The 72,089-nt window shown below is 39.4% G+C and overlaps 2 protein-coding genes across 4 annotated transcripts in view; both read right to left on the reverse strand.

Annotated features, from left to right (window-relative positions):
- Positions 1-3,760: 3,760 nt before the first annotated feature.
- Positions 3,761-45,221, reverse strand: SMS (spermine synthase). 3 transcript variants are annotated; one of them, XM_081327437.1, is made up of 11 exons: positions 44,972-45,220; positions 31,254-31,374; positions 22,247-22,337; positions 16,639-16,703; positions 13,899-14,074; positions 12,356-12,512; positions 11,468-11,555; positions 9,870-9,984; positions 8,978-9,057; positions 4,519-4,634; positions 3,761-4,059 (listed from the first exon to the last, which is right to left on the reverse strand). In XM_081327437.1, the coding sequence occupies exons 1-11, from the start codon at positions 45,018-45,020 to the stop codon at positions 4,020-4,022; spliced, it is 1,098 nt and encodes a 365-aa protein (XP_081183563.1). In that variant the 5' UTR covers positions 45,021-45,220; the 3' UTR covers positions 3,761-4,019. The 3 variants fall into 3 exon arrangements, with proteins under 3 accessions (XP_081183563.1, XP_081183565.1, XP_081183564.1); XM_081327439.1 differs by lacking the exon at positions 44,972-45,220 and adding an exon at positions 39,845-40,329; XM_081327438.1 differs by lacking the exons at positions 3,761-4,059; positions 4,519-4,634 and adding an exon at positions 4,659-5,786 and having other exon boundaries at positions 44,972-45,221.
- Positions 45,222-51,875: 6,654 nt separating this feature from the next.
- MBTPS2 (membrane bound transcription factor peptidase, site 2) overlaps positions 51,876-72,089 on the reverse strand; it is a 34,330-nt gene continuing 14,116 nt past the window's right edge. The window contains exons 8-11 of the mRNA XM_081326339.1: positions 65,698-65,792; positions 63,399-63,600; positions 61,447-61,522; positions 51,876-54,629 (exon numbers count right to left, since the gene is read on the reverse strand). Of these exons, the coding sequence (XP_081182465.1) occupies positions 54,407-54,629; positions 61,447-61,522; positions 63,399-63,600; positions 65,698-65,792 (596 nt within the window). The 3' untranslated portion in view covers positions 51,876-54,406. The remainder of the gene's footprint in view (positions 54,630-61,446; positions 61,523-63,398; positions 63,601-65,697; positions 65,793-72,089) is intronic.

Raw genomic sequence — 72,089 nt, forward strand, 5'->3', positions numbered from 1 at the left:
AACAAAATTAAATTCAACTACGGTGATGGAAGCAGCATTACTAAGAATTGAGAAGTCAGGGCAGCCATGTTTGATTCTGGTGGGCCTATATGAAGAGGCCATCTCAATGATACGCCAGTTAAATGCATAAGTAAAATTTTGAAAAGCATTCATCTGTCAAAAGTAACTTCTCTAAATCTTATCGTCACAAATGGGAAAACAACTACAATGCAACTACAGAGATAGTTTATTTAAAACAAGGTTTTAACATTTCAATTTATCCTCAATCTATTCAACCAATAGAAAACATTGTTTGGTAAACAGCTATGTATTATGGGAGGCCTGCAGACTAGATAAGACTTTCACAAAACATTCTTTGAAGTAACAATATATTATTTCTCCCAACATTACCATTACATTCTATTCCAATATAACAAGAATAAAAATTAGGGAAAGAAGGGAATACTTTAAAATGAGAACCCATGCTGATTTCAGTTTTGAAATAAAATCCGGAAACATTATCTTATGTGCGAGTGAAACTGCTCGAAACATTCCACAACCTAGGTATAAATGAATCAAAATTGTTTCCTCTTTTTTTAGGAAAGTGGAAGAAACTAGTTCCATGTATTTTATAAAGGTAGCTCTAGGTTCATTATAAGTCTTGTATGACTTCTGCCTAGAGTAGCCCCCTGGCAAGATAAGTGGCAAATACATTTAACAAAAAAAAATTCAAATTAAGACATGAGGGTATTTCAAAAAATATTGTAATTAAATATAAATATATGCATCGTACAATTCAATGCAAACCTAGATATTTAAAATGTTCTGCTTGCTCTCTATAGATCTCTCAGCTGCAATATTTTATCACTAATTTTAAAAAAAGAAATAAAGAATGCCACCTGATCTTCAGAAAAATGATTTTGTATAAACCTATGTTTTAAAACCACTACCGTGTTTTCCTGAAAGTAAGAGCCTCTCTTATATTATTTCTGCCTCCAAAAGAGGCATTAGGTCTTAATTTTGAGGGTGTCTTATATTTTTCGTGACACCTGCCTCGCCTCTGCGGCACCAACAGACCCATCCAGCAGCCCATGTGGCTGCCGGCCCACTTCTGCTGTGGCCACTCGCGGCAGGCTGTGTGGCACATTGCACTGGTGCCACAAGGCGAGGCAGGTGGGGAGGGGTGCAGCTGCCCCATGCGCCTTGCACCCGCTTTCCCCCCACTAAGCCATTCCTTGATCGTCAACTTTCACTCCCCTCCTGAGCGAAATCTTTTTTTTTTCACAAGAAGTTGGAAGGTCTGACTGAATTTTAGTCCCACAAACTCCGTTTCCCTGCAGCAGAAGAGAGCTGGAAAGCAGGTTAGTAAAGAAATGCTTTCAGGAAGAGGGACGAGCTACGCTTCGAGCTGCGCTGAGAGAAGAGGCAGGAAAAAGGGCTGCAGTTTCTAGAAGGGAGACGCAGGACAATGCAGGCAGCAAGCAAGTGCTGTTCTTTGCTCTGCATCCCTGCGCAGAGCTACTGCCTTCTCCGCGAGACAGGAAACAAAGGGCTGGCAGAGGCAGGTGGCTGGGAGAGTTGGCGGAAGACAAAGAGGCAGAAGCTGTGCCCGGGCATGTGATCTGTGGGACGAAGTTAAAGAAAGCCCCTCCAGCGGCAGCAGAGCCATTTGCCACCACTCCCCCCTGGCTCTGAAATGGCGGAGGGGGACCAGGCCTACCCCCGCCCATCCCATCTGCCATAGCATTCCTTCCAGCTCGGGAGGGGAGTGAAAGGTTGCCGAACAAAGAATGGCCTGGCAGGGGCGACCCTGAAGTACCGGTAAGCGGGTGCGGGGCACGTGGGGCAGCTCCACCCCCTCCCCCACTTGCCTCACCTTGTTGTGGCAGCAGCGATGTAATGTGCCGCGTGGCCTCCTGCCGCATTGCAGCAGCGAGGTGGGACGGAGTGGGCAGGGTCCTAACTAGGGCTTATGCTTGGGGTAAGGCTTATATTAGCCCCCCCCCAAAAAAAATTAGGGTAGGTCTTCGTTTGAGGATGGGCTTATTTTGGGGGAAACACAGTATTAAATGTTGACTCATGCTTTCCATTCATATTTGCCTACAAATTTCTAGGTAAATTTACATAAAAGATAGCTTTTCACTCATCAAAACAATTAATTGAAAGTTTGCTCTTTGTCATAGTTTATTAAGTGGCTTTATTCAACACATAATTCAGAAATTGTAATATAGCTTTCTTTATATTGTCTAGTTTGTTGGTATATGAGAAATTCAAGATGGTAAATTCCAGTGTTAATAAAATTCAATGCCTATCAGGATTATCATGAATTATAATAGACTATCTTCTCTTAACTACCTGAAGAAATTATGTCTGAATTTCTCCAGGTAGTGTGTTGGCCTTTCACAGAAATGGAGGGAAGTGTGTGTTCACACTGTATTTTGGAAGGCACTCTATAAACAGTTTTCTTTAATTAACAAGAAAATAATTTTATTGAATTATTTTTAAGACTGAAAAAAAAGAATGGTACATTTGAATTCACTCTTGCTCTCTTATTGCATCAACATTACAATAAGAAATTATTTCTCAACTATTTTAAGGATCTGCTTATAGCAAACACAATGAGCAAACAAAAAAACAGAACACACAAAGAGTTTACAAAAATATAATTTCACACCATGTGCAGAAGCATACGGGGAGACATTGATCCAATAATCTAATAAGTTTCCACATGCGTATTCAAATAGCATATGTGCTAATTGATGGCTTAAGGTCAGTAAAATTTATCCCATCCATATGGCTGGGCTCAACTGGCACAAAATATAAATATAGAATTCATAAATGTCTCAGTTCGACATGGTACACCAGAAATCTCTTAGGTCCAGATCACACTGAATGAAATGAGACATGCCTTGTGCTATACAAACTAATCTCCCATTTACCATAGATAAAACTGGTAAAGGGTGTGTTTCCAGCATATTGTCTATTTTTAATGTACATTTCTCACTCTAGGAATATTAATATTAAAGCTAAAAGGGTATGTAATCACTAAGAACTCTTACATATATTTCAACTTTTCATATTTAATTTGGAAAAATAGTCCACTCCATAGCTTTAACAGTTGTTTGATCTACTATTCTACTCTACTTACAATAAATACACAGACTGATTTTGATTGACATTTCACTACATACTAGTTAATTCAGTAACGCTATATTCATTTATTTATTCAATCAATCACATTGATAAGGTCACCCATCTCACAACAAGTGACTCTGGGTGGCATACAATAATAGTTACTAATAACGGTACATCACTATACCATTACTAAGTAGCTTGTAAATCTCTTTGTAGATGGGAAGATAACAATTTATATCTTTCTATATTGAAAAAACAGGACATGAAGAAAGAAACTAAATAGTTCATAGCTAGGGTCAAGTACTTTCATGGTAATTCTTATGCAGCAAAATCATAAGTTTTAACACTACCATGATGGTAAATTATGATGGTGCTTTTGTGTCACTTTTTCATGCTGAACTTTTTTACATATTGTAAAACATCCCAGTGAGTTAGAAGGTATTATTAAAAAAATAACATCTCTTAATTTCTTTCAGGGAAGCACAGTAATCATTTGACAACAATGCACAAGTCACACCATGACTATTAAACTGATGAATGTTGAAGAAAAAACATCTACAGAATCACACTAAATGCTAATATTGACTTTTAAAACTGGTGTTCAAAGTTCTAAAATAAACATAATAAAATGATCACATTCTAAAGGTTCAGTGCATTCAGCAGCTATAATTTTGTTGCTTATTCAGCAAGTTGACTTTCAAAAATAACACACTAGTTCATCAAAATATACATTTTGCATTTGCTTTTAAATTAAAATAATAAAAAACAATTAAAGAATTATCAATTGATAGTGTGACTAATTTTCAAAATCATCTACAGCATATAATTTAAAGTCAAGATGCCAAGACAAAGCATGTGGCAAGCCTACAGATTTCATGCAGCATGTGTAGCGCAGGCTTTCAGCTTCAAATATCAGTCTTCTTCCAAATAGTATAAAATACCCATCTAAAAAATAGTCAAGGAATCCAATATTTTGTGTTTTCTCATAAGCTTGTTTCCCCACACATATAAGAAAATATCTTGTCAAAATAAATCTTCATTACTTTCAAAATAAAACAAGAAATTCATTTTAGCATTCTTCATCCTTTATATCTCAGATATAATTTTTTTAGCAAATGATTATACTATTAAGCAGAAATTCTTTGATGATTCATTAAGACACTAAAATTATGATTGCTGAAGCCTCAGGAAAACTCGGCTTACATTAAAAAGTTCTAACAGAATGTTAGTGTGTACAAATATTTGTATACTTGCAGGATTATGAGTTCTTGCCCAAGAATTTCGTATATTAAGACAGTACACTGTGTTAAGCCATAATATACTTTTAGGCTTAATGTGTCAGCTATGACTTAGCACCAACTGAAATAGGAATGTTAACAAACATGGTTTCTTACTGAAGGATACAGCTCCATGTATGAGGGAACACATACAACTTCTTTTGAGAATTCCACAGGACAATATAATCTGCCAAGCTGTTCTTCATAGAGAGACAAGGCTTCTGTGAGATTGATACAATTTCCCTGCAAGGGAGCAGGTGGAAAAAAAATGTGTCAAACAAATCTGGTGGAAGGGCAGAGGAGGCAATTATATAAAAAGAAACATTTCATGAATTGGTTCTTTATAATTAAACAACTTTATAATGTGAGTATGCATAAGTATAAATACATATTATAATGACTATTGGAACAAAGGGGAAGCATAAAAGGGGGAAAAAACAATATAGATTTTTTACAAAAATGGTGACTAGACAATGTATCAAATGCAACAAAGGCTATTAAATAAATATTGGCAAAGAATACTCTTATACAGTATACAATTAGAATAATGGAATATGAATGTTACAAGTGCAGATAACTAGGGATATATGTTCTTATTTTACTGCTACTAAAAAGCTTTTTCATTAAAAATACTTCATATTTTTGTTAATATTTAAAAAGTGGAAGCTATCAAAACTATTACAGAATAATAGCAAAATATTATTTAAACAAGATCAAAATATTACATAAAGCTTGGATAGTAATCTAAAATTATCCACAATTCAGCAGTGGTTATTTGGTTCTCCTGTCTTTTACACAACATATAATTTTGCCCACATCAAATTGAGTAGAATAGTACATAAACAACCTGTGTGTATAATTTAAAAATCACAAATAGAAAAAAGGCACTAGGGAATTTATGGATAATGTACTGAGATTGTTTAATGGCATGACCAAATCTACATAATATGAGTAATCTAATGTCTTATTTTACAGACCATCCTCATTACCCAATTCTAATCATCATCTTCAAAAATAAGTAAATCAGAAGAGACAGCATGGCAAAAAAATGGATGTATGAAAAATGAAATTATTTAAGATACTCAATAGGCAACATTGCATTTAGCAAAGTTCATACATTTCTTTTCCCTAACAGTATTTATATTTATATTTATATCCACTACATCTGATCTGTATAAATTCATGCATTAGGATGATTTGTTTTTAATCAATTTATGCTCTTATATATCCATCTAAACTTCTGTAAAATTATATATACTGTACTTTTGAGGGAAAATAATTGTGAGATGGAAGAAGGATTCAACCCTGAAGTTTCTTATAGTTCGCAGCTGAACTAGGGTGTATGCAAGCTCTATCCACAAAGTCTGCACAAAGCATGCTAACTGTGTGCAATGCCTGAAAGAGATTTAAATGCTTCAGTTAGCATACTTATAAATTTCTCTACCTTACATTGGTGAATGCTTTCTAAACAAATATATCATGTCATTTCAAATCTTTCTACTAATGAAGCAGAAATCTCTAATACAACCAAGTATATGGATATGATAGAGTGCTTTGCTAATTCATGTCTATATTACAATTTAAAACTTTGGTGTTGTAAGTCAACAAGAATATAGGACTTTAAAATGGGCAACATGGCTCACATATGGACAACTAACACCTGGAACTGATTGCAGCTGCAATTTAAAAGGAAAATGATTGCATTTCACTAACATAATTGAGACTGGAGGATTTTTTTAAGGGAAGCCTTTTGAAGCAATTCTCTACCTCTAAATCATCCTAGATTTTTTTAAGGCTCCCCAAATATTAGCCACACCCTCTCCTGTGACAATACTACATTTCCAGCTGGTGGAATTGTAGATGAGGAGGTTGAATTGCAGCCCACAACTCTTTAAACATTGACACCCTTGCTTTAGAATGTAATGCACAAAAGTGCTAGGATGGAAAATACCTCTGTAAGAGTCATGTACCCTGGCTCCATTCTTTATCTTGCCATGCTAGATAGAGATGATGAGGCTTTTATTCTTAATAACCCCAGAAAATGCCAAGTTAGGAAGTCTGAATTTCAGCTATCTAATTGGAATGACATTAAGTTCTTGAGTACACCTCATGAGGCATATCTTGAATAGTAACTTCCAGAACATTTAATTTTCTACTTGAATTCCTACACATACAAAGGAATAGGTTCTCATCTCATACTTTGGAATGTGAATCTCAGCAGCCATTATGGAATATAGCACTCGATGAGCAAAACAGTTATCTCATCACAAAGCTAGGTACTTTCCAATGATTTTTTTTTCTAGGGAAAAAAAATGTCCAAAATTCTTATCTTTACTAGCAATTGTTATGAAAGCAGGCCTGTTTTATTTATTTACCCTGCTTTAATGTACAAAATAACATAAAAACAACTTATAAAAAGTTATAAAATTGAAGCAAGCCAGTTTAGTTTACATTCTGGCACCAGAAACCAGGAGACTAAGTTCTAGGCCTCCTTCTGGAACAAAACCCGGCTGAGTAACTTTAGGACAGACATTCCTCTCAGTCCAACCCACCTCACCGGGGTGGGGGGGGTATTGTTGTGGGAAAACAAGAAGCAGGAGTTCTAGGTATGATCATCCCCTTGATTTTACCAAATATAACAAGATGGGATAATAGTGGTATAAAACATTAAACTATACTTTTATAATTATAGTCCTATGCATTTTCAGATTTTTTTTTAATTTAGACATTTTCGTAACACTGAAAATTAAAAACTTTGAGAACCACAGAGTATATTTAAACCTTAATAATGGTGATATAAATAACAGCCTGACAAAATTGTGTATTTTTATTAAGCATATTCGTGATCTAATATTCAAGATTTTAAAGACTATCATTCTGTGAAAAAAGCTAATACTGCCACACAGAGTCTTATCAGATTACATTACAACTTAAGTTAAATGTACCATATAGTTCCAATCTCTAAATTTGTTACCTGACATTTTTATAATAAAATGGAGTAATAAAACTCCATCTAGTGGTCATATTCAATAATGGAATAAAATGGTACTCAGGCACCAGTAAATAGCTACCCAATTTTATACACTAAGCCAGAGTTGTAGCATGTGGTTATAAATAAGCACAATAAAGAAAAACAATAAAATACAACAAAGTATAAGCCAAAGCACATCAGGACAATGTAATGCTTAATTTTAAATGTTTAGTTAATCTCAGAACAACCATAATTTAATTGGTATATAATTAATTTTAAAAATGAGTCAATTACATTTTTAGCAACTATGAATTTTTATGTCTCCTAGTGCTGTGGTACTTATCCTGGTGCTTTTTAAACTAAAAGACTTTGTTTTCAATGATTAATAAACATGGAGAACTTTTTGTATTATTGGAGACTAATGGAAAAAGTAGTTCTGCACACCATAGTTTTAAAAAAAATCTAATAAATGCCATCAGTGTGATGCATAGTTAAGGCAGTGGACTAGGCAATGGAAGACCAGATTCTCAATAAGTGACATTAGGTCAGTCACTTGCTTAGCCCAACACACCATAGCAGGTTATTATTATTATTTTTTGGAGGGGGGAGGAGGAAATCCTAAGCTGCTGAAATAAAGGCAGAATATAAATCAAATAGATTACATATATAATAACACTTTTCTTCTTAACTGGGGTTCTTGACACTTATGAGTAACTTAAAATTACAGTAGAAGTAATCACAGTCAATTTGTCTCCATATTTCAGAGGCATAAGAGAGTGTAACCTGAAACATAATTAACCTAAAGCTCTGGAAAGACTGGGTGAAGATTGATTTGGCTAATGGATATGTCAAGCTGGGACTTGGATGGCAGCAATAAGAGAAGGAGGGTAGATGACGCAAAGACTTGGAAAAAATCAATGATTTTGGAATTTGGTTCTGCCAAAATGTAACTGGTTCGAAACAGTTTAGCAAAATTTCCAGAATGCCATGATTCTCTTCTAAGTTTGAGGCAGTTGGGTGTAGTGGTTAAGGCATAAGGCTAGAAATTGGAAGATCTGAGTTCTAGTTCTGCCTTAGGAATGAAGCCAACTGGGTGATATTGGACCAGTCACTCTCTCAGCCCCTGGGAAGAAAGTAACAGAAAGCCATTTCTGAAATCTTGCCAAGAAAACTGCAGGGACCTCTCTAGGCAGTCAGCAGGAGTCAACACTGGCACAAACAAACAAATCATGGCAGAACATTTGTCTCATACATATTCCAACATTTAAAGTAGGATACCTCTGTCTAACTTTACTTTAACCAAAGAGAAAACTTATGATCCCTGTGGAAGAAATGCAATTAAGTAAGACTGCCAAATTTCCATTAAAAGTGTGGCTCCCAGGATTTTTCCATTTCAAGAGAATCTTAGCTTCTGATGGAACTCACCTTAAAAAAACCCCACCTATTCCTGATTCACTCATATCTGAAGGAGAACATACAAACTTAACACTAGGTTTTGGTATTACCCCTTTGCTCCAAACACACCCTAACATACCTATCTACAAAGCCATCTAAACAAGGTTGTTTTCAAAATTCCCTACAGTTACATTATCTACAACAATTCCACCTGTCATACCTGGGTGAAATATTTTCCATCAGGTTTCAAGACTCTCATTGAAAGGTCCAGAATCATTCGTAGAAACTCCCATGTGGAATCTAAATTTAAAGGTACTAATTGTTTAATTAGAAATTAAATAATTCATAAATGTTAAGTGATGAGAACAACTACAATTTGCAACATCAGTGGATTCATGTTTGATTTATAGGATGCTCTGTAAATAAAAAGGCAAAGCACGGAACTTACTTTAAACATTTTTATAAATATAGGACAATTATTTAGAAAACCATTTCCAGCACCACTGAACAATCTATCAATGATCTGTAGTTGTGAGGGCCAATGCTTTTTTCTCCATTTTCCTCCACACTCCTAATATCCACACCCTATAAAACTATACTTCACGTACACACTTACCTGTTCTCTTTCTCTCTATTCTTCAGATATATACTAAGTTACTCAACTACAAAAGAGATTTTCAGAAGAAATGATTGACAATAAAACCTGCAAGGGAATGCAATAGCATCCCACCAAATATTTCGATGGCTCCAATCTTGCTAGCCTTTTGTAAGGCATTAAGCGGCTGTTCCCCAGATGTTTGGACCAGATGGTTAGTCACGTTCTGTTGGTTAATGCTGCCTGTTTTGAATTGGCCTTTATTTTTAATTTTGGGCACTATACTTGGTTTGTTGATTTAATCTTTGCATATGCCCACTGTTGTGAGATGTCTGATCCTTCAGATTTTCCACCAGAACCTATGGAGGCTGAAGTAAGTCTATAGAAAATAGATCTGCATAAATAGACAATTCTCTTCCCTATTTTGAGCTCGCCACCTATTCAGACAAATGCCCCAAAGGTATTATGTTTTATAGGAAAATAAAGCAGAAATATAATGAAAGCTTTAAAAAATAACCTTCTTCTGGAGATGTAGAGATTGGAACAGCTGTCAAGTCATTAATTACATAATCAAACATTCTTTCTTCTTTGGCATATCTCTTCAGGACTGGGATACAATCTTCTATTAATACCTAAAAAAATAGTAACATTTTGTCTACTTAACATAATGTCCATAAGGTGACATTAGCACTTTCTGTAGTAGTCATGATGAATGAAGTAGCCCAAATCAATTCAATTGTACTGTCACCCAAGAAATAATGAACTAGTATCTATATAAGGCCTCCTACAGAACTACATTGTTCAGAGACTGCCATTTGTCCTCTATAACCAAGACAGCTCAAGTTAGAAATTGAACGTGGTATTTTTTGCATGCAAAACATGTGCACTAATATTATCTAGGGATCTTTTGCTGGAGTTTGAATGGAGAAATCATGATGCCAACACCATTTTTTTCTACTTCCATAAGTCACAGAAAAAGTGAGCCAAAATACAGGACTTTGGAACAGAGGGGCAGCTACATTCAGCTACTCAAAAGGGGAATGAGCATAATCCTTTCTTTAAACAGCATTCTACTCTATTATTAGCATGACTTGTCTTCTTTGTTGTGACAACTGCTCAACATCTGCTTTTTTTTGTATCTGAACAATCTTGGATCACTGTAATACTGATTGTTTTGCCATTTCTTTCCTCCATGGATTGTATTTAATCTGGTAAGTCTCTGTTCTGCACATTGTAAGAGTTTATATAGTCTCAAGAGTATCATTGGGATCACAAGCCCCTTTACCATTACTGATACAGTAATGATCCATGAAGCCAACAATAAGTAGACAAGAGCAAAGTTCTTCCTCTTCTCTTTGCTGCTCTCTAATGGTCCTATAAAAAAAACTTCCTATTCAAAATCCCAGTTTGCTCTATGAGGAATTCCTGGATCTACTTTAGATTTCACACTGATGGAATGTAGAGCATGCAAAGGTAGCAGATCCCCTCTATCTATACCATGCCAGTCCAGAACTTTGCCCACAGTAAAGTATACTTTTGTTCATGCACATATCTAATAAATTTCAGCTCCAATTTTATTCATTATGCTAAATAAAGTTATAGAACTTATTTGTGCTGAGCACCATAAATAATGATAAATAAGAATATACTCTATTACTAGTAGTACGGTAAGACATCACCTATGTTTCAATCAAGGCATTACTCCCTATTGCAAAAATATTTCACATTTGTTTATTATTCACTCATTTACAAGATTTAAAAGTGACTGATGTTGAACAGCATGCAATTCTCTTTGCTCCCTCACAACAAAAGGGCAATTGAAACCAAACCAAAAAACCCAGTGGTTTTAAAATGTTAAATCTCCTTCATATTTAAAATAGTATGAACTGTATTAAAATAGAGTTAGCTCTATATTAAGGATATTCTGCAATTATATTCAATACCATTACCTCACATCAATAGTATTGATAATAGAATATATACACTGACAAAATTGGCTTTAGATACTAAAAGTGAAGAGAGTCTAACATAAATAATTGAACTTATTTCTATGTACTTTGAAGAAACAAATACTTTTATGAGAAAACAATACAATGGTATAAATGAAATATATACCTGATAGCATTCTCCTTTTAGATTGTCCAAGACATCTCCACATGTTTTACGCATGTATTTTCGACACCCGTCAATCACCATTTGGTCAATGTTTTTGATACTAATAAGAATGAAATAACTCATTTTGTTGTTATTAACATTCTTCATAATGGTCTTTGTTTCTGCCTTGAAAAGCCTAAACTGTATAATGAACAGACTACTAAAACATTAATAAGTTGACAGTTTTTCTGGAGCCAAATAGATTAATTGAAAACATTCTTAGAAACGTAATTTATTTATTACATTTTTTGACATATGACCTGATATTAATCAGCGTATTTTATCCAATTATAACATCTATCCTTAGAACTGAGCCACTGGCAGATACGATTGCCACCCTCAGATTCCCTCTCCTTGCCAGATAGAGTAAAACAGGGGTCCCCAACCCCCGGGCCATGACCTGGTACCAGGCTGCGGAAGCAGCAGGCGAGCATAAGCTCACCCGCTGCTTGTGTGGAACCATTCCTTCTCCCCTCTGCTGCTAGTCCGCAAAGCCGGAAAGTTTGGGGACCACCGGAGTGAAGCAGCTCTTAGCTGCCTGAACAGAACTCTATTATAATGTATCTGTTACATAGTATTTAGACCAGATTAAAGATGCATCTTACACACAAAAATTTGTATGATCATCAGAAATTCTTAAGTACAATTTTAAAAGTAGCAAGAAATCTTCAATTGAATTATAAAATGCTATACAATTTGGACCAGATTTAAGATAGGTAATAGTCAAAGTTTTAAATAACGCTCTTAAGGAATCAAGATAAATAATAAACCAATAATCTATGTTCCAAATAGAATGAGATGAAGACTTTTGTTTTTATATTATTGACCACAGGCCCATATCAAAAGGATATCTCTACCATGGTGACCATCTTTGGTTTCATTTTGACAATTTCATACAATATTCCTCCATCACCACCTCCAAGAATGAGCACATCTTTGTTGGTGTAATCTTCCTTTCCACTGCCCATTATAGCTTTTGTATATGCTAAGTCACTTTCTGCCAGATCTTAAAAGGCAGAAAAACAAACTTATGAATATAAACAAACATAAAAATACATCCTTTTCATAACAATAACCATTTTGATACTAATTAGTTAGCTGACAATTAATACTATACAATGGATATTATATGTGTACATTCTTTAGAAATTAGCAAATTTCTAAAGATAACTTTATAACTATACGTAGTCCTCGAGTTACGATCTCAATTAATTTCTGTTGCTAAGTGAGACATTTGTTAAGTGAATTTTGCCCCATTTTGTGACCTTTCTTGCCACAGTTGTTATGTGAATCACTGTAGTTAAGTTAGTAACACAGTTGTTAGGTGTATCTGGCTTCCCCATTGACTTTGCTTGTCAGAAGTTCGCAAAAGATGATCACATGACTCCGGGCCACTACAACTATCATAAATATGAAGCAGGTGTCAAGCACCTGAATTTTGATCACATTACCATAGGGATGCTGCAATGGCCATAAGTGTGAAAAACAATCGTAAGTCATTTTTTTCAGTGCCATAAAGTTCAAACAGTCACTAAACAAACTGATGTAAGTCAAGGACTACCTGTAATCAGTAGAAAATTGAAAGAGGGGGTAGATCTTGTGCAACTCTCAAGATGTGATGTTTTGCCTACTGGGCAGAATGTTGTCTAGTAGGCAGAAAGGTATTAAAAATAAATAAATACAAATATTAAAAAAGCTAATTCTTTTTTAATATTTGTATTTATTTGTATTTTATTGTTGTTAGCTGCCCTGAGTCCTTCGGGAGATAGGGCGGCATACAAGTCTCATAATAAATAAATAAATAAATAAATAAATAAATACATAGATAGATAAATAAATAAATAAATAAATAGATAATAAATAAATAAATAAATAAATAAATAAATAAATAAATAAATAAATAAATAAATTGATTTATGTCAGCTGAACCACATGAATTCAAAGCTATTTGTTTCCTACAACCTCATACTACACCGGCTGAAACCCTTTTCTGTCACCCAAGAGAACTTTGTTCACACAATTTAGTCAGCCATCATATCTCAGATAAGAATGTTATATTATTTTATAATTAGCCATAGTACAGTAAGATCAATAAAGAGTAATTGTATATCACTGCAATTATATTTATTTTTTATGTCATATCATCCAAGAAAAAAGATGACAAGCATCTAATAATCCTTTCTTTCATGACATAAAATTGATAAAATATCAATTAATTCTTACACAGAATAAATGTTTAGCAATTTAAGAAAAATAATCCTAGAAATAAACAATTCCAAGCCCTTAATAAGCCATGATTTATGGTTTGAATTTAGTCTGGCAATTTAGAAACTTTGTCCAGCCTGATTCAATAGCAAATACATATAGTTTATTTTCAATTGATAATACTCACTAACATCCCCACTGAGGATAAGAATATTTCCAAATTGTTTTGAGTGTAAAATTTTAATATTCTGATAAGCTGATTCTTCATCATATACAACTTCATCTATATCATATTCCACCAATCGCCCATCCGCTGTAGGCCAGTATCTATCAATGGCATCCCCTCTCATAATGACTGGCAAGCTGAAAGGGGGGGGGAGAGAAAAGAGGGAAAGAGAGAGACAAAGAGAGAGAGAGAGAGAGAAAGAGAAAGAGAAAAAAAGAAAGAAAGAAAGAAAGAGAGAGAGAGAGAGAGAGAGAGAGAGAGAAAGAAAGAAAGAAAGAAAGAAAGAAAGAAAGAAAGAAAGAAAGAAAGAAAGAAAGAAAGAAAGAAAGAAAGAAAGAAAGAATGAATTTTATTGTCAGGCAACCTTAAATAGCAGCTTCCTAAAGGGACTATTATATATGAATAGATAGACAAGCAGAATACCTGTTTTTAAACTAATAAATTAAATAAATTAATAAATTTAGTACATTAGTGCTGGAAATTAGGAAATAGTAAAGAAAATGTACTACTAAAACCTTTTACATTCTAAATTTACATTTAATTATAAAATATAAACATATATTCTCTTCAGAAATCTATTTTCTAATTTCCAGCATATTTCTAGTTTTTTGCATGTATGTAAATATATATTAACTCATAATGAGACATTCATGCACTATATGACTTCACAAGACTATATGTGTACATATAAACTAGTATTTCTTAAGCCGGGATTAGATTGCCAGTGAATTCTATCTACGTTTGTTCTGGGTGCTATTAATATTACAATGTAAAAAAAAGATAGGAAATTAAAAAATAAATAGATCATATTTTCTTGATCAAGCATAATGGTAAGGTAAAGAAAAAAATCTTATTTTTACTTAATTCTAATTAAAATTGTCATACATGTTCATAATAATATATTTGATAAAAAATTAAGGCACTGAAAAGAAGCTTTTGGCAGAATTTCTTTATATCCTTGATTAAAGACGTTTCATGCAAACTTAAGGACTTTAAAAAGAGAATTGTTCATTTTTGAGTAAGACAATGTATTTATTTTGGAAATTTATAAACGAATTAAGATGGACTTGAAAGAATATTTCCTGTGGGTTGTTTAAAAATTTACAGAAATATATATGAAGATTTTGAAATGGACTGCAAGAAATTCTCCTGTAGGAAAGTGTTGTTGATTAGGAAAAAAAAGATGATAAGAGGGGACTCTGAAGGTTGACTAGAGGGAACTAGAGAGTGCTAAGGTTTATAATTAAAAGCAGTAGAGGCTCATTAATTCAATGAGGCAATATTATGGAAGAATTCAAGGATACTTGGGAACAATACATTCAGAAATTATTCCAAAAATTGTCTGTTACCATCTTTCCTCAAAAATTAAACCTATCCCAAAAATAAGATCTATTCTGATTTTTGGAGGTGGGCCTAATATAAGCCCTACTCCAAAAATAAGCCCTAGTTAGGACCTTGCCTACTTTGTCCCACCTTGCTGCCGCAATGGGGCAGGAGTGCGTGTTGGGCCACTGCTGCCACAACAAAGCAAGGCAGGTGGGGGAAAGGGTGGAGATGCACCCTGCACCCGCTTACTTCAGGGACCCCCCAGCCAGGCCATTCCTTGCTCGGCGACCTTCCCTTTCACTCCGTCCTGAGCCTGACTGCCATGCTGAAGGGGGGGAGGGAAATGGATCTCGCAAGAAGTTGGAAGGTGTGACTGAACTTTTTTTAGTCCCACAAACTTCATTTCCCTGCAGCAGGAAAGAAATGTGCCAGAGCTGGAAATTAGGTTCATGAAGAAATGCTTTTGGGAAGCGAGAGGAGCTGGGTCGTGGTGCGCCAACTCTACAGCAGCGCCGGAAGGAGAATCGGCAGGAAACAGGACTGCCATTTCCAGAATGGAGAAGGGAGACGCAGGGCAATTCAGGGTGGCAAGCAAGTGCTCTTCTCTGCTCTGCATCACTGCATAGAGCTGCTCCCCTCCCTGTTCTCTGTTCTCTCCAGTGGCGGCGACAGAGGGCTGGCAGAGGGAGGCAGCAGGGAATGCTTGCACTGCCCGGTCACGGCACAAGCCACAAGAGGAGGCAGCTGCCACCGGGCAGGTAATCTGTAGGGCGAAGTGCAATGAAAGCCCTCCAGTGGTGCACAGCAGCAGCAGAGCCTTTCGCTGTCACTCCCTCTTGGCTCCAAAATGGCAATTAAAGATTAAAACTAAGTATAAAAATATAAAGTGGAGTTATTTGATCTAGTTATTTGGAGTTAATATATAGTATATACAGTATACATATATGTAAAAGATATTTTATTGAAATATCGGAGAAGGTGATAAGTTACTGAAGTTGTATTTGTTATGAGGGAGGGGCGAGTTATTTCTTTATATACATATTTTCTTATTTTCTTTGCACTTTTAATTTTTTTAAGTTTTACTTTTAACATTTTCTTAGTTTGTTTTAGTTTTTTATTTGTAAACTTTAATAAAAATTATTATAATTTTTTTTTGTTTGCTTTCTCTTAATTTAAATACATGGAAATTACTATCATCTTAGAAGTCTGCCCTCCAACAAACAGCTAACAAAATAATGTTAGCACTATATAAAAGCTCTATACTGTATATAATATAGGAGATACTTTAACTATTGCTTTGATTTCAAATTTATTCAGTCATGTCCTTCATTGTTACTCATATTTAAGAGATGTATGAAAGCACAAACATCCTTACCGCTTTATCCTTTTGATACTTTTATGAAAGAGTTCTTTCATTTTTTCTTCTACTTTATTTAGAAGCTGCAGGAAAACATATATGTGTATAAACAACAGTAAAAACATATTAAACTTAAGAATTTGATACCACTCATTACAACTATATGCATCATTATTATTCAATCAACTCTGTATAGCTTATGTTCATCCCAAAACAATTAACATAACAATCTTCTTGAACATTACTTCAAATATTGATTTTTATATGCATCCTGAAGCAAAGCTGAAATTTTGTCCACTTTATGTGGTTCAATGAAACTAAGTTTTCAGTAAACAAATAAAAACATGTTAGTAATAGTTTGCATTATTTATTTGATTTATATTCCAATTTTTCCCACAATCATTTTTTGAGATAGGTCACGACTAGCCAGTTATCCAATAAAATTCTTAATTGGGAGGTGATGCATTGTCTTTGTCTTGTACTTTTGCTATCATCACTTTAGTATTTTATTTTCCCTTTTTAGCAACAATTCTGCCCATTCAGGTGACTTATATTGATTTTCTTCCTGCTAAGGTCTTTTATGTAATACGTAATGTTATAAAGGCTTGCTATCTAACTGCTATTTTATGGAAGGAGACTCCGTGAAATAAGCTTGATTATTGCATCTGCTTATGTTTACTTGTTGTTTTGTTCTTTCTTTTTACATATTTGCTAGGTATTGGTTGTAATGAACTGAAATAGAACTAAATTGATGCTAAATGTTTAACCAAATCCATAAAATTATCTGAGTAACTCTTTTTCTGCTGAAGTAATAGCAAGACTAAACTCATCTTTCTTTATAACTCATCTAATTTCGGCTGTCAGCCCCGTTGTTTTCGTAGAGCCGCCAAAAACAGCGACGATCAGCTGTTTTGGCGTCTCGGAAGCCCGCTCCTCGGGAGAAGAGGAGGGGGTGAGCGCCCAGGCAGGGGTAGAGCTCTCCCAGACCGCCAGAGTTGAAACTCTGGTGGTCGAAGGATTGAGCCCCCCCGAAGCCTGAGTTCGCTCCGGACTTCAGGACGCCTCTGCTCCAGGGCTTTGGAGCAGAGCAGGACTCAGCAACCATCCCTGCCAGCGAGAGTGAACTTTGGATTACTTGGATGCAGGCAGAGCTGTACAGGAGAATGTTGTCAGAGCAAGTATATGAACTTTAACTCAGTAGATTTTGTGGAGACTTTTAAAAGTGAAAGTGCGCAACAGAATTAAGTGGGTGAAAATGGCTGCCAAATCATCTAAAGTTCCTAGAAGCACGGGGGCTTCGCCAGTTCAGCAATCTTCATTACAGGCTTTAATGCCCCCTCCCCCGGCACCTGCACCCGCACCAGCCTTGACAATAAAAGATCTGCAGGATGTTTTGCAAGAGGCTTTGAAAAAGCAATCCCAACAATTAGCTGAACTTATGGAGGAGAAGAACACAGAATTAAGGGCAGACATTTTACTTGCATTTCAAGGCATGGCTGTTTGTATTGAACGTTTGGATGAGAGTGGAAGAACTTAGCCAAAATAGTGTGAGATTAGATACTAAAATGACGGATGCTGAAATGGTGATGGAAAAGATTGACAACGATTTATTATTGGTTCAGCATAGAGAGATGGAATTTGCCGTGAGAATTAGAGGGATGAAGGAAGACTCTAAGGAAAATTTGAAAAAAGTAGTTTCAGAAGCCCTTGAAAAGGTTTTGGGGCGCTCAGCAGAAGATATTATGGTGGATATAGATAAAATATTTCGTGTCAATTCCTGGATTGGAAGACAAAGGAAACTACCTAGAGATGTGGTGGTTTATTTTACAAAGAGAGCAATTAGAAATGAGGTTATTCAAGTCTTTTATAATAGCAAATTTGCAGTTGCAGAGCAAGAAGTTTTAATTTTAAAAGAGATCCCTCCAAGAATTTTAAGGAGAAGGAAAGAATTTGCTTTTTTGGCAGAAGAATTAAGAAGACGGGATATCCAGTTCAGATGGGAGATTCCAGTAGGTATGGTGGTGATGTATGCAGGCACGAGATATCGTCTTCTCACAGTGTTACAGGAACGTGATTTCTATGCTAACATTTTGAAGGCAGTCCCCATACCACTTCTGGAATCCAAAAGGAAGAATGGTGAAGGCGAGCGTCAACCACAAAGTGAGAGTACACAAGGTGCTGAAGGGTCACGCAGCTGAAAGATGGAGAATTCCAGAAAGTTACAGGAGTGGGTCAGATTTCAGTATCAACGGAGGAGGTCAGAGACCAAAGAATGACACGCGCTGCAGCTAGACGAATGAGACAAGAGCAAGAACAGCAGAGAGTTATGACGGCATCTCAAAAACCTACTTACAGTGAAGCAGTGGGAGGAGCGAGGCCAAAGAGAGTGCAGGTGATTTTGGAAGAGGCGCTCCAAAAGCTTCAGGTCGCAAAAGATGGCGACAAAGCTTCTAACCTGGAATGTTAATGGTCTAAATTCACCACATAAGAGAAAGTAAGTATTTCAATATTTAAAGCAATTTAAAAACGATATTATTTGCTTACAGGAAACACATATTCGAGCGCCTGATCAAAAGTACTTGGTAAACTTTAGGTTGGGCACACAGTTTATTGCTTCTGCGCCTGATAAGAAAAATGGAGTTGTTATCTATGTTAAGAATACTTTAACAGCGAGTTTAATTGAAGCAAACAAACAAGATATGTTATAATTGAATTATTAATAGAAGGCAAGAAGACGCTTTTGGTTGGACTATATGCTTCTAATCAACAGCAAGGAGATTTTTACAATTTACTACACAGCAAGATTATTCAGTGGGATTATAAATCTTGTATTTTTATGGGAGATTGGAATGGCGTTTTGGATGTACAAATGGACAAGGGAGGCCTTTTTAAAAGCACGCCAAGTCATGCTAAACTGCCTAAATCTTTTTTTGAGATGAAGGATGACTTGGAATTGAGAGATGTTTGGAGAGAAAGGAACTTGCAAGAAAAAGACTTTACTTTTTTCTCCGACAGGCATCAATCTTTCTCCAGGATCGATTTTGTATTAATTACTAATGATTTTTTCCTAGGATTAAGAAGATCAAGATTTGTCCAAGAACTATATCTGATCATAGTCCAGTATGGTTGGAGATAGAAAAAGATAATGGAGATAGACGGTCTTGGTGTTTAAATGAAAATTTGTTTAGATACCAGGAAAATGTGGAAGAGTGTAAAAAACAGATGAAAGAATTTTTTAAAATTAATATGCATAAAGGTACTTCTATTGAGATGGTCTGGGATGCAAGTAAAGCTTATATGAGAGGTGCATTAATATATCTGAATAATAAACATAGACGTAAACTGGAATTTAAGAGGAAAGAATTAGAGGATGAAATTAAGGAAAAAGAAAAGGCTTTAATTCTGAATCCATCTGATGGGAAGATCAAAGAGATAATTACTTTATTAAGGGGTCAGTTTGATACGTTAATGGCAGATCAAGTGGCAACTAACTTACGGTATGCTAAACATAACACTTTTTGTAGTGCTAATAAACCGGGTAGATGGTTAGCTTACTTGTTAAGGAAGAAGCAAAGAGCTTGTAATATAGATAGAATAGAACATAAGGGTAAAGTAGTGTATCAGCAGAATCTTATTAAAAAGACTTTTGTTGATTTTTATTCTAAGTTGTATGCTAGATAAGATTAGAGATGTAGATATAGATGAATATTTGATAAAAGCCAATATTCCTGTTCTTACGCAAGAACAAAAGGAAGGGATGAATCAATTGATAACTGATGAAGAAATTTTTTTAGCAATTAAACAATTAAAAGTGGGTAAAGCGCCGGGAACTGACGGTTTGACTGCCGTTTACTATAAAAATTTACAGTTAGAAATGGTGGAACCTTTAAGGGAACTGTTTAAGACAATTCAATTGGGAGGAGGGGTGCCTCCATCGTGGAAAACTGCTTTTATTTCGTTGATCCCGAAGGAAGATCAGGATGCCACCCAAGCTAAAAACTACAGACCAATATCACTTTTAAATACTGATTATAAGATATTTGCAAAAATCTTAGCTAACAGATTAATGAAGATAATGCAACAAGTGATTCATAGTGATCAAACTGGATTTATAAGTGGTAGACAAATGAAGAATAATGTGAGTCACATTGTAGATCTATTGGAATTTTTGGAAAGAAATAATCAGATCCCCGCAGCGCTGATCTTTTTGGATGCTGAAAAAGCCTTTGATCAATTGGATTGGCAATTTTTGATGAAAGTATTAAGAGAAAATGGAATTTGGGGAAAACTTTTTACAACCTATTAGGGCAATATATCAAAAGCAAACAGCCCATATAATAGTAAATAACAGTTTGACAGAACCATGTAATATTGAAAAGGGTACAAGGCAGGGGTGTCCGCTGTCACCTTTATTATTTGTTTTAACATTGGAAATATTACTGATTAAAATACGAGATTTGAATAAAATCAGGGGAATCCAAATAAGAGATCAGGATTATAGACTGAGGGCGTTTGCGGACGACCTGGTTATTACAGTAACTCAGCCGGATTATTCAGTTGTAGAATTGATGGAGATAATAATGTTATATGGGAAAGTTTCTGGATTTAAGATAAACATACAAAAAACCAAAATATTGTCTAAGAATATGATTGTATCACAAAAGGCTGTTTTAGAAGAGCTAACGGGATTTGAAATAGTTAAAAAGGTTAAATATTTGGGGATATATCTGTCAGCCTCAAATGTGAAGTTATATAAAAATAATTATGAAATGTTATGGGGAAAAATACAAAAAGAATTAGATAGTTGGAAAAAATTACAATTATCTTTATTGGGAAGAATTGCAGCAGTGAAAATGAATGTTTTGCCAAAATTTTTATTTTTATTTCAAATGATACCTATACTTAAAAAGGATTTAAATTTGGAGGAATGGCAAAAAGGAATTAATAAATTTGTTTGGGCAGGGAAAAAGCCATGAGTTAAATTTAAGATAATGGAAGATAATGGAAGATACGCGTGAAAGAGGCGGTCTTAAAATGCCTAATTTTAAATTATATTATGAGGCTGAGGGGGGAGGGGAGGGTGGGGGGGTTGGGGAGAGGGGAGGGGGAGGAGGGTTTTTTTCTTTTTTTTGTATTCAAAATGTAAAAAAAAAAGAAAACTAAGTCAGATAAGGTTTGTGGCTAAAAGGATTTGAATTTAATAATTAACATCTAAACTCTCACGTTTGTTTCTGGAGGGTTTGTTTGTTTGTTTGTTTTGCGACTTTAAATCAGCACTGACTCCTAGCAACTGCTTGGAAAAGTTCCTGTTCTTAGCAAGGTTTTTCAGAAGTGGTTTGCCACTGCTTGTTTCCTAGGGCTGAGAAAGATTGACTGGGGAAAAGCTACCCAGATGGGTAAGGTGGAACTAGAACTCACAGTCTGATGCATTAACCAAGCCTGCTGTTTAACCACTACTCCAAACTGGCTCTCCTAAAAGACTTCACATGCTTCAATTTACAATTTATCATTGTAAACATGATACATGTATGACAAATGAGGGAATAAGCTCAGCTAAAATTGTATAAAAATATTTTTATTTCCTCTTTTAATAAAAATTATTAATAAAAATTAACAGCTTACCCACCTGTTCTATTTCTTCTCTCTCGTTCAAATCACTGCAACTCTGTACATCAACCAAAACCAAACCATGAGGATAAATTCTCAGATTCGCAAAGCTAGACAATAAAAAGAAATAATGTAAAGCCAGAATTTTACTAAATAAAATCCTAATAATACTTAGTTTTAGCTCATAAAACTTTACATATGCTAAAGAATACATTCCTTATCTGCACAGTAAGATAGTGTTCTAATTAAAAAATTATATTCCCTTCTTTTTTTAAGAGACAGAGCCAACTCTTCAAGTTCTCAAACAACTTGGCCAAAGATGTCACCTGGAGGACATCAGATTGGTAAAAGTTCCTCTTTATTTTAAATAATTATTTTTTCTGCAACAATTGAGAAATTGCTACCATCAAAACTGTTACTTGTTCTTCTGGGTCAAGTATTCTTTGAGTTTTTGTTTAAAGATGGCCATCTGGGTATTTTACTGCCTTTTTTTGTTTGCTAGACTCTTAATCGTAGTATTTCTGAACTTTCAAAACATAGTTTTAATAAATATCTAAAGTATACATCACATATTGGGATTAAATTGTTATCAGTGCTCCAAAAAGAGCTAGCTTTATATGTTAAGCTGCAGGGAGCAATAGAGGTCTTTGAAAATAAAATGTCACTTTTCCTCCAGTGTTTGACTATACTTCAACCAATTGTTTTAATTACTTTGTTCAATCACCATTTTATATAGTGGGTGATTAAATCAAATATATAACAACACATTGAATATTCTTTTTGTTGTACACTGCGAGAACACATTGTTTTTGTTTAGTGGCCTTTTAAATCCAAACAGTCAATCAATCAATCAATCCTTAAAACTAAAACAGAACATACACTGATCTTTGAAAACATCTGGGCCAGAATACCCATAGTTCCAGAAACATACAACTTCTTTAATGAAATATTATTTCTTTCTGGGCCCATGATGTTCTTAAAATCAGTCACAGCTTTAGATCACTCCTACACAACTTTTCATTGCTGATAAGAACAAAGGATCTCTTATGCATTTGGTGTCTTCAGAAACATACTTAACATAGAACACAGAGATTGTTCTGGAACTCTCCAGAGCAGGGTTATTATCTGTTTTTCTGTCACATGGCTAAAACCAGTGTAGTAGGGCTCTGGGAACATAAACAAAATGGTGTTTTATTTGAAATACACAGCACTAATTTCATTATTGGTGATGTAACTGATTTAACTGCTAACTTATTTTTGTATTTTGCACTTTGTTTTATTTTACCTTACTGTTGTTAGCTTCTTTGTACTCTCTATAGTTCATTTATTTATAAAACTAATTAAAATCATTTTAATTATATAAATATATATGCCTTTATCTATCAAAATTAGAAATGCAAGGTTTTCTACAGTAGTTGTATTATATCAGTTCAAGAATATCAACATAACCATGCAACAGAAATATTAAAAACATTGTGAATTTTGTCAAAAAAGTATATTTTGTTTAGTTTTAAATATCCAAATACAGGTAGTCCTTGACTTATGACAATTGGGCACAACATTTCTGTTGTTCAATGAGATATTTGTTAAGTGAGTTTTGTCCCATTTTAATGACTTTTCTTGCCATAATTGTTAAGTGAAACATTGCAGTTGATAAGTTAGTAAATTGGTTGTTAAGGGAATTCGGCTTCCCCATTGTCTATTGTTATAATCCAAAAATGGTTTCCAAATTTAATGAACTCAAAAAAAAGTAGATTTTTGTTTTTTCCAGGTTATTTGTATTGTTAAAAATCAAAAATATTTCATATAGGACACTTTTGAAGACTTTCCCAGAGTTTCTTTTAGATACAGATCTGATTATGTTTGGAGAAAATAATATTTAGAACTTAAAGAATCAGAATATGTCAGGCCCCTCAAATCATTTTCGGGGTGCTGCCATTCTGTTGGGTGGGGAGACGCTTGGGCTATGGGATGTGTTTCTTTTCCTTTGTTCTCTCAACTTTTGATGTATCTCTTTAGGTGTGAAAGAGGGGAGGAATGTGCCTGGGGACATCTGTTTTATCTCTGCTCCACTGAGGATTTAAAACCTGGGGGAACAGAGTTTTATCGCTCTTTCAACGTCCAGTTCCCATAACAACTTTACATTTGTGGATTGGCTGGATTTGGACCAGGCAGTTGGGCACCTGGGAGGGGTTTTGAAGAGGGGGTTTAATGTAACTTTTCGTGTGGGAATTATTCAGATCTTGTCTAACTTTTCAACAAAACTTCCTTTTGAAACAATGTCAGTTTCAAGAGTTCTGCTTTCTTGGGAGTATTAGCTGAGGCAGGATCTTACATTAGGCAAGATCTGCAAAGTGGTCAACCTGTGCACATGATGTCTCAACATGGCAGTGAGCAGGAGTCTGAGTGCTGGGCAGAGACCTCCACAAAGATTCACCCTGAGGATAGCCCCTCCGAGTCGATGGAGGAAGCCACAGCCATGGAAGATCCCCAGAGGCCCAGATGGTCCATGGGCGTGGGGAAAAAGGGAGGACTGGGAAGGGAGGACCCATCGGGTCACTCTCACCTGTGGTAGTTGGATGCTGGGCTGGAAGCGCGAGATGGAGCTACTCTACACCGATGACAAACCAGGCAAAGAGCCGAGCTCAGCTGACCAACTCCTGAAATGCGCCATATACTTCATGGTGGAAGTCTTCCAGAACCTGAAGGTGCAAAAAGCCGGTGGCTGTGGGGAGAAAGAGCGAGGAACCAGCGGAGAAACCCACCCCAGGAACCTCAGCCAATGCCACAGTTTATACAGAAAGGGCAACCGCTGCCCTAGCTACCCAACCTCGGGTCGTCCCAGTCGGGGTAAATACCCAGGGGGGCAGAAGGGGAGCCCCGGGCCAGAGCAGAAGACACCCTTCTGGGTGTCAAGTTCGATGGGGACCCTCAACAGTTGGGGTTCTTCCTCGCCCATGTCCTCATGCACATGAAGGAATACGGGCGAGAACTCTCCAGTGAGGGAGCCAGGTTCAGAGTTGTCACCCTAGCCCTGGAAGCTGCTGCTGCCAGATGGATGGTGACCCTGCATAACGCTGATGTTCCAGAGCTCCGGAACATCAACCGTTTCATGGCAGGGCTGAGGTGGCATTTTGAAGACCCCCTGGCTGATCAAAAGATGTGAGACCGCATTAAGACAATGAGATGAGGCTGCTATCAAGTAGCCAAATACACCGAAGAATTTCGGAACTTAAGTCTACCGCCTCAACTGACTGGAAGACATCCTGGTGAGCTGTTTAAAAGATGGGCTTAACGACGACCTATACCATGCCTGCATTGCCAAAGGAGCCCCTGCTTGCCTCCACGACTGGTGCATCTTAGCTGAAGAAGCAGATTGACTAAGCCCAGAACCAGCACTGCTCAGGCAGGGTGTGGACACTATCCCTGCCAGAAAGAGGAAGGTAGCACCATCGCGCTCAACTGCCTGCTTCAAATGTGTCAAGCAAGGCCACAGGGCTATGGAATGCTGTTTGAAGACCCCCACAAAGAAGGCAGATTGACCATCAGGGGAAAAACTGACCAAGCCTTCCCAACACCCTAAGGACACAGCCCTGAAGAGTGCAGAGGTCACAGAATTCCATCCCTCCCCAAAATCAGAAGGGGGAACCCCAACCCAACAGGAGAAAGAGTCAGGGACATCCAACAGCCACTACGATGATGACCCCCTGGTAATTCCAGGCATGGGGACAAAAGTAGCTCTAAAGGCCCTACTAGACCCGGGCTGCACCAGATGCTTAATAAGCCCCACCCTAGTGGGAAAACTGGAGGTTTGCCTAAGATTAAAGAACCTATTCTGCCAGCTAGTTGGGTCCATCGCTGGAGGCGCCCAAGCCATCTTTGCCACTAAACCACTGGATTTAACCATGGGGAGCTACTCTGAGACTTTAACCTTTATAGTGGCACCTGACATGGAATGGCCCCTCCTCCTCGGACTGACATGGCTGAAAAAATGGGACCCGCGGATGAACTGGCGGGACAGGCGGTTAAGGTTCCCATGGGAACAGAAAGCCCTGCCTAGCAATCGCAACAGAAAACAGAGCCAAATTGAGAAGCGGCAGCAGCTGCAAAGAGCAAGTCGCTGAGAGGCATACCTAAGGAATACCACAATTTGGCTGAAGTATTCAGCGAGAGGGGTTCAGACAAACTCCTTCCTCACTGGCCCAGACTGTGCCATGAAGATTGTCCCCACAGCTAAACTTCCAAAGCCTAAACTGTACTCTATGACTCCCAGGAAGTTAGACAAACTACGCCAGTTCATAGATAAAAACTTAGTTCGGGGTTTCATCCACCCGGCTAGATCTCGGGTGGCAGCCCTGGTGTTGTTCCAGGAGAAGGAAGATGGGTTTCTTCATCTCTGTGTGAATTAGAGGAGTCTGAATGTGGTATGCATGGAGAACATGTGCCCCTTGCCCCTCATGAAGAACATGCTGGTCCAGTATTTTCTAAACTGCATTTACGGGAGACTTATTACAGAGTCAGAATTAGAGAGAGAGATGAAACTGCTTTTAACTGCCCCGTGGGCTACTTTCAATTTAAAGTGCTCCCTTTGGGATTACAAGGAGCCCCTGCAGTATTTATGCAACTGATAAATGAACTGCTACATGAGCACTTGTATGAGTGAGTTTTGGTATACCTGGCTGATATATTAATATACACTGAGATGAAAGCTGAGCACATAAAACTGGTCAGAGTGGTCCAGAATAAACTCCGTGCTGCTAAACTATATGCCAAGCTTTCAAAGTGTGAATTCTACAAATAGAAAATTGGCTACCTCAGCTACCAGATCTTGCATGAGGGGGTGGAGATGGACCCAGAGAAAAAGCACACTGTTTTAGAATGGAAAACCCCATGCACCAGGAAGCAAGTGCAAATTTCCATGGGCAGTTCATTTCCTCCTTTGCGCAGATTGCATTCCCCATTATGAATTTATTAAAATTCAAGTGGAGAGATAAGCTAAAACCTAGCCAACCACTAAAGTGGATTATGGAATGCCAAGCCACATTCGAAAAACTGAAAAGATGTTTTTCTGCGGAGCCAGTCCTGTGGCACCCAGACCCAGAGAGACCGTTTGTCATTCAGGCCGACACTAGTGACGTGGTTGTAGGTGCGGTACTACTCCAGGAAAACAAAAAAGGCCAATTGCAGCCCTGTGCATACACTTCAAAAAAAAATTACTGAGACCGAACAAAGCTGGGCATTGTGGAAGAAGGAAACCTATGCAGTGAAGTAGGCCCTTCTCAATTGGAGGCATTTTTTAGAAGGAAGCAAAATCCCTTTACAGGTTTGGACTGACCACAAAAGCCTAGAAGCATTGAAAATCTGAGGAAACTGTCCCTCAAGCAAGCACGGTGGGCCCAACACTTCCAGTGCTTCAATTTTACCCTCCACTATTTACTGGGGTGGGGGGACTTCCTGACAGACACCCTATCCAGGCTGCCACAATATAACAGTGTAAAGGCCAAAAGAGTCAAGCCTCTATTCCTATTGCAGCAACTAGCAACCCCAGTAACCACGAGGGCACAATCAAAAGGCACCCCACCATTAGATAACGCTATCTTCTTGGCCTTTAAGCAAGACCTGGAAAAGACAAATGGTTCATTAGTTACAAGAACCTTTGCTCCATGACATAGGGGCTGGCAGGGTTAGGAGGGAAGTTATATGTCCCAGCCAGCCAGAGACTAAATACTATGCAGACCTGCCATGACTCAAAGGTGGCGGGACACTTTGGGCTTGTAAAGACCCTACAATTCTTAAAAAGACAATTCTGTGGCCTTCTATCAAAAGGTTATGTGACCAGCTGCCCTAGATGAGGCTAGAACAGCCTGTAAGGCCCAAGCAGATAAAAAGAGAATGGAACCTAAACCATTCCACATTGGGGACAGAGTATACCTGTCTACTAGGTTCCTGCAATCCCTTCAACCCTCCAAAATGTTAGGGCCAAAATTTGTGGGATCCTTCTCTATCAAACACATTACAGGGAGTGCAGAATTATTAGGCAAATGAGTATTTTGACCACATCATCCTCTTTATGCATGTTGTCTTACTCCAAGCTGTATAGGCTCGAAAGCCTACTACCAATTAAGCATATTAGGTGATGTGCATCTCTGTAATGAGAAGGGGTGTGGTCTAATGACATCAACACCCTGTATCAGGTGTGCATAATTATTAGGCAACTTCCTTTCCTTTGGCAAAATGGGTCAAAAGAAGGACTTGACAGGCTCAGAAAAGTCAAAAATAGTGAGATATCTTGCAGAGGGATGCAGCACTCTTAAAATTGCAAAGCTTCTGAAGCGTGATCATCGAACAATCAAGCGTTTCATTCAAAATAGTCAACAGGGTCGCAAGAAGCGTGTGGAGAAACCAAGGCGCAAAATAACTGCCCATGAACTGAGAAAAGTCAAGCGTGCAGCTGCCAAGATGCCACTTGCCACCAGTTTGGCCATATTTCAGAGCTGCAACATCACTGGAGTGCCCAAAAGCACAAGGTGTGCAATACTCAGAGACATGGCCAAGGTAAGAAAGGCTGAAAGACAACCACCACTGAACAAGACACACAAGCTGAAACGTCAAGACTGGGCCAAGAAATATCTCAAGACTGATTTTTCTAAGGTTTTATGGACTGATGAAATGAGAGTGAGTCTTGATGGGCCAGATGGATGGGCCCGTGGCTGGATTGGTAAAGGGCAGAGAGCTCCAGTCCGACTCAGACGCCAGCAAGGTGGAGGTGGAGTACTGGTTTGGGCTGGTATCATCAAAGATGAGCTTGTGGGGCCTTTTCGGGTTGAGGATGGAGTCAAGCTCAACTCCCAGTCCTACTGCCAGTTTCTGGAAGACACCTTCTTCAAGCAGTGGTACAGGAAGAAGTCTGCATCCTTCAAGAAAAACATGATTTTCATGCAGGACAATGCTCCATCACACGCGTCCAAGTACTCCACAGCGTGGCTGGCAAGAAAGGGTATAAAAGAAGGAAATCTAATGACATGGCCTCCTTGTTCACCTGATCTGAACCCCATTGAGAACCTGTGGTCCATCATCAAATGTGAGATTTACAAGGAGGGAAAACAGTACACCTCTCTGAACAGTGTCTGGGAGGCTGTGGTTGCTGCTGCACGCAATGTTGATGGTGAACAGATCAAAACACTGACAGAATCCATGGATGGCAGGCTTTTGAGTGTCCTTGCAAAGAAAGGTGGCTATATTGGTCACTAATTTGTTTTTGTTATGTTTTTGAATGTCAGAAATGTATATTTGTGAATGTTGAGATGTTATATTGGTTTCACTGGTAAAAATAAATAATTGAAATGGGTATATATTTGTTTTTTGTTAAGTTGCCTAATAATTATGCACAGTAATAGTCACCTGCACACACAGATATCCCCCTAAAATAGCTATAACTAAAAACAAACTAAAAACTACTTCCAAAAATATTCAGCTTTGATATTAATGAGTTTTTTGGGTTCATTGAGAACATGGTTGTTGTTCAATAATAAAATTAATCCTCAAAAATACAACTTGCCTAATAATTCTGCACTCCCTGTATAAACCCAGTCACACTGGAGTTGGACCTCACCGAGGCCTTGATGCAAATCCACCCTGTATTCCATTGCAGTCTGCTAAAGCCTCAAATAATGTCACTTTTACGTCCAGTAACTTCCCCAGCACCACAATCCATCATGGTAGAGGGTGAACAACACTTTGAAATTAAGGAAATCCTAGACTCGTGCAAACTCCATGGAGCCACCCAGTATTTGGTGGCCTGGAAAGACCTCACACCATGCCAAAACAAATGGGTGCACAAGAAAAATTTTAGAGCCCCTAGGTCAGGGCTTTTCAACCTTTTCACCCATTGTAACACTTTTAGGATATGGCAACATCCAAGTACCACCAGTTGCCTAGCAAGGTGTCAAAAACACGATGACCCCCCCAAAAAAGGAAAAAAGTGATGAAGGTAGCCCTCGACTTACAACAGGTCGCTTAGTGACTGTTCGAAGTTACAATTGCACTGAAAAAAGTGCCCCAAGCCACATCCGAGCAAGACACCTGCCTGCTTGCCTGGTGGCGCTCTTCCTCCTGTCCAAGGTTTTCATTGTTGTGAACATTTCTGTTGAGGATTGGCAGCAGGGGTGGGGGGTGTTTGGTTTTTATTCCCATCTCTGCTGGGCGGTTGCAGCAGGTTTCGGTCACTTCACATGACCCTGGGACACCGTGACCGTCATAAATATGAATCAGTTGCCAAGCATCTGAATGTAAATCACAAGACCCTGGAGATGCTGCAACATTCCTGCTGATCGGCGCTTATTCTGGGCTCAGAGAAGCGCCAGGATCAGCGCCGAGCGACAGCTGGAGCCTGGCGCTGATCCTGGTGCTTCCGATGAGCCCTGACAGCCCCGAAGAAGCTGATCCTGGTGCTTCCACTGAGCCCTGCAGCTCCAGCCATCTCTCGCTCAGGCTTGTGCAGTGCTGCCCCCCCCCGCTACCACTTTTCTAGGATGGTTGCATACCACCTACCAGGTGCCAATGTACCACAGGTGGTACCCGTACCACTGGTTGAAAAGCCGTGAAATAAGGGAATCAGTTATTATATAAGGGGCATCATTTTTTAAAAAAAATCTATCAACTAAATTACCTACTTATGAAAATAGTGTCTAGGATGATATCCCTCAGTTTGGTGATAAGTTATCTGTAACATTCTACCCTTCTCCAAAAAATAATTATTTTCATCTATTAGTTTGATTAAGACACTTAAAACATCAATAAGTTACAACTTGCCTAACAATAAGCTTTAGCAGCATGTTAATTTTATTAATATAAATGCCATTTTCACTATTTTTCATGTTACTTAGAAATTAACTCTTAACATTTTTTAAAATATAAAAATTAAGTATACTCTTCACTTAGCTTCTTAAAGATTACCTTGACAAACTGTTAAATAATTGATAATTATAAAATACTTCAAAACTCATGTATATTAAAATTCAGCTTACCAGCCATTTTTATTGACATATGTTGCTAGGTAACCATGATTTTCCCAGTTATGAATAGTCTCTGTCATTCCCTCCTTTTGGAAGATGGACTGTAGACCTTTAAAAATGGCATTACAATCAGCTAGACAAAGGGGAAAAAAACCAATGGGTTAATAAGGCCCAGTTCTTAGGCCCAGTATTCTTCAATATCTTCATCAATGACTTAGATGAGGGAACTGAAGGGGAATTCATCAAATTTGCAGATGACACCAAACTGATAGGAGTAGCCAACACCCCAGAAGAGGCATAGAATCAAGATCATGCGAAGTATTAGTACTGCTTTATAAAACCCTTGTAAGACCACACCTAGAATACTGCAGCCAGTTTTGGTCACCATATCCCTTCCAGCTCTATTCTATTCTATTCTATTCTATTCTATTCTATTCTATTCTATTCTATTCTATTCTATTCTATTCTATTCTATTCTATTCTATTTCTATACATAGAAGTGATATTTAGTGCATTTTATGAGCATAAAATGACGACTGCTGTAATTTCTAAACTTTTTATGAAGTATTGGAAAATCAGGTTAAGATTCCTTATCCTCTCCTCTTTTAATAAATCTCGATAAAGAAATATTGTTTTCTGTGGAGCTGGCACACCTTACAAATTAATAGCAGTTTTAATAAGTATCTGTTTCCCAATTGTTTTAAGAATAGAATAGAATAGAATAGAATAGAATAGAATAGAATAGAATAGAATAGAATACAATACAATACAATACAATACAATACAATACAATACAATACAATACAATACAATACAATACAATACAATACAATTTTTTATTGGCTAAGTGCAATTGGACATACAAGGAATTTGTCTCTGGTGCTAAGTTTTCAATGTACATATAAGCAACAAGTGATAAATCATCATCACAAAATACAATCATCATAAATCATAAGATACAACTCTCAGTGATAGTCATGTGCTAAATAAGCAAACAACATAAATCAAAAAGGATACTAACTAAAAGCAATCAACATAAAGCGTAAGATACAAACAACAAAGTTATAGCCATAAGAAGCTAAGGAAATAGGTAAAAGGAAAGATAATAGTAATACAGCCCTACTAGGTGCTTTGACATGCCGGCCTACTAGGTGGTTTGACATCCCAGGGCATGACAGTGCTGTGGGAATTAGTTGTTTAGCAGTGATGGCACAGGGGGGAGGGGAAATGTTCTTGTGTCTAGTTGTTTTGGCGTGCAATGTCATCTTCAGGGAAGAAGTTGAAACAGTTTATGTCCAGGATGTGAGTGATCTATAGATATTTTCACAGCCCTCTTTCTGGCTTGTGCAGTATATAGGTTCTCAATGGAAGGCAGGCTGGTTGAAATTGTTTTTCTGCAAACAGGTTTGTCTTGTTTGCTATGCCAAACTGACAGTTATACAGGTGCAAATGACAGGCTCAAAAATTCCTTTGTAGAACTGTATTAGTAGCTCCTTCAGTAGTCTGAGCTTTCTAAGTTAGTGCAGGAAGAACATTTCTTGTTGTGCTTTTTGATATTAGGTGTCAATCATCATCATCATCATCATCATCCTCTTGAATCAATACTCAACGCAGTTCAACTGTTTAGCAGCGACATCAGAATGGACTTTGGACTTGGAAAATGTGCTATATTATCCATACAACAAGGAAAAGTGGGAAAAATAGAAGGAATAGAACTGGGAAACGGAAGTATTATGAAAGCACTAGCAAAGGATGACGGTTACAAATACCTAGGCATACTGGAAGCAGGTAACATCTTGAATGGAAAAGTCAAAGAGTCAATACAAAAGGAATACATCAGAAGAGTCCGCAAAATACTAAAATCAAAGCTGAATGGTGGAAATATAATTAAAGCCATTAATACATGGGCAGTCCCAGTGATATGCTTCCCAGCTGGAATTATCAACTAGACATTGGCCGAATTGGAACACCTAGACCGGAAAACTCGTAAACTTTTGAACATGCACCATGCTCTACATCCACAAAGTGACATCGACAGATTGTACCTGCCAAGAAGAATAGAGGGCAGAGGGCTACTGCAAATCCACCAAACTGTAGAAGAAGAAAAATGAAATTTGAATGATTATGTGAATTGAAGTACAGAAAAAATGCTGCAGGCTGTGAAAACAGAGAGCATTATCAAAATAACAGAAACAAAGGCAGAATATAAGGAAAAACGGCTGGATGATAGGTTAAATAGATGGAAAACCAAAGCTTTGCATGGACAACATTTGAAAAACATTGAAGGAAAATGTGATAACAACTTGACATGGCATGGCTTAAGATGGGAACCATCAAGAAAGAAACAGAAGGCTTAATACTGGCTGCTCAAAAACAAGCACTACAAACTAATGCCATGAAAGCGAAGATACAAAAATCTACTGGCAATCCAAATTGCCGACTTTGCAACAACAAAGCTGAAACTGTTTCACATTTAATATGTGAGTGCAGCAAAATTGCACAAACTGATTACAAAGCTAGACATGACCGAGTTGCTAAACTAATCCACTGGGCATTGTGTAAAAAATACGACTTGCCTGTGTCCGAAAAGTCGTGGGAACATAGGGTGGAAAAAGTTGTTGAGAATGAGAGGGTGAAGATCTCATGGGACTTCCAAATAAAGACAGATCGCCATTTGGAACACAACACGCCAGATATCACAGTTGTAGAGAACTGAAGCGTATAGCGATTGATATCGCTGTACCAGGAGATGCCAGAGTCGAAGAAAAAGAACTGGAAAGAATTATGAAATACCGCGACCGGGCCATCGAAACTGCGTGATTATGGATGAAACACGTAACAGTGATACCCATTGTCATCGGGGCACTGGGAACTATGTCCAAAAACTTTACAAAGTTTTACATCAAGAAACTGCAGCTTCCTGCAATAACTCCAGCAAAGCTACAAAAAACTGCGCTACTCGGAACATCTTACATTTTAAGGAGATACCTGGTTGATACCTAGGATGCTGGCAGCAGCCCATGTCAACCATTAGTGCCAGTCAATTTGAGTGTTCAGTTGACTGAGTTTAATGTTTTATGAATAAAAGTTTTATAATGATGATGATGATGATGTTGGAAGGGACCTTGGAGGTTATGTAGTCCAACCCCCTACTCAGGCAGGAAACCCTATACTATTTTCAGACGAATGGCTGTCCAGTCTCTTCTTTAAAACTTCCAGTGTTGGAGCATTCACAGCTTCTGGAGGCAGGTTGTTCCGCTGGTTAATTATCCTAACTGCCAGGAAGTTTCTCCTTAGTTCTAGGTTGCTTCTCTCCTTGATTAGTTTCCATCCGTTGCTTCTTGTCCTGCTTTCGGGCACTTTGGAGAATATGACTCCCTCTTCTTTGTGGCAGCCCCTGAGATATTGGAACATTGCTATCTTGTCCCCCCTCGTCCTTCTCTTCATTAAACTACACATACCCAATTCCAGCAGCCGTTCCTTATATGTTTTCACCTCCAGTTTCCTAATCATCTTTGTTGCTCTTCTCTGTACTCTTTCTAGAGTCTCAACATCTTTTTTACATCGTGGTGACCAAAACTGGATGCATTATTCCAAGTGTGGCCTTACCAAAGCATTGTAAAGTGGTATTAATACTTCACGTGATCTTGATTCTATTTCTCTGTTAATGCAGCCTAGCACTGTGTTGGCTGTTTTGGCAGCTGCAGCACACTGCTGGCTCATATTTAAGTGATTGTCCACTAGGACTCCAAGATCCCTCTCACAGTTACTATTATTGAGCAAGGTACCCCCTGTACATTTGTTTTTTCTTGCCTAAATGTAGAACCTTATTTTTTTCACTGTTGAATCTCATTTTGTTAGATAGTGCCCAGTGTTCAAGTCTGTCCAGATCCTCCTATATCTTAAGCCTGTCTTCTGGAGTGTTGGCTATTCCTGCCAGCTTGGTGTCGTCTGCAAATTTGATGAGTTCCCCATCTGTCCCCTCGTCCAAATCGTTGATGATGATGTTGAAGAGCACTGGGCCCAGAACAGAGGCCTGGGGCACCCCACTACACACTTCCTTCCATGTAGATACGGTTCCATTAAGGACCACATGCTGAGTACGGCCGGTTAGTCAGCTACGAATCCATCTGGTGGTGATGCTGTCTAACCCACATTTTTCTATCTTATCAAGTAGTAGGTTGTGACCTACTTTATCAAATGCCTTACTGAAGTCCAAGTAAATTATATCCACAGCATTCCTCTAGTTCAGGGGTAGGCAACCTCGGCTCTTTTATGACTCATGGACTTCAACTCCCAGAATTCCTGAGGAATTCTGGGAGTTGAAGTCCATGAGTTATAAAAGAGCCGAGGTTGCCTACCCCTGCTCTAGTCCACTAATTTTGTCACTTGGTCAAAGAATGCAATAAGATTTGTCTGGCATGATCTGTTTTCGACAAACCCATGTTGGCTTTTAGTAATGACTTTGTTTGCCTAGGTGCTCGCTGATTCGTTGTTTGATTATCTTTTCCAGAATCTTCCTAGCTATTGAGGTCAGGCCGATAGGTCTGTAATTTCCTGGATCCATTTTTTCCCTTTTTTCCCTACATCAGCTCTCTTCCAGTCCTCTGGTAGTTCCCCAGTGCTCCAGGATCTTTGAAAAATATAGTGCAGTGGTTCTGAGATCACATCTGCCAGTTCCTTGAGAATCTTGGGGTGTAATCCATCTGGTCCTGGTGATTTGAACTTGTCTAGGCTGGACAGGTGCTCACTTACCATTTTCTTCCCTATCTTAACTTGTATTTCTATTCTGTTTTTATGGCACTATTTTCGATAGGTTGGACTGTTTTTTTTCCCTTTGTGTAAAGACAGATGCAAAAAACAAGTTAAATAGTTCTGCTTTCTCCCTGTTGTTTGTCACCTTCTTGCCACTTTCACCCACTAGTGGACCAATCATTTCCTTCATTTTTTTCTTGTTTTTTACATGTTGAAAGAAGCTTTTTTTTGTTATTTTTGACTTTGGTCGCAAGCCTTAGTTCATTTTGAGCCTTAGCTTTCCTCACTTCATCTTTGCAGGCTTGGGCTATTTGCTGATATTCTGACTTAGTTATGTGCCCCTCTTTCCACTTTCTATACTTGTCCTTTTTATCTTTCAATTTATCAGAGTTCTTTATGCAGCCATGCTAGTTTATTTTGAGAGCTGTTATTTTTCCTCTTTGTTGGTATTGTGCTAGACTGGGCATTTATCTCATTTTTCAAAATTTCCAAGCTTCTTGTTTTCCCCTTGAGGATTTTCATCCATAGAATCCTTCCCAAGCTCTCTCTACATTTATTGAAATTAGCTCTCTTAAAGTCCAAGACTAGTTTGACTGTGTTCTATTGCTTATGCTTCCATAATGTTAAATTCCAATATTGCATGATCACTTCTTCCCAAGGTTCCTATGGCTTCAACACCTATCATTTCATCTCTATTACTGAGAATTAGATCCAATATGGCTAATCCCCTAGTTCCCTTCTCTATTTTTTGGTTGACAAAGTTGTCTGCTAGGCTTGTCAGGAATCTGTTTGATCTTCTACTTGGTGCAGAGTTTGTCTTCCAGTTGATGTCAAGGTAGTTAAAGTCCCCCATTACTATTGTAATGTGCTTCCTACATACCTTAGTTAGCTAACTAGCAAAAAGTTCATATATTTCCTGTGTTTGGTTGGGTGGCCTATAGTATACACCTATGGCAATGTCGTTTTTTCTCCCTTTTATGTTGACCCAAATGCATTCAAGTTTACAGTTTTCATCACTGTGCTCTATTTCTGTAGAGATGTAGTTATTTCTTATATAGAGAGCAACTCCACCTCCTCTTTTATTTGGTCTGTTTCTTTTAAATAATTTAAATCCCTCTAGCTGTGTGTTCCATTTGTGGGTTTCATCCCATGTTTCCGTAATGGCAGCAATATCATATTTGCCCTCATTAACCTGAATTTCTAGTTCGCCCTGTTTGCTGTTCATACTCTGTGCATTGGTGTATAGACATCCGAGTCCTTTATGACTGATCCTGTGTTTACTTTCTACATAACCTGTGTGGTGCCTGAGTTCCCCTATTGTCTTACCACCTATTTGGTTAGTGCACTTTGTGTGGCACCTGCTATTAAAAGTTTGATTTTGCTTGACAACAAGGTTGATATTCTTGTCCACACACACATCTATGTTACATGCACTGATATCCCTATAGTTTTTGGAGTGCCAGGGACAGGGATGTTCTGTATCAATTAACTCACTGTCCCTGTTGTTTAGTTTAAATATTCCTCCAGAAAATCTGTGAATCCCTTTCTTTGATGGATGCAAACCACCTCTTTCGTACATTTTTTCATTGGACCAGCTACAGACATCATGACTAATATATCCAAAGCGTTCCCCTTTACACCACTCCTTTAGCCACATATTGAATTGAGCTATACGCTGGCCTTTTCTGTTTTGCTCCTTATACACTGGTAAAACCTCTGGAAAAGTAAGCCTACAGCCTATTCTGCTAAGTTCCTGCCCCAAGCTCTGGAAATCATTCTGAGATAGTCCTGAGATATTATAGAACCTAGAAACGTGAAGCTCTCTCTTGTTGATACTGTGTTGTTTATATTGTAAGATGTGACAGAATAGGAGGACTTCTCCTAAAATCTACTATCATCTCTATAGTTTTGAGTGTGTCCAGCTCAAGATTGTTCCAGCTGCACCACAGGGCCAGTTGTTCAACTTCCTGTCTATATGCAGATTCATCAGCAGATCCATGTTTTTCATGTGGGCCAACACTAACCTTTCAAAGGTCTTCATAACTACGGATGTCAGAGCATCCGGTCTGTGGTTGTTCAGCTACATGGGATGATAGTAGAGTGTTTGAAGCAAGAAGGAACATCACACATCTCTAGTAATTTATTAAAGATATGGGTGTAGATGGGGGCACAAGCTTTCAAGGAAGAAGGAGTTACCTTGTCTAGACCTGGTGCTTTTCCAGGCTTTTGTCTGTGAAATAGACAAAAGCCTTCTTTTTCTGTGATCACCAGAGGTAGGAGTCCCAGAGGGATGGAGTCAGTTCAGTACATATTGTGAGTTTTATTATTGTGATTTCTTACAACTTTTGCTTATACTGTTTCCTATCAGATACCTTTCCTTAAACTGTTTCCTATCAGGTACTTAGGAGCCAAGTACTCAGCAGCACAAGGAAAACAATAATTAATGACTTAATATCCAACTATCAACACCCTAATTAATTAAAAGCTACACATAACTAGATACCACATATAAATGCAACAGGTAGTGTACATATTCTAGAAAGAGAGAGAAGTTCCCTGATGATGGGCTCCAGCACAAGCCCGAAAGCTTGGAAGAATAAACCTTTGATCCTGGTTACTGACTCAGATTGGATCCTGCAACATTATCCTGGGACATGTATATTTGCCTTTATTCCCAAGAGATATGGGCAGCTGGTGTTTCCTATCTTTTTACAGTACATTAAAATGTGTCTATGATGGAACTGCAGATATTGGGTAATTTAGAAGCACAGTAATTAAATACAGTATATTCTGAAAAATAAATCAAATGATTTGATTAACTGATTTTAGGAATGTACATGTTTCTCATTGCAGTGTAGATGTTTCTCAAAGTGGAAAAAATTGTCAAATGAGCTTTGTGTTCATAGTCTATATAAAGCTAGCATCTGAAGTAAACAAAATATCTTCTATTGACCACCATTTCCTACTCCTCCATTTTTAGAAAAAACTTCTCTTTACATGAAAAGCTTGATGCCAAGGCCAATTGTTTTAACAGATGGCAATGAACATCTGTTCATTGTGAAGAACATTTTTTTAAAAAAAAGTAAACATAAAACAGTTTCTCATGTTCATTTGTAATGTGAAGTTAAAGATCTTTTTTGCATTTAATACTTTGATTTCTCCTTTGTTTTTAACCATCATTTTGAAGTCAAATCACAGGCCTGTTATCTAAAGCAGGGCTTTTCAACCTTTTCACAGATTATACCACTTTTAGGACATGACAATATTCAAGTACCACCAGTGCTTAGCAAAGTGTCAAAACTTGATGACTAAAAAAAGGGGGGCTGGGGTTTTGGGCTTTACTGGTTAGATTCATTTGTTGTTATAGAAATGGCCAGTTTATAATATTATGGAAAAGTAAAAAGCTGAGGTTCAATGTTAATAATTCCTTCCTACTGCAACAGTGGAACTCAGAAGTCAATGCCTTTTTTCTTTTTCCTTTCTCCCCCTCACTTTTCCCTTTTTCTCCCACCCTTCGCTCGCAACCCCTCACCCTTTGCTACCAAAACCCTCTAGCTTGCTCTTTCACTCACACATTGCTCGTACAAGCTTCTCTCTTGCTTTCACACCCGTTGCTCGCAAAAGCTTCTCTTGCTCCATTCACTCACACGTTGCTCACACAACCTTCTCTTACTCTCATTCACATACACATTGCTTACACAAGGTTCTCTCTTGCTCTCATTCACTCACACGTTCCTTGCAAAAGCTTCTCTTGCTCCATTCACTCACATTACTCACACAAGCTTCTCTTTTGCTCTCATCCACTCACACTTTGCTCGCAAAAGCCCCTTGCTCGGTCTTTCACTCACCCTTTGCTCGCAAAGGGCGCTCTCTCTCTCTCCTCACAGCTTCACTAACAAAAGCCTATTCTCTTCTCTCTCTGTGTGTTTTTTTCTCCTCTTCCACCAAGACCTGCTTTTATAGCTTCTCCTCTCTCTGCCTCCTCTTCCTCCTTTTCTCTTCCGGGTGCACCAGAAGCCCCAATCAGCATGCAGCCACGCACGCAGATCCTGGGGCTTCTGCCAAGCCCTGCAGCTCCAGCTGATCTCCTCCAGGCTTTGCTGCTTTAGCTGGTTCTCTCCCCCACTACACTTGGCTAGGGGTCGCGTACCACCTGCCAGGTGCTCAAGTACCACCAGTGGTATGCGTACCACCGGTTTAAAAGCCCTGATCTAAAGAGCTAAGGAATAAACAAGATAAGATTACAGGTAAATGTTTCTTACTCTTACTATCAACACATTGTATCTTTTTCTTTTCTCAGAGAATTCAAGGCAACATACTTTTCTTCATTTTATCTTCAAAACAAATCTCTGAGGCGGACTGGGCTATGAGAGAATTATTTCCCAAAAGTGAGATATCTGGTCAAGATTAAAACAAAATAAAAAGCCATTGACAGCTACAGTCAAATTTGAGAGGATACAGGTAGTCCTCACTTAATGACAACTGGGACCAGTAACCCTGTTGTTAAATGTTGCAATCACTAAATAAAACATCATATGACTGTGATAGGCTTACAATCTCACTACCCCTTTGATTATTAAGGGTAAGAAACAGAATTCAGATAGCAATAGGAAAGTAAGAAAAGATGTTGGTTTGGCTGTTTCCTGGTTCACCAACATCCCTTTTGCACATCCTTATCATAAAGTATCGGGGTCTTTAAGCAAACCATCGTGTAACTATGATTTATGATTGTACTTCTTCCTTCTCTATTAACTCTATTTGTCACAAGCCAGTTGCACAGCACACAAGTGATGATCATGTGGCTGCAGGATACTGCAATGGTTGTAAGGGTATGCTGGTTGTGAAGTGTCCAAACGATCACATGGCCATGAGATGCTGCTACGGTTGTAAGTTTTTTTTTACAGCATCACAACAGTTGCCAAACAAGGCAACTGATATTGCAAACAATGACTATCATATTTACCTTTATAAAACTTAGTCTTCTTTTTATAGAGCTAAAAATCAAACTGCAGTTAAATAACAGAATTATGCTAAATTTGCAACCAGATGTTTATTTCACCTCTTACCGCATAATTGTAAATACTTAATGTAACTATCCTGTTTACAAATGTATTAAAAATAGCTGTCATTAAACCTAAAATTAAGTCATATGCTGGTGTTCTTTCTTTCCTTGCAAAAAAACATACTGATGAAATTGAACTGGAAGAAAATGCAGATGCAAAAGATATAAAAGGCTGAGAAACACCGTCTTCTTCATCAATATAGTCCTTGCTTAACGACCCTCATTGGCAGTGCTTTTTTTGTAAAAGAAAAAGGTGCTGGAACTCACACGTCATACAACCCGCCTCGCCTACCCTACAAGGTTCCATCCCAAAAAGGTGCCGGAACTCCATTCTGAGCATTCTATGACAAAAAAGCCCTGCTCATTGGGATGAAAACTGTCAGCACAGAATGAAGCAGTTGTTTGTCAGAACATATGATATGATCACGCTTAGTGATGCCAGTTCCTGTAGTGCTAGTTGCAGTCAGTAGGCGAGGACTGCAGCATCATTAGGCAAGGATCTCACACTTCTGCCCAGTTGCATTTGCCTCTGCTTCAACACCTCCCATTTGCCTATCTCCCCTGCATCTTTCCCCTTTTGGCCAGCTGCCCTACACTCTTGCTACTGCCTATCCTTGTCACCCCCACCCCCAAACCTTCACGGCCTGCTTTCTTCTGCAGCTAATAAGAGGTATCCAACTGAGGCAGCCGCTGGCCCTTTTATGAAGTCTTGCAGCATCCCCACCTTCTCCTGGTTCCACTGTCCACACTCCTAAGCACCCACTCGCAGACCTATGAACTGCCCGTGCTTCCGACTTGAGATTGCCACCTTTTCCCACTTAACAACCCATGTGGTCCTAGGGTTACAGCATCAACTGGGACTGCCATTGCTAAGTGATGCAATCATGTGATATCATGGTTTATGACTGCATCTAAAGGCCACCAGATCGGGAATGATTAGTGTATAGATTTGTTCCCCAAGATGTGAAAGTCAAGGAAGCAATCAGGAACTCAGAACACTGTCTTTGTAAAATGATGTAATAAAATCTGGGGGCAAGATCTTAGCAAACCTTAATAATACATAGGAGCCAAAAATATATTTGGTTATAGAACAGGAAGAATCGAAATCCAATGCAATCATTCCAAAAGCATATATACATGTAAAAGAATAAAGGGTTCTTTGTTGCCTGCCATTTGTAGAAGGTGATCTCTACCAGAAACTGCCAACTTTTGTAAAATCTACTGTCCCTATTCAGCCAAGCCTATTGAATTTTGTTAAGAAAAAAACACTGTAAGAAAAACAACTACTTTTCAGGTTTCTATAGTCTATGTGCCTTTTACAGTAGCTAAATGAAGCACATCAACAATACATACAGCTATCACATAACAGGTATACAACAAAATGCAAATGTGGAAGTGGAAAGGAACTCATAGTTTACAACAATTTGAGTTATTGCTTTCTTTTGTGGCAATAGTTGTGTGTTCCAGCAAAAATCATAGGAAATCTTAGTTGTTTCAATATGTTTTATGGCAATACAACAGACAATTTACTTACCAGCTCTATAGAACATCATATCTGATAAACAGGTCATTAATAGTGTCATACACAAACACACACAAAAGGTTTGGCACCATCCAGATACTGCTAAGGAGGTTAATACATCAATTAAATGAAAAACAAATTTAAAAAATCACCTCTATGTAAACCACACCTGACAGAACTATCTCCTGGTGCTATAATAAAACCAACACATATATCATAGCCCAGACTGAGTCCGAAGCTGAAAAAGCTGCTTTAGTTGAGCCTGCGCAATGTCAACTCAGGATGGACATCATATAAGGCTGATCAATCACCAGCACTATCTGACCAGCAGGATCTGTGAGGTAAGGATGGCATGAGGCCTCCCAGTCCCTGCACCAGACAAGTAGAAGGAAGAACAGAACAGAGGAAACCTGTTGGGTTACTTGTCAAGCAATGGAATAAACCAGTATTTTTCAACCTTGGTAGCTTGAAGATGTATGGACTTCAACTCCCAGAATAACCCCAGGCAGCATGTTAACTGCTGAATTCTGAAAGCTGAAGTCCACATATCTTCAAGCTGCCAAGGTACAGAAACACTGAAGTAAACGTTCTGACTGGTGATAGCTGGCTGCAGCGTTTAAAAAATATTTTCTTTGCCTATGTTCTCTTTGCTGGAAATAATATCTGGCTTGTGCATGACTTCTCTTGCACTATAGACCCTTGGACTAGCTGATAACCTTAAGAGAACAATTTTGGATGACTTTTCTGCACATTCCCCTTTGAAAACAAAATTCACAGACAAGTCTTTGCCTTGTTTGACATTCCTTGCTATTGTCCTTTGAAACTGATAATCTAAGAAATCGTCTTGTGTGTGTGTGTGTGTGTGTGTGTGTGTGTGTGTTTAAAAACCTGAAACAGGACAGCATTTTGTGGTCTTTAAGTTCCATTGTTTAAGAAATACCACCAAATGCATCTCCTGGCTTATTTTTTAAATATTGCATTTCTTTTTACTTGCATTTACAGAAAGATTGGTCTATTCCTCTTATGCAGAATGACTGCAAATCCTATTGGTTGTAAAAAAATTGTACTACATCTGAACACATTTCTTAAAAGCCACTGAAGGTGAAGCGCTCTAAACAGACATGGTTGGATTCAGGCCTTTTGGAAAACATTGGGAAATAGCCCAATTTCAAGATTTGCAAAATAATAATGTATACGAACAAACAAATCCAATTGTCATATGAAGAAGTTAGAATAATTGTCCCAAATATTTCCTTCCCCAACTAAGAAAAAAGATAAAACATCAAATATCCCTATTTCTTTATTTTTAACAATTATTTGACATTTGACACAATTTCATTCCAATTTATCCTTGTAAGAATGCTTCCTGTTCTTCTATATGTTCTGTAGATCGTGTTTCTATTATTACTCTATTAAACAAGCATACCATTTCCCCTCTCCTAAACAGCTAACATTTTCTTTCTAACCCAATTTCCAGCAGAGCCTGGAAATCAGGAAGGGTAGGGGGAGATAACTGGATTACCCCCTCCATCAGCATCTCCGGAGAAAAGACCAAGCACCTGAGAGATGGATTAAGGCCCGTCCTTTGGCGGCAAGACGTATAAAATGAACAGATGCCTATTTCTACTGGACAGAAATAGGCCGCAATATCAGACGCCCCCCCCCCCAAGGCACGGGCTCACATTTTTAAGTATATAAAGGAAATATGCCCGGAAGGGAGGAAAGATCTTTGCCGGTCTATTTTCAGATGAAAAGAGTAAATCGTATTAGGGTGAGAGGGGATCTGTTCAGGGAAACGAATAAGACAAGACACATGGCAATTTTTCGCCGAGGGGAGGCCATAAAGCACATGCGGCTCGGAAGCGCGCATGGTTGGAAACGCAGCGAGAGGGGGCCGAGCTTTAGGCAATCTGCACTTACGAAAGGGAGGAGCTGCAGGCACGAATGTTAGAAAATAACTGAATAGCAGAAAATAATTGCAAATAGGGAGGTGGGGGGGGAACCCAAATTTGTCGGGGAATTGAAGATTCGGGAGAACAGGAGGTTCAAGAGTTGGCGGTAAAGGAGAGCCGGGGAGGGAAGAAGGGGATATGCCGCGTATTTGGGGACGGGAGGGCGAGAGTGGGCAGGAAAGGAGCACGCCGGGCCAAAGCCAGCAGGCTGCCCCAGTCTTCTCACGCCGACCTAGACAGCTCGCTCGCCTGCCTCATTTGCTGCAGAGGCCCGCGGGGAGCCGTGACTCTCGCTGCAAGAGCGACCCAGCAAGCCGTTCGGACCTCTCCTCTCCCCAGCGGCTGAGGAAGGGAAGGAAGAACAATTGAGGGCCGGTCGGGCAACCGGGAGTGGGTGGGTAGGCCAGAGAGGGCGAGTCGCCGGAACGAGGTGCCTCACCTGTGGCGCTGAGCATGAAGTCGAGAGTGCTGTGTCGCGCTGCTGCCATAATGAAGTAGAAGAGCCCTGTGCCATGCCTGGTGGAACGGCAGCGCTCTGAGTGCCACTGCCTGCCTGCGCGGTAGGCGTAAGCGTGCCGTGTGGGTATTAGCACGCGAAGTGGAGGCCGGGGTTGCCGCCGCCGTGTGGGGAGAATCCGAAGGGGAGGGACAAATGACTGGGAGCGAGAAATCGAGGGCGAGGTGGGGGGGCCTGAAAGCGGCCCCGGTGGGGATTCTTGGGAAAGGCGGGCGCCACCTCCCTTTGCTGTTTTAGGGAGCGCGAGGAGGTGCGCTGACGGCTTTTGTTTGTAACCGGAGACAGATTCACTACTCCGGCAGTAGCTACTACTTTGGCTTCGAGGCCTTCCTGCGAAATAAAGGCGCGTCATCACATTATTTTGCGATGTCTTCGATGTTCCGATTCCAGGTTCTTTGGATTTCTTGCATGCGTTACGCTTTTATTCTCCTATGATGGGTAAAGCTGCTTCACCAAATTGAGGCTGGGATTAACGCAGACTAGGCCTAGTGTCATCCTACATCGCAGTTTTATTTTTCAGTTCCAGAACAAATTCTGAAACATAGCGTATAAAGAGCAATGTTCTTTTAGGCATGTAATATAAAATGCTGCAAAGAGCGGGACTGCAGTTTGTATGCTTTGTACAGAGAACGAAAGAAACGGCTTACTTGATGGAAGGCACAGCGCAGAAAGTGTGAATCAACATCTGTCAAGGTGGAATTTCTTCCATGCTATTAGATGCCATGACGTCTCTAAATAAATTATCTTAACAAATTCTCATTTACATGGAATTGGCAGCAGGTGCTAATTTTTCAGTTTTCTTTCCGTGAGAAATCATATTGCATATAATTAAAATTACTGAAGAATTATCTCTCTTAAAATATATTTTAACAACTAAGTCGTGGCTTAAAACCACAAACTGCAATTATAACACTGGAAGACAGCATACAAATGAAAGAGCAAAGAATCGAACTATTTGCATCTTTCCAAAGTCAAACTAGCTAATAAGCATCTTCCCGAAATGAGGCAATGATACAACTAAGCTAACAAGTTCAACAAACGTTAAATTATTTTCTCTTGCAGTTTAAGGGATTTTCTTTCCAGTAACTATATGTTGGCATTTGGGAAGGGAAGGTATTTTTAACTGGTCTTGCAGATGTGTGATTCTTATAAGCATATTTAAGATGTGTAGCCCAAGAAATTTTGTTTCCCAATATTTTTTTTTTTAAAAAACTTCCTGTTTCCAGCCTACCAGACATTTAATAAACCTTCACTGAATTTCCATTGTAACTGAGAGGAGTAGCTAACTTAGGAACAAAGGCACAATTGTTGAATTGCTACCACAACTGTTTCTCTCCTTCCAGTGCATCACCTGCAGACAGCCATGCTTCATGTTTTCCTCAAAGCAGTTGGACATTTTTGTTTTGTTTTTAGCTTATAGAGGCTCTTTTCTTTTTGAACACTCTTGCTAAAAATAATTAGGCATTTGGTCTGAAAAATGTAGCACTCATCTCAATAGAATCACCTCTGCATCCAGATACAAATTGCACACTTGGGAATTTTGGCATATGGAAAGGGTTTTGCATTCATTTTGCGATTGTGCAATGCTGCTGTTTTTACATAAATGAAGAAATAAGACAGCATATATAAAGTCATATAATTTATCACATTCTTTTACTAATATTTATATTTCATTCTGAAGACTAAGCCAGTAAATACAGTAGTATGAGTATAAAACTGATGATTATATTAGTATTCAAGACTTCATAATAAAAAGTAAAAAATGTGAATGGTTTAAAAATAGATAAGCTTTATTGTCATTTTTTACTGCAGGCACAATGGCATACATTAAAAATGAAATTTAGTTGCTTGCTCTCAAAGTGTACACATACATAAAACACATTTAAACATACTATATACAACATATGTATAGACCTACAACTAAAAATAAGCCCATCCAAAACCTGTTTTAAGATCCAAGCCTAAGTTGCTCTCAGAAATGACAGGAGCACTGAGCCATACTAGGAACTTTAATTCTTGCTATGTGCTGAATGATCCATATAGCTGACATGATTTGTGGTTTACCATCATGTGTCACACTTCAGTCTATAATCTTAGACATCAAATAGAAAGTTTCATCTGGGAACTATTCCTAAGTATGCAGAAAATTAAAATCTATTTTACAGCAAAAGTATCCGCTGAACAGTTTAGTTGAGAGGAAAATGAAAACCAATGTTTTCGTCATACATGGTCTGACCTTTCCATGTACATTATGGTGTTGCATACACAATAATCCAAAATCATCATTTTGACATAATTCTTTGATGCTGCAGAAACCTGTTTTATAGTACTGTGTAGGCAATGATCCCTCACTGAAATGAAGACAGTTAGCTTGAAACCCACATTTAAACGAGAAATTACATTGTACCCACATCATGGTCTATTTTATAAAAATATAATATACAAATTATACAAATTAGGATTCATATATATATAGCTCAGGGTCAATTTCTTTACATTTGAAATAAGATGAATTGAATATTCAGTAGTTTATTTTGCCATGTGTGAGGAAGAAACGTGGTTGAGAATACAGCACTGTACAGGCTACACTGAGTAGTTATACATACATGATGCTTTACATTAGTGTTTCTCAAACTTGGCAACTATAAGATAGGTGGACTTCAATTCCCAGGACTCCCCAACCAGCACGGCTGTTTTACATGGCAAAAAACCTTGCTTTGTTTCACTGACTAGAGTACTGTATAATGAGTTTCCAGTAATCAGCACTGCATTTCTATTACAATAGAAATAAATGAACACACATATATTAATATGGTACAAATTCCATGGAACCTTTATTTTATTGCCTTAAGGATGTTAAAACTGCTAAGGAGTATTTTTACAACTAGCAGGTTTCTAAAATGAGGCAATTGTTTTATAAAAGGTGGGTAATAAGGCTTTGTTCTATCAGCATCTGGAGTACTTGAGCAATTGATAGATTCCCAGGGCTCTGGCAATACACTCTTATGTCCTCCCCTCTCCTGGAGCTCCCTTAAATATTTCTACAGCAACACTCCGAGTAGTATCGTGACCTTCAGTTTTTAATAATATTTTCCATTTCCCACAGTGTCTTTATTTTAACATTATTCTTGGACATCGCAAAAAATGATTAGTAGGTACAGCTGCTCAGTATAATTTCTTTCTATTTGAAAACAGGATGTGTACAGTTGCTGAAATATTCAAAATGTGGCAATTATCTTCCTTATAAAGGAGAGCAAAAACAAATGGAGATTGCATGAAGTTGATTTTCTAGTTCTTGCCTGGAATGCATACCTACTTGTAGATTGTGTAAGGCTGAATGAATTTCAGAGTTTAAAAAGTTATACAACTGTTTCAGTTGAGGCAGCTATAAAAACAAATCTACGGGGAAAAAATGTTTTAGGTATTTAAGAAAGACATGCAACTAAGAAAGTGGATTATAGACATTTAAAAATCATAATATCATTTAATACACTTAAAGGTGTAAAATTCTTTGTTCCTTCAACTAAACATGTCTTCCAATGACTCCGGTGATGGAATCTGTCATTGGATTAGCTTTGTTAGGAGTTTGCTTTATTTTCTATAGTCTACAAACACAGAGACAGGCAAATATTCACTTAACTATTTAATTCTTTTGAAAAAAAGTGCTAAACATGGAATACCCATTCATGATCCATGTTCAATGCCCTGGCTGAGGGAAGGAGGTTCTCACCCAAGATTTGACAGTACATGGCCCTGTCCATCATCCCTTTGATGCAGTTAAGTTGTCCTGTCCCCTTAGCAGAAAAACACCTCCAAAGCATAATGTTTCCACCTCCATGTTTGACGGTGGGGATGGTGTTCTTTGGGTCATAGGCAGCAATCCTCCTCCTCCTCCTCCTCCGAACACAGCATGTTGAGTTGATGCCAAAGAGCTTGATTTTGGTCTCATCTGACCACAATACTTTCACCCAGTTCTCCTCTGAATCAGTCAGATGTTCATTGGCAATCTTTATACCGGCCTGAATATGTGCTTTTTTGAGCAGGGGGACATTGCAGGCGCTGCAGGATTTCAGTCCTTCAAGGTGTAGTGTGTTACCAATTATTTTCTTGGTGACTATGGTCCCAGCTGCCTTGACATCATTGACAAGATCTTCCCGTGTAGTCCTGGGCTGATTCCTCACCGTTCTCATGATTATTGAAATTCCACGAAGTGAGATCTTGCATGGAGCCCAGACCAAGGGAGACTGACAATTATTTTGTGTTTCTTCTATTTGCGAATAATTGTACCGTTGTCACCTTCTCACCAAACTGCTTGGCGATAATCTTGTAGTCCAGTCCAGCCTTGTGTACATATACAATCTTGTCCCTGTCATCCTTGGACAGCTCTTTGGTCTTGGTCATGGTGGAGAGTTTGGAATCCGAATGATTGCTTCTGTGGACAGGTGTCTTTTATATAGGTAACAAGGTGAGGTTAGGAGAACCCCCTTTAAGAGAGTGCTCCTAATATCAGCTTGTTACCTGTATAAAAGACACTGGGAGCCAGAAATCTTGCTCATTGATAGGGGATCAAATACTTATTTCACTCATTAAAATACAAATCAATTTATAACTTTTTTGAAATGTGTTTTTCTGGATTTTTGCTGTTGTTATTTTCTCTCTCTGTTAAAATAAACCTACGATTAAAATTATAGACTGGTCATTTCTTTGTCAGTGGGTAAACGTACAAAATCAGCAGGGGATCAAATAATTTTTTCTCTCACTGTACCTGTAAAATTATTGCTGAAATTGGAGACCCAATGTGAAGAAGCCGTATTAAACATGTAATTTGTCTTTATCTGTGGATGAATTTATTTTTTTGTACCAAAAATACAGATCCTGGCCACTTGAGCATGATGACCTCTGAATTTCTTTTTCAATCTAGTCTTCTAAATCCTTAAAAATTAAGAGTTTTTGTTTTGACCCTTTAGACTGAGCCAATCTTTGAAAAATGTTTTCCTTAATGTTAATAATAATTAATATTAGGATGTATATTGTACAGGTAGTCCTCAACTTACAACCTTCATTGAGTGATTGTTCAAAATTACAATGGCACTGAAAAAAGTGAAAACTGTCACAGCATCCCCATGCTGACATGATCAAAATTTGAGCACTTGGCAACTGGCATGCATTTATAATTGCAGCATACCTGGGTCATGTGATCATCATTTGCAACCTTCCCAGCCAGCTTCTGACAAAATCAATGAGGAAAGCTGGATTTGCTTAACAACCACATGATTCACTTAACAATTGCAGAGATACGCATAACAGCTATAGCCAAAAAGGCTGTAAAATAGGCAGAAATTCTGGTCCCAATTGTGGTTGTAAGTTGAAGACAACCTGTATGAGTATTTTTAGTAATTTCAACATGTTGTTGTTGTTGCTAGTTGCAACCATGTGTCCGACCCGTCACGACCCCATGGACAACATTCCTCCAGGCCATGGGTCTTCAAACTTGGCCCTTTTATGACTTGTGGACTTCAACTCCTAGAATTCCTCAGCCAGGCATGCTGGCTGAGGAATTCTGGAAGTTGAAGTTCACAAGTCATAAAAGGGCCAAGTTTGAAGACCCCTGCTCCAGGCCTTCCTGTCCTCTACCATCTTCTGGAGTCCATTTCAGCTCACGCCTACTGCTTCAGTGACTCCATCCAGCCGCCTCATTCTCTGTCGTCCCCTTCTTCTCTTGCCCTCAATCTTCCCCAGCATTAGGCTCTTCTCCAGTGAGTCCTTCCTTCTCATTAGGTGGCCAAAGTATTTGAGTTTCAACTTCAAGATCTGGCCTTCTAAAGAGCAGTCAGGGTTGATCTCCTCTAGGACTGACCAGTTTGATCACCTTGCAGTCCAAGGGACTCACAGGAGTCTTCTCCAGCACCATAGTCAAAGGCCTCAATTCTTAGTCCTCATTCCAACTTTGAAATAAATATTAATTAGAAGTTATTGAAGTATGTTATTATTTATTTGACTTCAGCCTTGCCCGTCTCCAGACTTACCCTGGGCGGCTTTTTCTATTGCTGATTACAATTAAAAGAAATACTAAGGCTCTCCATGTGGCCTTTTAGTATCCAAATGTTATTTTTATTCATGTTTATTCAGAAGCAAGCTTAATTTTATTGCAGCCTCAGATGTTAAGAATCAAGTCTCAGACTCAAACTGAGACATGTCTCATGTGTCTGTCTGTATAGTATGGAGAAAAGGCTAATACCTTTCAATGATCAGAAATTACAATAATATTAAGACTACCCATATGCGGATAGTCCTTGATTTATGGCAATTAAGCCAAAATTTCTATTGTTAAGCAAGACAGGTGTTAAGTAACGTTTGGCCGATTTTACGATCTTTCATGGCATAATTGTTAACTGAATCACTGCAGCTGTTAATAACACCGTTAAGTGAATCTGGCTTTCCCATTGACTATGCTGGTCAGAAGGTGACAAAAAGTGATCACATGAGCAACCATCGTAAATATGAGCAAGTTGCCAAGCATCTAATTTTGATCACATGACCATGGGAATGCTGCAACAGTTGTGTGAAAAATGGTTATTTCAGTGCCATTGTAAATTTGAATTGTCACTAAATGAATTGTTGTAAGTTGAGGACTACCTGTACAGTTATTTCCTTTGATAGTTAATAGCTTTTAAAGTGCATTTGTTTTATCAGTAAGACAATGTAAGACTAATTTCCATTTATAACAATAGAACTTACAGACTATGTTATTTGTCTAACCATAAAATGGCCAATAGCTAAAGTAACAGTTCTGCAAACCAGCAAATAAGCTTTGGAGAAACATAGCTTGAAATAAATAAAAATTGTATTTTATAATCTAGTACAGGAGACATGCATACAATTACAATAATCATAATTAGATTATTCAGTAAAATAAATATTTAATATCTACACGAACCCAGAGGCTTCACAAAAAGTCATTACTATAATTGTGCAGCACAACCCTAAGCCTGTTTGCTCAAAATAAATATTTATTGAACTCAGTGAAACTTATTCCTTGAGTGTGTTTAGGATATCTCATAAATTAAAGTATCTACAATCAGTCTGAATTTAAAACCCTAGTTTATAAATAAGTTTTTAAATGAATGAACTATAAATTATCAATGGCCCTTACTTTAGGCTTATAACTAGATGTATATATGCCTATTCTATCAGGAAGTCTTTCCCATTCAAGCCGTGGAAAATACCTTTCCATATCCACATTATTTCTCTTTGTAGTATATATCTTTGTAATACATATTTTACAAAATGGAAATCCACCATTTTTCTCATGAAAATGAGGCTCAGAAAGAGCAATTTGTAGCAATGCCAATGAGGCCTTTTCTAGTTTTCCTAACTATATAAGAATTTTGTTGTGAACAGCTAGATAGTCCCAAGAACTTTGAAACACCATCATCATGACATCGTCATTCTCCATATGTAAGACTGATACAAAACTGAATAGCTGGGGCTGGAATTAAAAACTACAAGTATATGAAAATATGAAAAATGAGAGCATACACAAATAGAACAATTTACAAAGGAAAACAAAATGAGCAGTAGCATTTGCAAAAAGAATCCTACAATATACTTGAAATATGATTATCAGCTCTGAACTTTCAGCAAAATATTACATATATTTTTTAAGCATCAACAAAATGTACAGTCATTTCTTTCTGAAAAGTCATGTCAGATAATTCAAAATCCATTTTAAGGCTTGACTTCTGGACACAAAAGGTTACACAGTGAAGAGATATATCCATCGATATATAATTCACATTACTTAAAGACATACCATTAAAATCCATCCACTTATGAATAAGTTTACCTGAGAATGGAAAGTGCATATTTCTTTTTTTAAAAAATACTAAAGGAAAAAAGTCTTTTAATTTTCAAGAAATAAATCTTGAATTGCTTATAATTACAAGATAATATACCTGTCTTTTCAGTTTAGGCTCATTTGCAAGTATACAAGTATAATAAAACAGAAATCCATTCATAAATATGCTGTTTACATTCACAGAAAGCACTCCACTGACAATCCTAAATACAAGTCAAAGATAGCCTGAGCCCCAAAACCATATTTTGATTCTGCATTGAAAGGAAAGTCACCACCGAGTCAACCGTCTAAAAATGTACTATTTGGCAATAATATTTATTCAACACTCTCACTCCCCCCCAGGACCCTTCTGTTGTTTCACTTAACAATTTCAGCAATCTTGGCACTCCATCTCTATGGCCATGGTCACTTTGCAGTATAATTTCTTCTTTAAAAATGGCAAAGGGACCTCAGGGAAATTCAGTAGTAAAAGTTAATTATGATAGGAAGCCACCAGCTAGGCTGAACTTTCTAACACATGATTGTTGTCCACTTGAATTCTCCACCCTTCTAGGCTGGTCTTCTCTCTTTACTCCAGCTCCAGGAAAACAGAAATACTTGGCGTCTTCCTCTCCAAAGTCCAGTACTGAAGAACTATCAATTCAAATACACAAAAGATAGCAGTATAATCTTGTGGTCAGGCAGGTAAGGAAGGTGTAATAGGAAATTTCTTCTAAAACCAAACCAATAGCTATAGAAGAAGTTTATTGGAAAGTGACAGTCTTCCATTTATCATTAATGTTTGATAAAACTAAGGAAAAGTTGTCAAAGCACAGTAAGATAGGAGAAAAGGCATACCGTCGCTTTACCCAATCAAGAATAACACTCTATGATTCTCTGAATTTAGCCAACAAATCAGAATGCTTAAAGACTAAAGCCACTTTCCTAATGACTCTTGGAATTATAAAGGTGCAGCCGGGCTTTCATCATTTCTATCTTTGCAAATGTGATTTGAAGAAAGACTTCTGGTGGGGGGGGAGAGAAGCTGGATTTCATCTATTTCTCAGTGTGGGATCAATGTTTAGATGCTTTAGGGAGACTGATGCCAAACTAAAACTAGGGATATGTCATACCTTTTTATTACTATGTCACCCTTCTACATTGTTCCTAACATGTCAAAGCTTACTAAGTAGCAACAGTGTCCAATTTTCTTCCTTTTGGCTTTGACATGCAATCAAATGAACTGCAGAGTAAATCATTGAGCTCTGAGCACCATTTCCTGATAATGCCTCTGAAGCCATAGGGGCCTCTATGAATCAATGCTGAGTATGGTCAAGCGGGAGGGTCAGAGGACTTCAAAGGTAACAAGAAACATGTTTGAAGGTATCTATGGACACGTTCTTAAAAAGAATAAAGCTATTTTTCTTTCCATTGACCCACCCAACTGTCATTTTATAAGGTGATATATTTCAATGTTTTCGGGATCAGCATCATAACTGGTATCAAAATGTGCTATTATGTTATCGTGCTGTCACAATCCAGAGTCCTAGGGCCACATTAGCAGCCAAGAGTGCACTGCCAGCAAGTAAAATTAAGAAGCCAAGAAGCTCTCTGTTTTGCTTTTCAACAATAAATTTGCTAGCAGTAGCTTCCAAGAAAGAATTCAATATCCATTGGCCATCCAAAGCAAAACAGGGAATTGCATTAACAACAGCCAGTGCTCCAGAGAGTGAAATCAGGTATCTGTTTAAGCTTGTTAAGGTACATGATCATAGTCATTTTTAAAAAACACATATAAATTTGGGAACACAGCAATGTAACTGAACTAATATTTTTATTCATTCTTTATAATTCTTTATTGATAGCAAAAACCAAAATCAGTAAGGTCCTAGTTGTAAAATGTATTTTTATACAAGATAAAGGAAGAGACTTTACATAAGGAAGAAACATGTTGAGAAAGGATATAAAGCTTAGACAGCATTATATTTGCCCCTACAATGGTCATAAAAACTAGTCTGCCATTACACCAGTTATCGGCAGTATACATCTTTAATAAATTAATAATTTTTTAAAATGACTGCATATGTTTTATTTAATGTTTTAAAAAAGAGCTATTCTAACTTGGAAATGGATAATCTAAAACACTAGTCATGTTTATAATTCTCAGCAATAGCTATATGCTATTGCAGCATATTAGAATATACAGTATATTATTCAATTCTCATACAAATGATGAAACATATTGCTAAACAGTCACTAAATGAGGCAGTCATTAAACAAGGACTACCTGTACTTATAGTGACCTTGTTCCTATAGGCTTAAAGATGTGAAAAGCTTCTAATATTATAGAAGCCAAACAGAACGGGGCAAGGTCTCCTTTATGAGTCCCCAACTCGTCCTGGTACTCTGTGCAGGAGTGGTGCAGACCTAATTACCCAGGTTATAATCTACATGGTTTCTATCTCCCTTTCCAGATTTTCACTGAAAGAAATGTATCTTCTTTTAAATGGCTGAAGTGAATATCATGTTTCCATAGCTATATTGACTATCCCACTACCAATGGAATCCCTGATTGAACTCAAGCAGTCTTGGACATGCTATAGGACAGGGCTTTTCAACCAGTGGTATGCGTACCACAAGTGGTACTTTGGCATGTGGCATGTGACCCTCCTAGAGAAGTGTAGTGGGGGAGAGGAATGAGCTGAAGCGACCCAAGCCTGAGGGACAGGCAGCTGGAACTGCAGGACTGTCGGGGCTCGGCAGAAGCCCCAGGAGCACTGGCAGGGGTCCAGCTGACTGGCACTTCCAGAAGCAGCGTGTAGCTGGAGGTGAACTGAAGAAAAGGGGGGGGGAGGAAAAGAGAGGATATCAAAGGAGGTAGTTTTGGCAGGAAAGGGGGAAAAAGACAACAGCGAAAGAGAAGGGGATAGAGAAGAAGCTATGGAAGGAGAACTCAGCAGGCAGTGAGGAAAAAGAGACAGGGAAGAAGGAAGCTGTTGCTGAAAGAAAAGGTCCCCTGATTCGTTTTCTCCAGCCAGGAGAATGCAATCGGTGCTGATGAAATGAAAAGCTGGGAGACCAGTATTTCGGAAAGGAGATTAGTTTATTTCGGAAGCCAGTGGGTTCCTGGTCAACTGGCAGCTTGAATTGGTTACCATAAGGATTTTTATATTTTATAGCGTTTTGTAATTCAGAGGTTCGGTTTGTGTGCTTCGGTTATTGGAATATTTTAGTCTGTTTCACAAAGGCTAGCAATGAGTCCAAAGTGTTGGCTTCCATAGGTTTAATCCCTTTAAACAAATGTAATTAGTTTTACCTCATCTTGAATTTGTCTACGGCTTTTAGCAAGTTTTCTTTGTAGGTAAACAGGCTTAATTTAAGGTTATCGCTTTTCGCAATTGCCTGAGCCTTTTAGACTCCAGTTGCTACATTGTTTAAACTGAGACACGCCTGAGGCAGCTTAAAGGGGGGGGGGGAACGTAGTCAGTGTTTCTTTATTCTGGGAGGCTTTTGTGAGCCTTTCTTTGCTTTGTGCTTGATTCCTGTGTCTTTAGGGGTACAATGAAGGGACTGGGGGTGCATTCTTACTACACTGCAGGAGGAGAGCTCAGAAGGTAGTGGTGCATATTAATAAATATGGATAAATCCATCATACATTTGTCAGTGCAAAGGGAAAGTGATTCAGCAAAGGAACTGCCACCGAAGAAACTAAACAGGTACTTTTTCCCTACACTTTGTAACATTTTATTAGATTATAGAATAAAAGACAAAAATACAAAAGCAAATAGTAGGACACAGTGGGGAGGAAAAAGTGAGGGGGAGAAGGGAAAAAGTACAGACTTCCCCTGTTGCAGTAGAAGGAAGCATTAATGCTGAACCTCAACTTTTTACTTTTCCATAATATTATAAACTAGCCATTTCTATAACAACAAATGAATCTAATCAGTAAAACCCCAAATCCCCCCCCCAGATATTGTCGTCCTAAAAGTGGTATAATCTGTGAAAAGGTTGAAAAGCCCAGCTATAGGAAACCTCAAAGTGTGTGGTATGTGATCTTAACACTCAACTTGACAAGTGCAGCTCATTTCCATATCTTTATCCAGAATGTTTTGAAATCTAGTCATTAAGCCACATGCTTAATCTATTTCTTGTCATAAAAGGAAGTCAGCATTCTAGACAGCAAATTGTCTAGAATGCCCACTTCCCATGGACAAGAGTTGTTATGGAATTATCCATGTTATAAATTTAATAAACAAAGAAATTCATTTATTCAGGCTTTTTAAAGATTTAATGTTAACATTTTAATCTGTAACTACCGTATATACTTGAGTATAAGCCGACTCGAGTATAAGCCGAGACCCCTAATTTTACCCCCAAAAACTGGAAAAAGTTATTGACTCGAGTATAAGCCGAGTATAAGTATAAGCTTGGCCCCTTCTTAGCAACATATCTATATTCTGTGCCACGACGAGCCGCTCGTTGACTCTGGCAGCATCCCGGAGCTGGCTCGGCCGCGGTTCGCAGGGTCCGCTCATCAGGCTGCCAGGCTTCCTGGCAGCACATCCCGCAGGGAAGGTCTGCTAGGGAGGCGGCAGTCAAGCATTGTTTCCCTCGTGCGTGTGTGTGTGTGTGTGAGACCTGCGGGAACGGCTGGTAGAGGTGGCGGCAGTCCGGCGTTTCCCCCCCTCATGCATGCGTGCGTGTGTCAGACCCGCGGGAATGGCTGGTAAGGAAGCGGCGTCCCCCCCCCTCCTGTGTGTCGGGCCCACGGGGCTTGACACACAGAGAAACGCAAATGCCGGACTGCCGCCACCTTTACTAGCCATTCCTGCGGGTCTGACACACACACACACACGCACGAGGGGGAGAAACAACGCTGGACTGCCGCCACCTCTGCCAGCCCTGCAAGCCTCTGCCGCTTGCAGGGCTGGCAGAGGTGGCGGCAGTCCAGCGTTGTTTCTCCCCCTCGTGCGTGCGTGTGTGTGTCAGACCCACGGGAATGGCTGGTAGGGAAGCGGCATTCCGGCATTCCCCCCCTTCCTGTGTGTCAAGCCCACGGGGCTTGACACACAGAGAAACGCAAATGCCGGACCTTTACTAGCCATTCCTGCGGGTCTGACACACACACACACACACACACACACGCACGCACGAGGGGGAGAAACAACGCTGGACTGCCGCCACCTCTGCCAGCCCTGCAAGCCTCTGCTGCTTGCAGGGCTGGCAGAGGTGGCGGCAGTCCAGCGTTGTTTCTCCCCCTCGTGCGTGCGTGTGTGTGTCAGACCCACGGGAATGGCTGGTAGGGAAGCGGCATTCCGGCATTCCCCCCCTTCCTGTGTGTCGAGCCCACGGGGCTCGACACACAGAGAAACGCAAATGCCGGACTGCCGCCACCTTTACTAGCCATTCCTGCGGGTCTGACACACACACACACACACACACACACACACACACGCACGAGGGGGAGAAACAACGCTGGACTGCCGCCACCTCTGCCAGCCCTGCAAGCCTCTGCAGCCCCGGGGCTGCAGAGGCTTGCAGGGCTGGCAGAGGTGGCGGCAGTCCAGCGTTGTTTCTCCCCCTCGTGCGTGCGTGTGTGTGTCAGACCCACGGGAATGGCTGGTAGGGAAGCGGCATTCCGGCATTCCCCCCCCTTCCTGTGTGTCGAGCCCACGGGGCTTGACACACAGAGAAACGCAAATGCCGGACTGCCGCCACCTTTACTAGCCATTCCTGCGGGTCTCACACACACACACACACACATACACACACGCACGAGGGGGAGAAACAACGCTGGACTGCCGCCACCTCTGCCAGCCCTGCAAGCCTCTGCCGCCCCGGGGCTGCAGAGGCTTGCAGGGCTGGCAGAGGTGGCGGCATTCCAGCGTTGTTTCTCCCCCTCGTGCGTGCGTGTGTGTGTCAGACCCACGGGAATGGCTGGTAGGGAAGCGGCATTCCGGCATTCCCCCCCTTCCTGTGTGTCGAGCCCACGGGGCTTGACACACAGAGAAACGCAAATGCCAGACTGCTGCCACCTTTACTAGCCATTCCTGCGGGTCTGACACACACACACACACACACACACACACACGCACGAGGGGGAGAAACAACCTCATTTCCATTCAAAGGAATTGGATTTCTGCTGTGCCTTAATTATTTCTGGACTGAAAGCGTGGTGACTTTCATAGTGGGGAGCGCTATCTGTCTCTTCCCCTCCTCATTCCCCCCACTCCTCTGTAGGGCAGCTACAGGTTTCTTTGTTTTCTGTAATTCAGTGACCAAGGCCTTTCGGGGGCAAAAGGCCTCTTTCTGTTGAGGTGGGGGCTGGTTTCTGAAGGAGGCTGCAGCCCCCTGAGAGTTGAAGACCCCCCCCTGCCCGCCCACCCTCTCTGGGGGCGCCCTGGGGGCTTCCCTGGCAAGGAAGCCCGGCTGCCCATTCACGGCCACCCGGGTTGCCCCCCCAGCTTCGGCAGAGATCAGTCCGGCTGGGGGGGGTGGACGTCGGGCTCGGCTCGTTGCGGCCGGACCGGTGTGTCCCCACGTGGGCCCTGGGCTGCGCCCCCGGCGACTCCGCCCCCTCCCCTCCGGGCCGGGCTTCTCTCCGCCCGTCCGCCCGCTGGCGGGCTGGCTGGCTGGGCTGCTGCGCGACTGAGCTCCGCCCGGCGCCGGACTGCAGCGCCGCTGCTGGTCCTGGGCGAGGCAGCGGGCGAGCGAGCGAGCGCGCTCCGCAGGGCAGGCTCTCTCCGCCGGGACGCGGGCGGTGGCGGCTGGCTGTGGCTTCGGGGCGAGCGAGCGCGCTCCGCAGGGCAGGCTCTCTCCGCCGGGACGCAGGCAGCGGCTGGCTGTGGCTTCGGGGCGGCGCTGAGCTGCGCAGCCGGCCTCCCGCCCTGCCTGCCCCCCGGCCGGTGCCTTCGCCCCGCAAGCCCCCCCGACTTGCCCGGAGGAAGCGGCGGCGGCGGCGCGGCGCTGCGGGCCGGGACGGGAGGGGGGCGCGGGCTGGCTGGCTGGGCTGCTACGTGACTGAGCTCTGCCCGGCGCCGGACTGCAGCGCCGCCGCTGGTCCCGGGCGAGGCAGCGGGCGAGCGAGCGCGCTCCGCAGGGCAGGCTCTCTCCGCCGGGACGCGGGTGGCGGCGGCTGGCTGTGGCTTCGGGGCGGCGCTGAGCTGCGCGGCTGCCCTCCCGCCCTGCCTGCCCCCCGGCCGGTGCCTTCGCCCCGCAAGCCCCCCCAACTTGCCTGGAGGAAGCAGCGGCGGCGGCGCGGCGCTGCGGGCCGGGAGGGGAGGGGGGCGCGGCGGGGCCTGCCCCTCCTGCCGAGGAGCCGAGCCCGGCGGCGTGTGTGTGTGTGTGTGTGTGTGTGTGTGTGTGTGTGTGTGTCAGACCCGCAGGAATGGCTAGTAAAGGTGGCAGCAGTCCGGCATTTGCGTTTCTCTGTGTGTCAAGCCCCGTGGGCTCGACACACAGGAAGGGGGGGAATGCCGGAATGCCGCTTCCCTACCAGCCATTCCCGTGGGTCTGACACACACACGCACGCACGAGGGGGAGAAACAACACTGGACTGCCGCCACCTCTACCAGCTCTGCAAGGCTCTGCCGCTCCCTTCTCTCAGCAGCCTGGCCCGAACGAAGGGACAGTTCTTTTTTTTTTGTTCACTGGAGTATAAGCCGAAGTGGATTTTTTCAGCCCAAAAAGTGGGCTGAAAAATTCGGCTTATACTCAAGTATATACGGTATTTGTTTATACATTTACTGATGTTTTATTATATCTTTGTAAGCCATTAAGAAAATGGATAGTGTATAATTTTATTTGTGTGTGTGTGTGTGTGTGTGTGTGTGTGTGTGTATAATTTTCCTTGATAAGATTAAAAATGTGAATCCCAGGCATATTAAAATTAACAAACTAAGTGAACACTGGGATGGAATAAGAAAAACTAAAACAGTTTTTATTGTTAAAAGATCAAACTTTCGTTGACTAACTGCCAATGTCGTCAGGATGGAAACGTTGGGGTAGGGAGATCACATTTACACTGTTAGTGTCTCTGCACTCCGCTCACGGACTGCGTCACCGGTCTGTTCGTTGAGGCCAGCCGTATTCCTTTGAGTCGTCGCGCATCTGGATGGCCTCAACGAACACACCGGTGACGCGCTCCATGAGCAGAGCGCAGACACTAACAGTATAAATGCGATCTCCCCACCCCAACGTTTCCATCCTGACGACATTGGCAACGAAAGCTTGATCTTTTAACAATAAAAACTGTTTTAGTTTTTCTTATTCTATCCCAGTGTTCACTTAGTTTATTTTTATACACACACATACACACACACACACACACACACACACGTGTGTGTGTATATGTATATATGTATGTGTATGCATATATGTATGTATGTATATGTATATATATATATTTATTCTACCCCACAGGCAAAATATGCAAAATAAGTTAGAAGAGGCTGTTCAAAAGGTAAAAACTCAAATGGCTGTAGTCATTGGATATTTTATATGCAGGACAGATACTCCCAGTGTCTTCTCTCAAAAAGTTCACACAAATATGAAAGGATACTTGCAAAATGTTTCCATTATTAAAGGAAGGTCCAAAGTTAGAAAGCTGTATCGAGGTACAAAGCTGCTGAGGCTCACTTAAACAAAGAAAGAATTTTCTAAGTTTGCTACAAAATCAAGGAGCATTTCAACACAAATCATGTCTAAATCTCTCTTCACAACAAATACAACTTTTTCTTTCATTCCCCATGATGTATGGTAACATCACTTCAATAACTATGCCACATTCATAGTTGGTCTATTTTTTGTGAAAACAGCAGGTCTAACACATAATACACTTACTGTTGTTTTAGAATCAATTGTCTATAGTATAGAGGAATAATATGCAGCTGATCTTTGTATCTGAACATTACATATGTATTTTAGTAGAAGAAAGCTAAAGACAAAAACAGGAAATATATTCCATATCAACTGCCTATAGCATTCATGTCCCTAGGTATGTGTTATTTACATAAAGTACAGGTAGTCCTTGACTTATAACAATTCATTTAATGACCGTTCAAAATTACAAAGGCACTGAAAAAAGTGACATGACCATTTTCACACTTATGACCATTGCAGGATCCCCATGGTCATACGATTTACTTTCGGATGCTTGATAACTGGTTCATATTTATGATGATTGCAATGTCCTGGGGTCATATGATCACCTTTTGTGACCTTCTGATGAGCAAAGTCAATGAGAAAACCTGATTCACTTAACAATGGTGTTACTAATTTAAGAACTGCAATCCTTCACTTAACAAGTGTGGCAAGAAAAATCATAAAATGGGGCAAAACTCACTTAACAAATTTCTCACTTAGCAACACACATTTTGGGCTCAATTGTAGTCATAGGTAGAGGACTATCTGCAGTGAACAAATACAGGTAGTCCTTGAGTTATGATTGCATTGAAATCTTCCCATCATGGTTATAAGTCACGATGGTCATAAAATGAGGCTAGACTAGACTCATTTATGATCTTTTTGCGGCACTCATTAAGTGAACTTCATGGTTGCTGAGCAAAATAATGGTTCACTTAATGGGCATTTTTGCCGAAAAACAGAAATAAATGCCTAGTTTGGCAAAAATGTCGTAAAACACAGTCATGTCACTGCAGGACACTTGAAATGGCTATAAATGCAGGCTAGTTACTGAGCACTCGAAATGAAGTCACATGAACATGGGCACAGGGACCTGCCCATTGGAAACAGGTCATAAATACCCCACGGAGATGCATCATAATTTCGAACAGTTGCTAAGCAACCAGTTATAAGTCAAGAATTATCTATAAAAGGAATCCATTATATTTATGGCTAAATATTAAAAATATTATCTATGTTGAGATTTGTTTTTGATGTCAGTGGTTTAAAGCTGAAAATATAAACTTTATGAAGTTCAAAAAAGTCTATATACATACAGATTAAGAAACCTTAATTTCGTGACAAAATTAGGACTCAGTATCTTAAGACAAACTTTTACCAAACACTGAAAGAATGGTAAATGGCAAAAGAAGCCATGCAAAAGCATTTATTAGAATGTCTTGTAGCAATATTTTCATATTCCTGAACCAGTTACCCAAACTTTCCCTGTTTCAGTTAAGAACCAATGATCAACATACATACACATGTATAAAATATTATTTTTCAGTTTATGAAATGCATGGCTACAGAATAAGCTTCATATTGAGGTAAGCTTTTTTGTAACTGAAGTACGTATATTTATTTTGCATACATGACCAAATACATATGCATATAATCTAAATGAAAATATATAAATTTGATTACTGTGGAAATAGGGCAGCAATAAAAAACTGTATAATGCCTGATAAACAGAAAGAAAGAAAGAAAGAAAGAAAGAAAGAAAGAAAGAAAGAAAGAAAGAAAGAAAGAAAAAATCAGCCAACTGTAATCTGTATGTTGTGTTTTTTACATGCTCAAATTCTGTTAGCATCCTCACCAAATCACACATACCTGTATATTGGAGATGCATTGGATGACCAACAAAGAGCATATCAATTTGAGGAGGATGCTTCACCCTTATGAGCTTGGTTTGATTTTCCAAGGAAGGCGTCACACACGTACTTGGGATAAAATCCTTTGGGCAATCTTTGTTTGTTTGGCAGAGCTCACTGGCCTCAATAGTTTTCCGTGCTGGCAAACAAGCATACTGGGTCTGAAATTTAAGTAAGTATTAAATGTATGCCATTGAGAAACATTCACTATATGTAGGCCATGACAAGCTAGATGGAAAACAAGAAAACTACATTTTAGTTATTTTACATATTCATTACCATTTCTTCAGAATGAGGCTTCTATGAGCTCTACAAAACTAAAACTTCCACAATTTCCAGGCAGTATCTCCAAAGTACAATGGCTGTAAATGCAACAATATGCTATAAACATAATGTTATATTCCAAGTGGCAGAATGACTAAATAAATAACCTGAGGGAACATTAAGGAGAGATGAGAGAAAAATCCAACTAAAAGTGAGTTGGGAAATATAGAACCATTGGCCCAGTAGACAGGCAACTCTTTTTGGTACATCACTGGACAGGTAAAAAGTGTTGGGCTCTTTGGCTTGCTGAACTTGGCTGTTTTCTTGCAGGCATTTCCTTACCAGGTAACATAATCAAGTGAATGGGAGAGTAGAATTAGTTGGCTGTTAAGTCTTTCTTCCTTCATGGTTTATTATGGTATTGTTTCTTCTTGGACTGTTTGTGTGATGCTGTACCCTTCTTACAAGGATGTTGATTGCTAGCAAGGATGTGTTCTGTGCTGTTTGCTTCTTCTTTGACTCGGTTATATCCTTCACATGGTATAGATTGACTTTATGGGTTGGCTGATAGCTGATATGTCTGAATTCTAGGAATTCCCCAGCACTTTTGGATTTAATTTAATGTACAGTATCAAGTTTCCCATTTGAAATTGTGGTTGAATTTGTCTGTGTGCTGAGGCATTAATGATTTTCATCATGTCTTCTGATTACAACATGATGTTTGTGGATGCATTCTGCCAATCTTCTACATGTCTGTGCAGCATAGGCCTTACATCATACAGTATGTTTCAGATGGCCTTCTTTAATGTCTGTGTCTTTAGGTTTGCTTAAGATGCTTTGGACTGATTTTGTTGGTTTGCATGCTACAGTGATACTTTGGTTGGCCCAGACATATAGTATATAGTGATTTTTTTAAAAAAAAGGTTGTTACGGTTGTTAAGCACTTTTTAATGAAGTTGTGTGGTTGTCTGTTATGTTAAAAGATATTATACATATAATCTGTTTCCTCTTTTTGAGGTTCCGGATACTGCAACATGAAAATGCTTTTGATAAGATGGGTGACTGCATAAATTAGATGCTATTAGGAACCTCTCCTAACTTTTATCATCTGCAACTTTGGTAAGCATTCCTTCAACTCCCTCCTCTATATCATTGATAAAAGTGCTGATGTAATGCTCTATTTGAGATGTTTCTCCAGGTAGATTTGACAGTATTTATAACTACACTTTGAGTATGATCCTTGAGGCAACTGTGGAATTGTCAAACCTGTATTTGACCATTTTCGTAATAAGGATGCCATGAAAGGTTTTGTTTTTGTTTTTTTAATCCCATTTATATCCCGCCCTTCTCTGAAGACTCAGGGCGGCTTACAATCTAAGCACAATCAATGTGCTTAGCAATAGCCTTCATTCTATGTATATGCCTGCTTATTAGGGCTTTCGCCCCCCCCCCCAAGCAGCATTATTACAAAGTCAGCTTATTGCCCCCAACAATCTGGGTCCTTCTTTTGTCAAAGAACCTTTGGTAAAGCAAAGATATACTGTGTCTACATTTCCCCAATCAACTAGGCTAACAATATATATTAGTTACAAGGTGGTTATTATGTGTAGAACCTTCAATCCTAAAGAAAATATGTTCTCTAATATTGGAAGTAAAAAGGGCATTTTTAAAGAAATATGAACACGCCATTTCAGCACAATAAGGTGGTTATTTGCATTAAAAGTAAGCAGTTTAGTTTTGCTCTATGTCTACTATCAAACCTTATTTACTGCAACATCCTGTTATTTCTGCCAGCCCTAACATTTGAGAAAATTTAGCTAGAGCATTCAAGTGTGAGATAGTGTTTTTAAATGAAAAATATGCACATCCACTTTTCATATCATTCATTTTATTATTTTTAATTTCTGATACAATAATTCTGACATAAAACTAGTTTGTATACTATTGAATTTAGAAAACATGTACTTTTCTCATCTATTTATATAAAAACTTACCATATGGCTGTTCAATTTATTACTGTATGAAAAGCAGACATCTGTGAGGCTATTGTTATTACAACATTCAACAGTGCCATCAAGTCTTTTAAAACCTAAGGACAAGGGCAAAGGCAACTTATTATATTTTCAAATATCATACACCCACTGACCTGTAATGCAATAAAAACTCAACCATCACCACTTCTGCAGGGTTTCTCTCTCTCTCTCTCTCTCTCTCTCTCTCTCTCTCTCTCTCTCTCTCTCTCTCTCTCTCTCTCTCTGTGTGTGTGTGTGTGTGTGCACGTGTGCGCGTGTATAAAGGCACAGTCTCAGTGGCAATCAGAAATAGCTAAAAGTAGCCATCAGTATCCATATCCTGTGACTATTTCCCATTCATCTTTATAAAAATACTTTGATATAAAACAAAGTGTAGGACTATTGTGGGGGTGAACTACTGAGGAAGTTGCAAGAGACTCATTTACAACAGTGCACTGACACTCTAGAGCTGCTTTCAAGTCTCTATGACAAGAAAATAGATGAGTTCTGAAATTTATGCGGTCCTTATATTTTTTTTTATTTTTTTTTAATTTTAATTCCATTTATATCCCGCCCTTCTCCGAAGACTCAGGGCGGCTTACAAGCTTTGCAGTATATATCCTGACAGTGCTGTGATGAAAGCCAAGCCAAACCCTCCAAATTCATCAGTTCAGATTCTGCTCCAGAGCAAACACTGCAAAACTGTTATAGTGCTTCCTCTGGAGTTACAGGCAGACTTGCTGCCCCCTGATGAAAACTACTTCAACCCACTGTTCCTTTGGGATTCTTCTTCCTCCATGGACCAATTACCAGTTGGTACCCTGGTATTCTTTCCCCACATAATGTTTCCTTACTAAAGCATTGACCAACTTACTTTTCTTTATCTTTCCACAAATATGAGTTTTGGAAGGTAAACAGCAAAGAAAGGAAGCATTGGCTGATTTACATTTTTGCAGTCTCCCATTGGCTAGCTGGAAGGAATGCTGGCCAGTTCAAGCAAGCGGTCAAGATTCACTTTGCAGCTGCTATGTGTTTGAATGCTGAAGGCAAAAGCATAGATTAACTTGCTAGGCAAGAGGCTACCTGGGAGACCAGAACATAGGAACAGCCCAGCAAATTCACAATATAATTTTGCACTAGCAGGCTCTAAATATTAAAATATTAAAAAGGAGACACTGTGTTGCAGCAGGTAAACTAAATCCATAAAACCTGACAATTCAGCTGGTAAGTATGAGTAGACATTTCAACCCAGACTAAGCAAATATTTTCAAATTATAATCAACTATATAAGCAAACAATAATAATTTTGAAATGAAAGAGTCATCTGATTAACGAGTTGACAATCTAGTAATTGATTTAACATTTTAAATCAAAATGTGTAGTTTTCAAAACAATTGTTATATGATTATACTAGGCCGTACTTTTGAAGAGGAATTCTCTTCCCAAGTAAGAATACTGCTTAAGACAGTGAATTAACAATAATATTTGGGGGGGGGGCAGTTTCCAATGACGTCGCTGCAACATGGGCGCTGGGGAATGAAGATCCGCTCCTCAAGCCCTATTTCTACCTGATTTCTGGGGGGTCCAACAGGACCAAAAGTCGCCCCGTAGAGGCGACTGGCCAAAGGGTGAAACTTTGCAGATTGCGGGCCAGTGATAGCTGTCCTGCTTGATCCAAAGGAGCCCTCAGGACCGGCAGGAAGAAAGGCTGACTGCACCCATGCAGTCAGCCAGAAGCAGCTGATCGTCGGAGACAAAGAATACTAACAAGTGGAAAACAAAACAGCTGATTCGGGTGAGACTACTTTCCTTACCTCTCTACAAGCGACCGGTTCTGGGAAAAAGAACTCAAAAGCAAGAAATCCCTAAGCTTCGGGGGGGGGGGGTTTCTACCCCTCCCTCCTGAACTATAAGCGGCAGTTTAATTTTGGGGAAATTAAAACTGACATAACAATATTGTAAAGATAATTGAGGCATAAAGGAAGGATAACTTTGGAAACTTTTGTATTTATAAATCTTTTTTTACTCCTTGTTTGGAAACCATTGGATTTTAACTTTTTTAAAGTATGGTGGGAATGGACATCTAATGACATCTAGTGGCAAAATTGAGAACTACATTTAACCTTGCTATTTTTTTTATCTTACTAAGTTGTTTGGACTGGAGTTTTCAAATTTGGCTGGATGCCCAGACACAGCTTATAGTTTAAACACTTTGGTGTCCTTGGAATTTATAGTCTTGAAGATTGTGGCTGAAAAAGAAAAGACTATTTTTGTATTGCCCTTTTCTATAGCATTGGATTACAATTATAAATAAAAAATGTTTTTGAAGTCATCTGACTTCCTTGGAGTACAAATACAGCTTGACCTGGAATTATTATAAGCTGTTTTGAAAGAATGAATAACAAGACATTTCTTCTAACAGAACACTTTGTGTTATAAATTATGGTATATATTTTTTTCTCTATTTTTTTTCTTCCTTCTCTTTTTTCCCTTTTGTTCTTTTTTTTTACTACTTACTATTTTTTATTATTTACTTGTCCTATTTGTTAGGAGCCTATTGGCTTATAAATTTTGACTTACTTGATGGATTATAAAGTATGATTAAAAGATAAAGATGAGCGTCCCCAATCTATCTAAAGTTGGAAAAAAGGAACCTCTGCTCCCTCTTCTGCTTCTGCAAGTCTATCAGAGATCAATTGATACAATGTTTCAACAAGAAAAGGCTAATAACTTCCAAAAGGAAACTCAAGCAACATTACAAGCAATTCAAGGGGCAATTGCTACTCAAATGGTGGTTACAACAAGAAACCATGAGATGAAAAGTGATTTTGATAAAATGAATCAAAAAATTAATAACATGGACTCTGAATTTGAAAATTTTAAACAGATGATTACAGATAATCAACAAAGAATCCAAAAAATAGAAGATAAATCAACTGAGGTTGACCAGAAATTAGAAGTCTTAAAAAGATAAAAATCAGAAATTGATGCAAATAAATGGAGAACTAGAAGTCTCAATAGCTGGGATGGAGATGGAAAGAGCCTCATATTTTTTAAGATTTCAAAATATAATGGAAGATAAGGAAGAGGATCTTCTAGACGGAATTATTGGTAGACTCATTAGGAATCGGGAAACAGGAAATGGAAGGAGAATTAGATCAGATCTATCGAGTCAACTCAAACTATGCTAGAAGAAATAAAGTCCCCAGGGAAGTACATGTTAGATTTCTCAAAAGATCTACAAGAGATGAGATTCTGAGAAGAGTAAAAGACGAACCTTTGAAATACAAAGAAAAAGAAATTGTAGTCCTCAAACAAATTCCTAGGAGAATAGAGAATCTCGAAGAGAATACCAGTTTCTAACTAGGAAATTAGTTGAAAAAGGAGAGAATTTCAGTTGTCTGATTCCAGATGGGATTTTAATCTATTGGGACATGAAAAGATATAGATTGGATATGCCACTTAAAGCAATGGAATTCTTCCAACAACCATAGAGCATTTCTGGAAGGAGGTGATTTTGAATCTGGTACAAAGAGAGAAACAAAGAAACAGGAAGAAATGGCAGTAGAAGGAGCAGTCAAACCAAGAGAGGAGGAAGAAATTAAAAATACATACACAGAAGAAGGAGCAAGACCAAGAGATCAGAGACAGATAAGACTGACTAGAAGATTGAGACCTAGATATAATTGAAAGAGATGGAGAAAGAGAGTGGGATTTTGTCAATGAATATAAATGGACTAAATTCTCCCTCAAAAAGGAGAAAATTCTTTACACGATTACAAAAAATAAAAATGGATATAAATTGTCTCCAAGAAACACATATTAAGAGACAACACTATAAGTTGTTAGAACAGCTGAAAACTTAAGGAGAAAATAGAAAAATTTGGAGAAGTGGCAGGGTTGAAAATAAACAGAGAAACAAGAGAAAAGACTAAAGTGCTAACAAAGAATCTAACAGAAAAACAAAAAAAATCAACTAACAAAAAAAATCCTCAAATAGTTAAAAAAGAAATATTTGGGAATTTACTTAACAGCAAAATGTGTAACAATAAAAGAAGTTAACTATGTAAGACTGCTAAAACAAATAAAACTGGACCTGGAAAAGTGGAAAAACCTACAACTTTCAACACTGGGGAGAATAGCAACAGTGAAAATGAATATCTTACCAAAAATACTCTTTTAATTTCAAACGATTCCTGTAAGGCTGGGAAAAGTCTTTTTTGATGAATTGAATACAACAATACTGAAATTTATCTGGCAAGGAAAAAAAAGCTAGAATTAAAGTGAAAATGCTACAAGAAGCAAAAGACAGTGGAGGATTTGGACTGCCAGACTGGAGGTTATACTTCTGAGCAACTATTCTAACATGGCTTAAAGAAAGGATAATGCTTAGAGATAAAAGACTATTTTCCCAGAGGGGCATGACCTACAAATTGGTTGGCATGCCTTTCTGTGGTATGGGAAGAATAAAATACATAGATACTTTCAAAACCATCTTATAAGGAATGCACTCCTCTCAGAATGGAAAAAAATAAAAGAAAAAAATTACATTAAGATACCTGGATCGGAAGCTTTTGTTTACCCAAATTTAATTAATTACAATAAAGTTGTGACTTATAAAGATATCTTGGTCAATGAAAGAAAGTTGAAAGACAAGATTTACAAGAACAAGGTATTGATCTATCATGGTGGCCATATTTGCAAATCAAAATGAGATATGAAAAGATGCTAAAATAATGGGATTCTATAAAGAACAGACAGAATTTGACCAAATACTGTTAAAAATAATGAAAAGTTGATTAAGAAACTCTATTAATATCTATTAAGCTTAAAAGATGGAGAAAGAACAAGTAACATGGTCAGATCATCATCTCCTGCGGCTGGTCTTCCGTTACGCCACCCCCCACCGCTGGGCGGCAGAACCGACCAGGTGGTTCCGCCTCAGGCGCCTAATGGACCTGGAACGGTTCCAGATGGCGCTTGGGTCTATACCCATCGCCCTCACCCACAGCCCAGTCGATGCCTTGGTGGATGCCTGGGAAAGGGCGGCCGCCGGGACACTTGACTGTGTTGTACCCTTGCGACCTCTGACCCAGCGCAGATCCCATTGGGCTCCATGGGTCGCTGCGGAGCTCCAGGAGATGAAGCGTCGGAGACGGGGTCTAGAGAGCGGTTGGAGGTCCAGCCGATCCGAATCTGACCGACTGCAGTTAAGAACCTTTATAAGGTCTTATCTTGCGGCAATGAGGACAGCGAGGTCTAATTACTTCGCTGCCCTCATCGCGTCCGCAGATAATTGCCCGGCCGCCCTGTTTAGAGTGACTCGCGCCCTCCTTAACCAGGAGGTGAGGGAGGATCCCTTGCAGGGACGAGCCGAGGAATTTAGTCATCATCTGGCGGACAAAATCGCTCAGATCCGGGCCGGTCTGGACTCTGGGCAGAGTCTGACATGGAGGAATCAGACGGTCTTGAGCATGTTATCTGGACTGAGTTCGATCCTGTTTCCCCTGATGATGTGGACAGGATCATGGGGAGGCTGAGCACCACCACCTGTTTGTTGGATCCGTGCCCCTCCTGGCTGGTTTATGCGGCCCGGGAGGAGACACGAGGCTGGTTCCAGGCAGTAATAACTGCTTCTTTGAAGGAGGGTGTCTTCCCTGCTGCCTTGAAGGAGGCGGTGGTGAGACCCCTCCTCAAAAAGCCTGCCCTGGACCCGGCTGTTTTAAATAATTATCGTCCAGTCTCCAACCTTCACTTTTTGGCGAAGGTTGTTGAGAGTGTGGTGGCGCATCAGCTTCCTCTCTTCCTGGAGGAAACTGATTATCTAGACCCGTACCAATCGGGTTTCAGGCCCGGACACAGCACGGAGACGGCATTGGTCGTGCTGGTGAATGATCTCTGGCGGGCTCGGGACAGGGGCTGCTCCTCTGTCCTAGTCCTATTAAATCTCTCAGCGGCTTTTGATACCATCGACCATGGTATCCTACTGCGGCGTCTCAGGGGGTTGGGAGTGGGACGCACCGTTTTACGGTGGTTCTCCTATCTCCTGGGCCGCTCGCAGTCGGTGTTGACGGGAGGGCAGAAATCCACCCCTTGTTTGTGGAGTTCCTCAGGGGTCGGTTCTCTCGCCCCTCCTGTTCAACATCTATATGAAGCCGCTGGGTGATATCATTCGCGGTTTCGGGGTGGGGTATCATCAGTACGCTGATGATACCCAACTTTTTCTTTCCACCCTGAACCAACCCAGTGATGCCCTCGCCGTGATGTCCCGTTGCCTGGAGGCGGTCCAGGTCTGGATGGGGAGAAACAGGCTTTGTCTCAACCCTGCCAAGACTGAGTGGCTGTGCATATCAGCATCTCGGGTTAACCAGACC

The sequence above is a fragment of the Vipera berus genome (assembly GCF_964194415.1).
Source record: "Vipera berus genome assembly, chromosome: 4".
NCBI lineage: Eukaryota > Metazoa > Chordata > Lepidosauria > Squamata > Viperidae > Vipera > Vipera berus.

Bases quoted from the DNA above. Each gene is read 5' to 3' on its own strand.
- SMS (XM_081327437.1), bottom strand. From the start codon at position 45,020: ATGGCAGCAGCGCGACACAGCACTCTCGACTTCATGCTCAGCGCCACA. The intron at 31,375-44,971 runs GTGAGGCACCTC...CCCTTTGTCTAG, and splicing joins CTTCATGCTCAGCGCCACAG to CTGATTGTAATGCCATTTTT. The intron at 16,704-22,246 runs GTGGGTAAGCTG...GTTTTCCTGCAG, and splicing joins AGAGAGAAGAAATAGAACAG to CTTCTAAATAAAGTAGAAGA.